Raw genomic sequence first — 72,089 nt, 5'->3', positions numbered from 1 at the left:
GTTCTGAACGCTCTGTAAAAACTGGTAAAGCAACTTGAAACCTGCCTCTGCATGAAGGGCAGATTGACACTGTGTCTGTTTTTCTGATGAGGTTATAGGATAGTGAAGAACACAGAAAAGAAATGGGAAGATGGTGACCACAGCAAAGTATTTTTGCAAAAAAAGGGCTGTTAGCAGCCTAATCCAATATAAATATAAGGAGAGTCAAAGCTGCGGGGCTGTCAAGAGGCAGAGCCTGTTATAGCCCAGTGCAGCACTTCCTGTGTGATTTTGGGCTATACAAAACTGTATTGTATTGTAAACTGTAAATGGAACAGTAAGACAGATAAAATGATAAATAAGAAAGTAAATCAAAACAAATTAAACTGTACTGAAATTTAAATTAAGCATAAATCGGGAAAACACAGAAACAAACCAACACAGACCAAATTTATCAAGTTTTATGACACCCTTAAAAGTAGATTTACAGTTATAAACCCTTCACTTTTTCCAAGCTCATTTTCACAAAGCTTTTTTGAGTCATAAAGATTCAGACAAAGCATGGTTTCTCACTTCTTTGCTGGTGCAGAACTATTCAGCATAAATTATGCAATAAAGTACTTCTCATGTGTGCCAACAACTTAAAGTTTATTTTAAGGACAATAGTGCACTGGTTTTTTTAAGAAGCATAATTTAGTATGATTGCAGTTAGGAGTAACACCATAACACTGGATAAACTGAGGCATTTTTTTTCACGTCTAATTAAATGTAGGTTGGAATTTCTTTATCATAGACATTATCAAATTAAAATATAAACCTGATTAAAATTAAAAGTTTATTTTTATAAATAAAACCAGCTGTTCATATCAGTCTAGCCTTGTCTTTGTTAAAACCTGTTACTGTGCATAAATTACAACTAATGAATTAATTTACAGAGAAAAGTGGCTCAATACCTGATTTTTTGTTGACCATCTAGTATGATGTTAATGTCACGTGTCTTCAAAACAAATTATGTAACCCAAGAGCAGGAGCTTTACAAATTCAATGTTTGATTAAAAAAAATTGAATAATGTTATGGAATGTTAACTAAAAAATCACTTTTATTATGGTGGCACTCAATTATCCCCAGGATCCTTTTTGAGACACAGTTAGTGAAGTTTATTAATTCCTATGATGAAAAAAAAAAGTTTAGAACATGTTAACATTTTTGCTTTTAGTCCCCATTTCAATAACCTGGAGAAAATATATAGGGTGTTTTAGCTTGAATGAAGCTCATAATTCTAAGAAATTAGTGAGAAGAGGAAACAATATACTTTTTTAATGGAAACGTCTTCACACTGATGTAGTGATAAAAGATAATATAATTAATAAGGCCAGTTACACATGAATCAGTGCATGAAATAAGCCACATCATCTACTGTAAAGCGTGTCTAGAATTTAAAGAGTTCTTGAGAACAAGTAGATTTGAAGGCATTTAGAGGAGCTGAAGGAAAGGCCAGCAAAGGATGACCTCCCTTTCGTGTAGCAGAATACAGTGTCTACTTTTCCCAGGGAAGCCTTTAGCATTTGAATAATAGCTTTTAGATTCACATCATTGATCTTCAACGGGCTTCTAAAATATTCAAATAATCACTTGAATAAAGAAGAGTCCTTTCTGGAGGTAGCATTCACTTTCAAAACTTTACTAGGCTTTTGTCAGTGCACAGCAGGATGACCTTGGGAAAGGGAGGCCAATGAAGATCATAAGGTCAAGTTTTTGTACGGGTGGGATTCTTAGTCAGTGGTATCCCATAGTTATGCTAGCAGCTTCACAGAAAAAAAAGATGCTCATTAGCACTGCAGTTAATGTATCATTTATATATTATTTTTATCGCTGGTTAATGTATTCAGATAGATAGATAGATAGATAGATAGATAGATAGATAGATAGATAGATGACATTCAAAAGAAGAAATAAAATGCCTGAGAGCAAGTACCTAATATAAAAAATGATGAAAATTAGTATAAGTAATAGAATCACTAGTATAAGTAATAAAAAAACAAATAATTCTTTGCCTCATTAAATAATTTAATCTTCTGCAACTTTTTGTCTATCCAGCAACTAGTGTGAAAACAACATCACACACTGACACCATCACTGTCTGGGAGGATTTTACATCTTCTCCATTCTTTTTATTGGTGTTTCCTCAAAATTTTATGGTTATTCTGAACACACATGCCAAGGATGCACATTGAGAATAATAAATAACTCTAAAAAGGCACTATAAGAATTAGTGTGGATATGTGCACTAGTGAGTGTGTCTGGTGTCCTTTCAGAGCCTTCTTCTATTCTTATGCTAAGGTAGACTCCAGCTCATTAGATCCTCAACTGGTATAACAGATATTAAATTAGATGAATGCATGGACATTAATGCACCTTTCTAGTGTCACCTTCTAGTGTCAATCATGGAGGACCTCCTCACAGGCTCTGTCAAGGTATGTAATAACCCGCCGAGACAAGAGCTAATATCATCTTCTTTCCCCACAGTGCCAGGAAGCCCGCCAGGTGAGGGCATCTGACCCCACTGTTTCCAGTCCAGCTGCCTTAAAACCCTGGGTGTCCCGAGAGGAATGGATGGAGCTCGGCGAGCAGCAACTGCAACCCTGCAACACTTTATAATTGCCTGAATTCCCACATACGGGACACACACTGAAGAGCGTTATATCTTTTGTTTGTTTTCTTTGTCTACAGACAATAAAAGGGATGACCTGGTTGCTGTCTGAAGAGCTATTATTCCCGCACCCAGCCACACTAAGCATTGGCCATTCACTCAGTGATTGGTTAACACTCTGACTGTAAGCCTTCTCCTTTCCATGGACACTTCAAACATAACATACAATGAACAACAGCTTCTCCCTAGTAGATGAAATTCACTTGAGCAAAATTTTAACAATGTGAAAAATAGTCCATTGCAAAGATATACATTTCATACTTACCTAGGCTGATTAATTGCTTCCTTGCCAATATGCCTATCCCATAGAGAACACATCCTAGCCCAGAAACAAACCTGGCCAGGGGTTATGAGGCTGCAGCACCACCACAAGTTTCACCGTGATACTGTATCTACAGTGTCTTTGTTATTCATGAACTTAATTAATAAAGATTAACCTGTAATTACGACTGGGATCTGACAAAATATATACCCATCTTTATAGGGCGAGTGGTTATCATATAGTACAGTATATTCCAGCCAGATGTGGGCAGTCAGACAACACTCAAGATATTAAATGGAGGAAGCAAATCTTTAATTCATGATTTATTGCCTCTGATTAGTTGAAAAGCTTCCTCATCAAGACTGCAATGTCTGATTTTGAAGGGGACCGAAGGTGAGATTCTTAACCTATATTTAAACCAATGTTCCGTGCTTTTAACTCACTATAATGTTGGAATCATGTATTAGTTTTTCTTTTTTTGCATTAATCTCTTTTTAATCTCTGTATTGTTTTTCACCTGATCTATAAAATACCACATTGCTGTCCCTGAAAATGAGATATGTTGTGACTATATAATACGCTTCAAGCTGAAATCCTTTTTTCCATTAAATGTGATTTTCAGTTTATTCTCTAGGGAAAGTGAACTTTTGAGGCAATATTCACTATTGCAGCAAGACAGGAAAGGACACGTGCATGTGTCTTGTTTTCATGATTGGTAGGGGAATGAATTGGGAGGGAACCATGTACAGTAGATTCAGAAAGATCCCTTCACTTTCTGAATCTTTTAATGTGTTGTAGATTTATTTCTAAATGGTGTGAAAGGATTTGGACAACACAGGAAAAGGTTTGGGGGCAGCCCCCCATATACTTGAAGTATGGCTGCCAAAGATGAAGGTTTGGTTCATATTAAACCTGATCTTAACAGATCTCAGTCCAGAAAACGAACAAACAGACAGGCAAACATGTCGGTTTTAAAGTCAGGCCATGGAAGTGGTGTCTTTGGGGCAGGAACTGTAAATGACGTCCTCGTTGCTGGAACCGGAAATGGTGTCTTCGGGCCTGGAACCAGAAGTGACGTCATCGGGCCTGGAACCGGAAGTGGCGTCATCCAATTCCTGTACTCGGTCTGCTGATAAAAAGTGAAAGGATCAGTGCACACATTTTATCCCCTCGTCTGGTGTATAGTTACCTTCATTTGAACCCTTTAGCTGCCTCACATGCACACGTGTGTGGCAATGGATAAATGTGCCATTTCCCCCATCAATCCACACTCAAAAACCTATAATGACAAAGTGAAAACCTTTTCAGAGATGTTTTGCAAATTTATTGAAAAATAAAAAAAAACCTGAAATCTCTCATTCATATGGCTATTCAGAGTCTTTGCCTGCCAGAGCCTGCTAGTTTTGGTCAGGTGCATCCTGTTTGCATTAGTTCTCCTTGAACTATGTCTAGAATGTATTTGGGGTCCACCTGTGACAAACTGAACTGATTGGACATTGTTTAGAAGAGCACACACATATGTATATAAAGTCCCAGAATTCACACTGCCTGTCAGGACAAAAAAACAAGCCATGAAGTCCAAGAAACTCTGTGAAGAAGACCTTTACAATTAAATTGTGGTGAGGCATTGATCAGGACAAGCATATAAAAGCATCTAATCACAGTGACTTCAATAATTGCAAAATGTGAAAGTCTGGAACCACCAGGACTCTTCTTAGAGTGGACTCTCTTGAAAACTGAGTAAGGGCTTTGTTCAGGGAGGTGACCAAGAACCCAACGACCAATATAAAATAGCTTCATCAGTACTCAGCCAAGATGGGAGAACCTGTTGGAAGGATGGCTATCTCAGCAGCACTCCATCATTCAGACCTTTCGGACAGAGTAGGGCATTTGACACCCTGCTTGAATTCTGAGAGCATAAGGAAAAAGATTCTCTGGTCTTATGAGACAAAAATTAAACTGCTTTTTTCTGCTGGCAGAACTGGAAACACTATTTTTGGCAAATATCAGGTACTGCTCAATATCTGCCTAATACCATCTCCACCATGAAAAATGGTGGAGGAAGAATTATTCTATGGGGGTGCTTCTTAGGAATAGCGATGGGAAGACTGGTCAGAATAGAGGTGAAGAATGGATGCTGCCAAATACAGAGAGGCCCTTGAAGAAAACCTGATCCAGAATGCATGTGATCTTAAACTGGGGTTATGGGTCACCATTCAGCAAGACAATGACGCAAAGTATACAGCCAAAACAATGCAGGTGACTTCACGATAAGTCTTTGACTGTCCTTCAGTGGCCCAGTCAAAACCCAGAAGTGAACCTCATAGAGCATCTTTTGAGATACCTGAAAATGGCAGTTTACAGATGTTTCCCATCTAATATAAAAGAACAGAGAGGATATACCAGGATGAATGAGGAAAAACTGCCAAAAAGTGTCCAGAGGCCTCATGCATAAAAGGTACATCTGCACAAAAATGTTGCATACACCCGTTTCCACACATAAAGCCACACAAATTTTCATACACTATGGGTATGCACATTTATGCTTGGTTTTGGAAATGGGTGGCACTCGGTGTCAAAGTAGTGCTACTGCTTCTGTGATCTTTCTTTTTTAGTTTTACATCCATGATGTGGGCTGTATCAAATACAATGAAATTAATTGCATATTGTTTACAAATTTAAGGCACTTGATTGTAATCATTCTGTAACAATATAATGGTACACAGAATGGTCAAACTATTCCAAATGCCATAGCTGCTTTAGCATTGCTACTCTTAGTGTACCACTGAAAGTATTTTAACCTGTTTATTACATTTGTCTGTGGTATCACAGCCGCATAGGGTGTGTTGAGAGAGCAGAAGATACAGCTTCCAGTCCTGGAAAACATTTCTAGCACACAGCATTTGCATGGATTCCACTCACACATGCCACAGTCTTCTTGAACCTCTCCCATACGACAGACACTTGAGAGTTTTTCCTGCACAGATGCTCAGAAACAGTTTAATTCGAAGAGCTGTAAACACACTAAATCAGTCTGCTAAGTGCTCCTGGTATAACTGTTTGTAGTTATACAAACTATAACTGTTATATTACTACAACTGTAATATTGCACAGCCTGAGCCGCTTTATGAACTATTTGCACTATATGTACATGCATATTGTACATATGCTTTCATATTGTATAAATTCATTTTTTTTGTTTATCATATTATTATTATTATTGTTTTTGGAGGAAAATAAGTTTATGGAGGAGCTGCATATTGAATTTTATTGTACCATACAATGACAATAAAGGAATTCAATTCAATTCAATAGAAGAGAGTGCGTATTTACAGATAATTATGACTGGCTTCCTCTTGGAGCTGTGTGCTGTTAAAATACTAGGATATATACTTGATATAATTTTCATGATGAAATGCACTAAAGTATGTATATGACATTTTACACATAAATTGTTAACTTAATTTAAAGAATGTATACAGTTAATAGTTAAACATGCAGGGGCATGGTGACGTAGTGGTAGAGATGAGCTGATGCCCTGTCCAGGGATTGTTCCTGCCTTGTGCTCTATACTTGCTTGAAATGGTGTGACACAGGGTCGATGGATGGATGGAATAATTAAACATTTAAACTGCTATCAGCACATGCTCACAACCTAAACTAAAGATTTTTCAATGTTCCTTACAAGTTTTGAAGAATCGGCGTTCTATGCTTGCAGCTGGTTTTTTATTAATTACAGATGCTTATTGTGCAGCGATTGGTTTCATGGAAAAAGGAAAAGGAAGGACAGAAATTGGGGGTCGGTGCATTTGACAGACATTACTGCTGCAAGCACGTCACAGCAGGCATCTTGCAGGAGCAACCCCTGGATGGGGGAGGCAAAAACAATTCCTGGATGGGGCACCAGCTCATCACTACTGTTGCGCCACAATGTCCCGACATCTTTAATACATGTTTTAATGCATTTCTTCATGAAAATTATATCAAGTATACATCTTAGCATTCACTAATGTTCAGAGAGCTATTATATCATGAACTAGCCAAATACCCGCGCTTCGCAGCGGAGAAGTAGCGTGTTAAAGAAGTTATGAAAAAGAAAAGGAAACATTTTAAAAATAACGTAAGATGATTGTTAATGTAATTGTTTTGTCACTGATATGAGTGTGGATGTCATATATATAGACACAGAAGCAGACACACACACAAACACACACACATATATATATATATATACATATATATGCATATATATACATATACATATATATATATATACACATATATACATTGTGAAACCTGGCCCGGACACAGACAGACGGACAGCATGTTTGCACCCAACACATTTTTATTTACTCTATTTACAAGTTCGCTCACGTGCACCCCCAGTGCCTTCTTGCACCGATTCCCCCAAAGTCCAGGGCCCACGGTCTCTTGTGCCTTCCTGGCCGCCTCCCGTCCTCTCTCTCCAGTTCCGTCTACTTCCTCCCGACTTCCACCAATGACTGGAGGCGCCCCTAAATAATGCCCGGATGAGCCCCAGGTGTTTCCGTCTCTAGCGCCCAAGCGTGGCGGAAGTATCGGCCGTCTTCCTGGCAGCTCTCCGGGTGCCACACAAAGTCTTCCCCCCGGCACTTCCTGGTGTGGCGGAAGTGCGGCTCCGGGATAATTAGGCACCGGGGCGCCGCCTGGTGATGGCCACGGGTCCCTACAGGGCTGGGCTTCAAAGCCCTGTACCCGAGGCCCCCTGCCTAACCAGGACGGACGCCCCACTCTGTCTGGAGGAGGCACTCGCCCTCCTCCGGTCCTCCAAGGCGTCCCGGCCGGGCTCCTGCCCGACCGGCAACCGCGCGGGATAAACTGGCATCGGGCGCCGCCTGGCGGTGACCACGGGCCCTACAGGGAAGGGCTTCCATGCCCTCAACCCGTGGCCCCAACAGAACCAGGGCGGCTCGCGGTCTGGAGGAGGCACAAGCCCTCCTCACGTCCTCCTGGGCGTCCCGGCCGGGCTCCAGCCCCGGCCGGGGGCCACAACATATACATATATACATATGCATATATAGCAAAATACCCGCGCTTTGCAGCGGAGAAGTACTGTGTTAAAGAAGTAATGAAAAAGAAAAGGAAACATTTTAATAATAATGTAACATGATTGACAATGTAATTGTTTTGTCATTGTCATGAGTGTTGCTGGCATACATATATATATATAGGGCTTGTGCCTCCTCCAGACCGCGAGGGAGCGTCCGTCCTGGGTCGAGGGCATGGAAGCCCAGCCCTGTAGGGGCCCGTGGTCACCGCCAGGCGGCGCTACGATGCCGGTTTACGCCTTGGAGCCCGGCCGGGACGCCTTGGAGGACCAGAGGAGGGCGAGTGCCTCCTCCAGACCGAGTGGGGCGTCCGTCCTGGTTAGACAGGGGGCCTCGGGTACAGGGTATGGAAGCCCAGCCCTGTAGGCACCCGTAGCCACCGCCAGGCGGCGCCCCAGTGCCTAATTATCCCGGGAGCCCGGCACTTCCGCCACACCAGGAAGTGCCTGGGGGAAGACTTTGTGTGGCGCCCGGAGAGCTGCCAGGAAGACAGCCGTCACTTCCGCCATGCTAGGGCGTGGCTAAGGAGCAGATGCCGGAAACACCTGGGGCTCATCCGGGGGCATTATATAGGGGGCCGCCTCCCTCCAGTGATTGGTGGATGTCGGGAGGAAGCGGACAGAGCTTGAGGAAGGAATGGAGGCGGCCAGGAAGGCCGCTAGCGAGGACACGTGGGTCCGAACGGCACAACCCGAAAGGGCAGCACGTCCCCAGCGAGGGTCCTACTATGTCCCCAGGGTCCAACACGGCACCCTGGGACATCTGTCTTCGGCACCCTCGCCGGCGCAAACGTCCCCCTGTGGTCTGCGCCACTCTCGCCCCCGCTGTTCCCCCCAGCGGGGTCACTGTAGGCCTCCCGGCGTGGAGCACTCCGCGGAGCGGGCCCGTTCAGGCGGGCAGGTCCCGTTGACGTCGGCCTCAGCGCTCGTCGGGGCTTCGGGCCTGTAAAATAAAGGAACAGAGGGCCAGAAGCACAGCCAGGACACTCACCCAGCGCCCGTCGGTCTCCGTATCGACCGTGCTCCTGCCCCCTCCGACAGCCCCCAACTTGCCTGCTGAAGTCCTCCGCCGCAGGTTCCATGCCCGTCCGCTCGTCGGCCTCGGCACCGCTCGCAGGCAGCTCGCCCAGCCGCCCAGGGGATCTCCTCTGTCCATCCAGAGGACGGCCCTTCTCCGGACGCGCGCACCCAGCGCCGCGTCCTCTCCTATCGGAGGAACCGGCATTCACCCGCCGGTTCCTCCTTCTTTTCTTGGGCGCTGGCGGTCTGGGTCTGAGCACAGCAAAGCTCAAATCCAGCCCCGTCTGCGTCCAGGCAGAGCGACAGGAGACAGCTGCAGGCTTGGAGCGCAGGGCGCTAGGGCCCAGGGCACTCAGCAGCCCGATCCTACCAGCCCTTGCGTGTTCGAGCTCCTCGCCTCGCTAGCTGTCTGCACCGCCGCATCCGCTGTTGGGAGGTTGCCTACTCGGAGCCGGTCGTCCCGTACTCGGTCACGGCCATGTTGCGAACCCCTTGCTCTACGGAACGGCAACACTCACCACTCCCGCCGTGTTCTGCCTGCCTCGGTTCCAGCGCCGCGCCGATCCTCCGTCTCACTCGGTGTCTTTCTCGACGCGACCGCCATCTCCATCAGCTGCTCACACTGAGCGGCGAGAACACGTAGCAGCTCCTCTAAGGGCGGCTTGGCGGGCGAAGGACTCCTCCGACACACGCCGAGCGCTGGTGGAGAGAGAGACAGGCGTCGGTGGGCTTACCTGTCCATCAGCTCCACGCGACGCCTGCCTCCTCTGGGCCACTCCCTCTGGCCCAATCGGTCTCGGTTTGGCACGAGACTGGCATTCCTTGGGCCCGCCTCTATCCAATCATCGGCGGGCACGCAAGACACACCGGCCAATCCCGTGCCTGTCAGCGGGCGGGACATCCGGCCCGCAGCCATCTTGCCTTCCCTGCTCCGAGTGCGGAGACGTGCCTCTTCGCCGCGTTGTGGCTGCGGCGATTCCTCGAGCCGCAGCGGCTCCGTTTCCGCAGCCTTCTTTGCTGCCGCCGTCGCCGCGCTGCCGACAGCCCGTGGCCCGGCGTGCTCCTGCCACGGACGCGGATCCGGTTCGTCCCTCCCTGTAAGAATAGAGGTAAGACCGACCCCGAAGGGCCGATGATTGCAGGGCAGGGCACTTACCTCCCGGATCCCGTCATGCCGAGGCCCCCGCCTCGGTGTGGCCTTCTGTGCTGCCACGCCGGCCTGGCTGTCTGTCTCGACAGCGCGACTGGAGCCCGCTGCGCTCCGGCGATGTCGGGTTCTCCTCCGCACTCGGGGAAAGCCATTCCGCTGTCCGGAGGCGGTTTCTGGGGCGAACGCTCAGCGCTGATGCGGGCGCTCCCCTCCCGCGCCAGTGTGTGGGGTCCGCTGCTGCGCCGGGCCGTTCACAGAAATATTTTGTTTTAACAACACAGGTCCCCGCCTTGAACCAGGCGGAGTATCCTGCCGACTACGCCACTGTGAAACCTGGCCCGGACACAGACAGACGGACAGCATGTTTGCACCCAACACACTTTTATTTACTCTATTTACAAGTTCGCTCACGTGCACCCCCAGTGCCTTCTTGCACCGATTCCCCCAAAGTCCAGGGCCCACGGTCTCTTGTGCCTTCCTGGCCGCCTCCCGTCCTCTCTCCAGTTCCGTCTACTTCCTCCCGACTTCCACCAATGACTGGAGGGAGGCGGCCCCTTAAATAATGCCCCGGATGAGCCCCAGGTGTTTCCGTCTCTAGCCACGCCAAGCGTGGCGGAAGTATCGGCCGTCTTCCTGGCAGCTCTCCGGGTGCCACACAAGTCTTCCCCGGCACTTCCTGGTGTGGCGGAAGTGCCGGGCTCCCGGGATAATTAGGCACCGGGGCGCCGCCTGGTGATGGCCACGGGTCCCTACAGGGCTGGGCTTCAAAGCCCTGTACCCGAGGCCCCTCGCCTAACCAGGACGGACGCCCCCACTCTGTCTGGAGGAGGCACTGCGCCCTCCTCCGGTCCTCCAAGCGTCCGGCCGGGCTCCTGCCCGACCGGCAGCCGCCCGGGATAAACCGGCATCGGGCGCCGCCTGGTGGTGACCACGGGCCCCTACAGGGAAGGGCTTCCATGCCCTCAACCCGTGGCCCCAACAGAACCAGGGCGGGCGCCCCTGCGGTCTGGAGGAGGCACAAGCCCTCCTCACGTCCTCCTGGCGTCCCGGCGGGCTCCAGCCCGGCCGGGCCTAACATATACATATATACATATGCATATATAGCAAAATACCCGCGCTTTGCAGCGGAGAAGTACTGTGTTAAAGAAGTAATGAAAAAGAAAAGGAAACATTTTAATAATAATGTAACATGATTGACAATGTAATTGTTTTGTCATTGTCATGAGTGTTGCTGGCATACATATATATATATAGGGCTTGTGCCTCCTCCAGACCGCGAGGGAGCGTCCGTCCTGGGTCGAGGGCATGGAAGCCCAGCCCTGTAGGGGCCCGTGGTCACCGCCAGGCGGCGCTACGATGCCGGTTTACGCCTTGGAGCCCGGCCGGGACGCCTTGGAGGACCAGAGGAGGGCGAGTGCCTCCTCCAGACCGAGTGGGGGCGTCCGTCCTGGTTAGACAGGGGCCTCGGGTACAGGGTATGGAAGCCCAGCCCTGTAGGCACCCGTAGCCACCGCCAGGCGGCGCCCCAGTGCCTAATTATCCCGGGAGCCCGGCACTTCCGCCACACCAGGAAGTGCCTGGGGGAAGACTTTGTGTGGCGCCGGAGAGCTGCCAGGAAGACAGCCGTCACTTCCGCCATGCTAGGGCGTGGCTAAGGAGCAGATGCCGGAAACACCTGGGGCTCATCCGGGGCATTATATAGGGGGCCGCCTCCCTCCAGTGATTGGTGGATGTCGGGAGGAAGCGGACAGAGCTTGAGGAAGGAATGGAGGCGGCCAGGAAGGCACAAGAGACTGTGGGCCTGGACTTTGGGGAAATCGGTGCGAGAAGGCACTGGGGGTGCACGTGAGCACAAACTTGTAAATAGTGTATATAAATAAATGGTGTGTGGTGAAAAAATGTTGTCCGTCTGTCTGTGCCGGGGCCAGCGTTCACAATATATATATATATATATATACATATACATATATATACAGATACACATTTACATACACTTACATATATCTATCCTCTATATATATATATATCTATATACCTATCTATATGTATATATTTATCTATATATATATCTATATCTATCTATATATCTATCTATATGTATATATCCATCTATCTATATATCTATATCTATATCTATATATCTATCTATATTATATATATATATATATATATATCTCCTTTGGGGTGCGAGCAGCTGTTGCTGGGGGTGCCAGAATCCATTGAGGAAGAAAAATTTAAAACATTATTTGTACAAAATCTTAATTTATCTATCCATTCCTAAATAATTAAATGGGCAGGCTATTTCGTATCAGTGCAATACGCTGCTTGTTAAAACGGATGACTCCTAATCTTACGTAAACTTAGTGCTGCGTGGGTATTATGAACTATCGTATTTGTTCAAGTTCTATTTAAATTTTAAATATAAGTAATTTTTATTTGGTCGGCAGAAATATGTTTAGTAGGAATGAAAGTTAAATTTAATTGTCATTGCATAAATTTTTCTTCACCATAGAAATTTAAAGACTAAATCCAACTGCCTGATGGGCTCATCAGGCAGTACACACTCACTGCACCCACAATCGCGAATCGAACCTCAGACGTCAGCGCTAAAGGTGAAGCCTCTCATGTTGTGCTAGGGTTTGTGGTTTGTTTATTTGACAGTATGTAGATCGGGGTGTGTATATATATATATATATATATATATATATATATATATATATATATATATATACTAGCAAAATACCTGCACTTCGCAGCATCGAAGTACTGCCTTAAAATTTTTATTAAGAAGAAATCTTTTTAAACTTAGGGAAAATATACCAATAATTATTTGTTAAGTTGTTTGTATCTCTTTGTATAGCACATTGTGAGTTCGGCCCTCTGGTTGTAATATGACCAAGCTGTGCGCTGAGCTTACTCTTGAGCATGCAACGTACAGTTGGCCATGTGAACAGTAATCTTGTTTCAAATTTCACAGCTTGGATTACTGCTGTCATAATCGGTTTGAGTTTCAGGGTTTGTTTCAATTACGACAGTATTTGTAGGACTTGCGTTGAAGAGACATTCGGCATCTGTCAAGCGTTGTAAGCATACAACCGGTTTTATCGATAACTTCCCATCCAGCTTTTGAGAGTTTAAACATTCATAAACATCAAAGTGTCCACTACTGAAATCGTCACCTGTGAATCTAAGATGTTTAAGAGGCATTGGCGGTTTCGAAAGGTGTAAAATATTTGGCCATTTCGGTACACTTGAAAGCGACAATCGAACAATTCAGCGGCAGCCATCAACTCACATGCAGAACCATAGGTGAAGGGCTTAAGCATTTCACTCTTATAGTGCTCCTGTGTACTATAATTATCTCCTGTACTGTCATCAGTCCACACCTTGAACCTGTCCCAGTCATTGAATACATAAGACAAAATGTTCCTTCGGATATCAAGAGTGAGCCTGCAATATGTAACAAAGAGAATGGAAAAGGCAGGTGCCATCTCCAGGCATGGAAACCGCTCAGTAAGTGACAGTTCTTTGATCGATGGTGATCACTTCGATAGACATGTTAATGCGGGTACGGTTGGAATGACAAAGGAAATGGGTACCTGAACAATGTAAAGCACTGATCATCAACTGGCGGCCCGCGGGACGAATCCGGCCCGCTGAGCCATTCAATCTGGCCCGCCGGATTCCAAAATTGTGAGGATCAAAAAGAAAATGGTTGTCCACACTATTAAAGCAACAAAAAATAACAACAACTGAGTCTCTTGTCAGACTAACCACCATTTATGACTATATTTAGGCTACACTCCAAAATGAGGACAGACTCAGACAGACTGCGGCGTTAAGCATTTATTGTTTCAAACAGGTTTAAAAAAAAAAAAAAAAACAACGAACGCGTAACTTTTCCTCGTGCCCTTACATAACATATGTTTTTTTTTATTACTAAGTCTCAACAACATGCTTGAAACTAGCAGAATCCTCAGGTATAAAAACTTAAAATAGCATTGTAAATAAATAACCTGGTACCAGAACAAAACAGGTCACAAATAATGTTCGCACATCAAATGAAACGTTAAGTGGGCTTGAATTCAAATCACAATGCTGAAACGGGCTACTCACAGTGCTTAATCAATGGCTAAAGTTACATTTCCCCTCTGACACCAACTTTTTCACATCAGGCTTGGCCGCTGTCAGACTTATGCGCAAACAGTCCTCCAAAGACTGGGTTGACAGTCGGTTCCTCTCTTGTGTTTTTATCGAATTCATCTTGGAGAATGCAGCCTCGCAGGTGTAGGTTGAACCGAACATGGTGAGCACATACATAGCCAGCGTTTTCAATGTGTCATAGGTCTCGGGACAAGATACCCAAAATGCGCTCAGGCTTTCAGCACCACGGAGAGCCGACTTCATGTCGCCTGCGGCCTGAATTTCAGCCAGCTGGCTCTGAATGGCCGACTCGTCTAATGGCAACATTTTCACGCGTTTGTGGAGAATTCTCCGCTTGGGCTGATGGTGAATGGGTCACGCACAAATCCAATGACATCCCTGGAAATGAAAAAGTCATCAAATCTAGCAGAAAAGTTGTCTTTTAATTGTGTGATGAATGTCTTCATCTTGTCTGTTACGTTGCCTTCTCCCACCGTCTTCAGTGTGTTAAAGTGCAGCAGCCTCCTGACAACAAATCTGCGTGGAAAAGATCGAGTTTGTTCCCAAAGGCATCAAGTTTTTCCACCAAATCCACCACTGATTTTCCTTTTCCTTGCAGCTGGAGATTAAGTGTATTCAAATGGGAGAAGATGTCTGTTAAAAGCAAGCGTTGCACATGTATAATGTGTCTTGCATGATGTGGAGATGGTCAGCTGCGCTTTGGATTTACTTTGTTTTAAAAATCCACTACTTGCGCGGAGTTCAACAAAGCGCTCCAGTGCTTTGCCCTTACTAAGCCAGCGCCGTCATTGTGGAGTAACAGGTCATCATGAGAAGCCTGGGATTCAAGCACAAATTTGCGGAACAGGCGGTGCTGCGTGCTTGAAGTTCCTCTGATGTGGTTGATAATTTTCATCGTTTTCTCCATCACCTCTTTGAGCTCCCCACTTAGCTTTGCGCACAGCACGCTCTGATGGATGATACAGTGGAGTCGTTAGTTTTAGGAGCAACAGTCTTTATTCTGCTCACCAGACCCTTGTTTTTCCAATCATGGCAGGTGCACCATCTGTCACTGTCAGGTTGATTTTATCCAGGGGCAATCCATGGCTTTTAAAAAAATCCTCCAGTTTTCCAAAGATGATGTCAGCAGTGGTGTTGTCCTCCAGTGGAAGCAATGCCAGCAGCTCTTCTCGGAAATCTTTGCCATCAAAGTATCTGACAAAACGCACAACTGTGAAATATCGGTGTTGTCAGTGGACTCATCAATAGCTAGCGAAAAGTATTTGGCTTCCTTAACCCGTCAATGACAGCTTTCTGCACTTGCTCTGCCAAAGCGTGCACACGGCGTGCATTCGTTGAGGCAGATAGAGGTACTTGTTTGACAGATGCAATAATTCTGTCTATTGATTTGTCGGGGCAAGTTCCTCCAAAGCGGTGATCATGCACTCCTTTAAAACATCACTTTCCGAAAGGCGGTTATGTCTGCAAAGCACCCAAGCAGCCTGCAGGGATGCACACGTCGCTCTCTTGATCAGTTAAAGTTTGAGTAATAATGCCACTTGCACGGGAGTAGGCAGATTTCAATGTGGCGATTTTTCTCTGACGAGCCTCTGACTGTTCAGGATATGAAACCTTGAAATTAGAATGTTTTGTGTTGTGGTGACGGCGCAGATTGTATTCTTTTGCAACAGCAACAGTTTCGCTGCAAATTAGGCATACTGGTGACGCATTTCGGAAGGTTGGCATGATAAATGCGTACTTTTCAGTCCAGTCATCATTGAAGGACCTGTTTTCTACATCAACTTTGCGTTTCATGGTCTTTGAGAGTGCCATTTTACCTCTTTTAGGAGACCCTTTCCTGTCACTTCCTCCGTGTTTGTTTTTCAAGTGCTCTATTATAAAGTTGACTTGGCCTAATGGAAATGATGCAAAATATCTATCACTCCTAGTGGTTGACTGTGGTATAGGTGATGGGAGCCTTGAGTTTTGTAATGCAATGGAAAAAGTATAAACATTAAACATAATGTTAAACCAAATTTAGATATTTATTAGATTTTCTTCTTGGGGGTCCGGCCCCCAAGGAGACTGTCTGGTAAAACTCTGGCCCTCTGACAAATATAGTTGATGACCCCTGATGTAAAGTAAGTCTAAAATACCTACACCATAACTATAATCGTAATAAACAAACAATAAAACAGCGGAGAAGCCATGGATTAAATAAGAAGGCTGTAGTTATCAGCAGGGAGACGTGAATCCCGTGGCGAAGCAAGGAAGGGAATGTAGAGACTGGAGTGACGGACGGCCTTATATAGGCAGGGAGCCAACAACGTGGGAGGTGTTGGGATGGTGGACCCAACGCTGCCTCACACGGTGACCGAGCTGCAGGCTATGGACGTATATATGTACGTAAGTAGGATTCAGTTAGCGTTGGGAACCCGCATACCAAATTTCTTGAAGATGGGCCCATAAGTAACAAAGACCGTTGAAAAGTTCAATATGGCGGCCAACAGTGGCATCATACCACTGAAATAAGTACCAAATTTCAGCCTTCTACCTACACGGGAAGTTGTAGAATTAGTGACGTTGGAAAGTTCAATATGGCGGCTGACAGTGGCGTAATACTACCGAAATAAGTACAGTACGTACATTGGTTTCGGTTAGCACAGGGAAGCCGCCTACCAAATTTCGTGAAGATGGGGCCATGAATAAGAAAGTTCAACATGGCGGACGTTGTTCACCGTTATGACCGTTACACGTAGAATTTCGAAGTGAAACCTGCTTAACGTTTGTAAGTAAGCTGTAAGGAATGAGCCTGCCAAATTTCAGCCCTCTACCTACACGGGAAGTTGGAGAATTAGTGACGTTGGAAAGTTCAATATGGCGGCCGACAGTGGCGTCACACCACCGAAATAAGTATGTACATCGATTTTGGTTAGCGCAGGGAAGCCACCTACCAAATTTCGTGAAGATGGGGTCAGCCTTCTACCTACACGGGAAGCTGGAAAATTAGTGACTTTGGAAAGTTCAATATGGCGGCCGACAGTGGCGTCATACCATCGAAATAAGTACGTACATCGGTTTTGGTTAGCGCAGGAAGGACGCCTACCAAATTTCGTGAAGATGGGGCCATAAATAAGAAAGTTCAACATGGTGGACGTTGTCGACCGTTATGACCATTACGTGTAGAATTTCGAAATGAAACCTGCTTAACTTTTGTAAGTAAGCTGTAAGGAATAAGCCTGCCAAATTTCAGCCTTCTACCTACTTGGGAAGTTGGAGAATTAGTGATCAGTCAGTGAGTGAGTGAGTGAGTGAGTGAGTGAGTGAGTGAGTGAGTCAGTGAGGGCTTTGCCTTTTATTAGTATATATATATATATATATATATATATATATATATATACAGTATGTATATATTACTTTTGAGAATGCAACATATAGTTTTGTCAAGGAGGAAAGCAATGTTGCCTTCGGAAGACGGCGTTAGCCGTGGAGCGAAATGAGGTGAATGGGAGGGGAGATGATGACGTGACTCCCCCACCTGCCTTAACTGTCAATCCCCCACAAACACAGTCTCTCGGAATTTGAATAAGCACAGCCCTTCACCTGCAATTTTAACTTAGTTACAAAGTGATCAATACTCTCGTTTATATCCTGCGTCCTCTCATTAAACTTGTATCCTGCATTAGCCGTGGGCATGACAAACACCAGTGGCAGCCTGTCTATGAACTTAATTTAAACTTTAAGTTTACACTGTGCTTTGTTTCCGAAGTAGCAGCACTCATGAATATGGTTGTAGATGTCAGTCGCTCGCTTCTTATTGTTTCGCTGCCTTCTCAATTATATAATGCATGTTTTCTTCAGCGCTTTTTGGAGCTCTTCCTGGTTTTCTACGTACTGTGTTGATAGTCAGTTCACGTGATTACGTGGGAGGCGTGATGATGTGACACGAAACTCCGCCCCCCACGGCCATCCAGCTCAACTCCATTACAGTATATGGAGAAAAATAGCTTCTAGTTCCAGTTCTGCTAAATTTCAGCCTTCTACCTACACAGGAACTTGGAGAATTAGTGATGAGTCAGTGAGTGAGTCAGTCAGTCAGTGAGTCAGTAAGTCAGTGTGTGAGTCAGTCAGTGAGGGCTTTGCCTTTTATTAGTATAGATGTAATGATTTCTGTGTGGTGATCACTGCCTGCATGCTCCTGTCAGCATAACAACAGGGTTGGGGAACACATAGAATACTAAGTATTTAACTTGCTACTTTAGTTATGCTGTGGCTTGAAAAACTGTACTAAATTAAACATTAATTTTAAGTTCTACTTTAATGACAAAATAAACTATGAGATTTCAATCAAAATTTTGACTTTAATCTTGACATAGACCTTTTTTTCTTCACTGTGTCATTATTCAATTTTAATACGTTTCAGTGTGCTACTCAAGACACTCGCCTTTTCACGTCGACTTTGACATCTGACCACTTCTTTTTTGAAATTCTTTTTTATATGTGCTTTTACTATTGTCTTTTTTATAAAAAACTGAATGAAATGGGCTATTTATAATGATTTGCACATTCAAAAGGAGAAGTGTTTAGAACTTTGCTTACACACAGTTTTATGCATCTGAATTTTTTTGAGTGTGTGCACATTTCTGTTTTTGTCCATACGCCATATTTTAGTGTGAATTCTACACACGGTGTTATACATGAGGCCCCAGGTGAGCAAAGCTTGTAGAAACTAGAAGACTCAAAGCTGTAATTGCTGCTAAAGGGGCTTCTACAAAGTACTGAATTAAGGTTTTGGATAATTACAGGTATGTGAATGAGAGATTTCAATTAATGTTTTATAATAAATTTGCAAACCTTTCTGAAAACATTTTTTCATGTTGTCATTATGGGTTATTGAGTGTAGACTGAAACTGATCAATTTATCTGTTTTTAAAATTAAATCCACAACACAATGAAATGTGCAGGAAGTGTAGGTGTCTGAATACTTTCTGAACTGACTATAGATACGTACTAAATATAAATATTACTCTGAGGGCAAGGGTGGCTAAAGCTCCTTGAATAATTCCACTTGATCTTTTCTTTAGTATCTTAACTTTGCTGTAGGCTGGGATAATTAATTTTTCAGTGGAAACCACTAAAGAAATTCACTTGGTTGTTGTTTTTATTTTGATGTTTTTCATTCAACTGTTTGTGTTTTTTAGTTTATATTTCAGAACAAATCCAGTGGGAATTTTCTGTTAGCGTCTATGCTACCTGACAGCGACATCAGAGGTGGTTGCTCAATGCAAACTTATGACATCTACTTCCTACCATTGAGACCAGAGAGAAGAGTGTTGCCCCAACACACTAGACAGGCAGTACTTTCTTGTGGTATGATTGGCAGATGCAGAAAAGAAAGAGGCAGCTGAGGAGCCAGAGGAACAAGATAAACCTAATGCTGTTTTATTTTTAAAGTGTGTAATCAAAAATGGGTGATCTACAAAATAAGCAGGGAAGTTAAAAAACATAAAAACAAATGCATAACTAAGAAACATCAAGCAAGCTAAGAAAAGGTAATCAGCTAAACACTTGAAATAAGAAAACAAGAAAAGAAAATAGAATAACAAAAATACTGAAACTACAGAGCCTGAAAAAATCTCTTCTCGGGTTCCCTTCTCCATCCCATCATGTGACTCTAATGTTGATGTTGCTAAGCAATATTTAATGGGATGGGGAAAACTGCATGTAAAAAGAAAGATACCCATTTTTGATGGTTAGCACAAACAATATTATCTTTCACCCAGCTTCAAGGTGATGTAAGGGTATTATTGGCATAATAATAATAATATCTACCATGTAAACTGAAAAGCTTGCTGCATCATGGGGAATCCCAACTTCAGTTGTCGATCATGAGAATTTCATGGTACCTCGTGAAGACAAGTCACCCCTCCTGGCTCAAAAAAAATAATTTAGTTTGGAATATGCATATATGTTGAACACATCTGTTCAGCCATAAAAAAAAAAATTTAAAAAAATACAGGTGGCAGCATGTCGACACACAAAAGGTCTCAGGTTTTGTAGCATTTCAGATTTTGAAATTTCAGATTAGAGATACTCAACCTGTATAAACTTTATGTTTCCAGAGATGCAAGATGCTTCAAGGATACTTTTTTCACCTGTATTTTTATGATGTTCAGTACTTACACTGTAAGCACTCCAGATTTACATGTTATGATAGGTAGACCTTTTAAAAATATTAAGATTTCTTAAAATATTTTCAACATGTAAGAGTTACCCATTGTTTAAAGATTGTTTAAATGTCTGACCATGTTTAAGAAAGAAAATTTCAAAACACGTAAGCCTGGGAGTCATTGATGAATTTTAACCACTTCATCACTTCACAACATCTGGACTTTAAAGTTGAATGCAGCTACAATGTTTAAAAGGCTACAGTTTTTTGATACCAAATATAAAGAGAGGATAGTTATGCTCAAACATGTATACATGTATACAAGTTTTAGATAATTGCAATTTGTTTGACTAATTTATTCTGCTTTTGAATTAAATTATTCTGCTGCTTTCAGTGTTGGTTATTTATACAATCTGAACAAGTATCCTTTACAAGATGTTTTTTGTGTCTACGTTCCTGCCTTTGTTCTTCTTGTTTAAGCAGTCCTTGCATAACCTATTTATAAACCTTCCTGTTACATTTCAGCCAGGATTACTTCCCTAGCTTATGTGTATTTTTTCTGGTTAATTTTGAATTATTATTCTTGTTTTCTGTAATTTCTGTTAGGTTTATTTATTATTATTATGATTATTATATATTATTTTTGCATTGTTGCGCTGTATTTTTAAATGTTCTGTTATTTCTTGTATTTTGTGGGTGGAACCCCAGGAGGTGGTACCATCATGGCATTATAGCTATTGGCTCCTTCCTCTGCCTTTATATTGAGTTTAGGGAGAGGGATTCAGCGGTGGATCATTTAGATTGTAGGGTTAATTATAATACTACTTTCTTTCAAATTTTACTGGTTTATTTGATTATTGCTTCTGCTCTTGGATTAATGATTTTAGATTGTGGATTGTGACTTGTTCACCTCGAATAGTTTTTCAGGCCCTCTCTTTCCCAAGGACCTCTCTTTCCCAAGATTCCAGCGATCCTCCATCAGGGGTGACTTTACCATAAGCAGGCACAACAACTTGGCAAGAGGGCCATGGCACCAAGTGCCACATTTGAGTACCGAGAAGAGAAACAGAATAGGTGAGGGTTAGTATCAAATTATAACTATCATGCTACTTATGTTTTAGTGCTAATGACTGACAACAGAGATGCAGTATGTACAGTTAATCAGCAGCTCTAGTCAGGATATGCTAAACTGAAGTAGTGAGGCAGATTTAAAAGCTGAGACTGAAGGGGCATCTCTTATGGAAGCAGGAAGACCATTCCACAGTTTAGGGGCCCTGTAACTAAAAGCTCGACCTCCCACTGTTATTTTATTAATCCTTGGAATCCTAAGCAGACCAGCATCTTGAGATCTTAATGTGCGCTCTGGTTTGTAAGTCATGATAAGTTCAGACAAGTAAGCCGGACCTTAGCCATTTAATGCTTTATATATTAAAATGAGGATTTTGAAATCTGCCCTAAACTTAACCGGGAGCCAGTGTAAGGATTTAAGAACTGGAGTTATGTGTTCGTATTTTCTTGTTCTTGTTATAATTCTTGCAGCAGCATTTTGGATTAACTGGAGGCTGTATAAAGAACAGTTTGAACATCCAGTGGACACCGCATTGCAGTAGTCAATCCTACTAGAAATGAATGTATGAATTAATTTCTCAGAACCCTGTTTATTTAGAAAGCACCTTAATTTCCTAACATTTTTAAGATGGAAGAAACATGTTTTGGACACCTTTATAATATGTGCTTTAAATGACATCCTAGAGTCAAAGAGAACTCCGAGATTTCAGGCTGATTCAGTAAAATTAATGGTGATAACAACTGAGTTAAACAATGACAGAATATTGTTGCGAACAACGTCATTCCCTCCAACAATTAACATCTCTGTTTTATCTGTGTTTAAAGACAAGTAGTTCTCATCCATCCAGTCCTTTAATTCACTAACACAACTAATTAAAGACAACATTGGAGAAACTTCATTTGATCTAAATGAAAGGTATAACTGGGTGTCATCTGCATATGAATGAAAGTTAACATTATGTTTCCTAATCATAGATCCCAGTGGAAGCATGTAAAGTGAAAACAGTAAAGGTCCCAGTACTGAGCCCTGTGGGACACCATATTGAACTTCTGTGTATAATGATGGAGTACTGCCAGCACATTTCTGTACATATTGGAATCGATTTGATAAATAAGAACTAAACCAAGCGAGCACGGGGCCTGTAAGCCCAACATCATTTTCTAGCCTGTGCAGTAAAATAGAATGGTCAATGGTGTCAAATGCTGTGCTTAAGTCTAACAACATAATTACAGTGGAGTTTCCTTCATCAGAGGATATCAGAATGTTGTTTACAACCCACGTTAGTGCCGTTTCTGTACTATGACCAGTGCGGAAACCAGACTGGAATTTCTCAAGTAAATTGTAACGTGTAAGGTGTTACTGAAGCTGATTGGCGACTACGTTTTCTAGTATTTTAGAGAGAAAGGGCCTATAATTATTACGTATGTGTGGGTCTAGGTCTGACTTTTTAAGTAATGGTTTAATAACTGACACTTTTAGTGCTTCAGGTACTGTACCATGCAATGAACTATTGATAATGTTTAGAATAGGTGCTGCAAGAACATCCATGGCACTTTTTACTAGTTTTGTTGGCACTGGATCTAAGGAACAAGTAGTGGGCTTCATTTTAGAAATTAAAGTTAAGACTTCCTGCTCAGTTACAAGATTAAAATGACTAAAGTGCTGAATGCAATGTGCGGCAGGGTCTGCTAAGCTAGTATTTGTAGAAGTTAGGGATAGTTTGCTTGGGCAGGCAGATGAATGCTTTATATATTAAAATGAGGATTTTGAAATCTGCCCTAAACTTAACCGGGAGCCAGTGTAAGGATTTAAGAACTGGAGTTATGTGTTCGTATTTTCTTGTTCTTGTTATAATTCTTGCAGCAGCATTTTGGATTAACTGGAGGCTGTATAAAGAACAGTTTGAACATCCAGTGGACACCGCATTGCAGTAGTCAATCCTTGCCTTCTTTGTGGTTCTTACCATGCTGATGCAGGTCATATGTAAACATATGTATACAAAGGAAAGCAACATACAATACATGACCTCCTGACACTGGAGCAAACCTATATGTCAATGCTGTTTAATAAATTAATCGTCTACTCTCACTACTTACCTTTTGATGGATGTTGGTTTAGTACTGACCCTGTTTATTAAATTAAAGCTACCATTGGCATTATCCAGCTCCACAATTTTCTGAATATATTGGAAACCTCTCATTCTGTGCTTAATGACTATGAACAGCTTGCACATCTTACCTTTGTGATGGACGGCCGGCAACTCAACCCATCTGGGACACCCCGAGAATGAAAGGATGGGGGAAGGCAGCTACTTTTGAACACTGCCTTGTCCAAGATGCTAGATAGGACTTGGATTTCAGTTTCTCAGCCCTGTTGGGTGCCGTGGATGCTGCCAGAGGGAGCTGTCGAAGGACCTAGGGAGTCATACTTTCTCTATAGCCTGGAAATACTAATGGATCATGCGGACAGGAGCCCCAAAGTACTTCCGGGCTGGCTAAAGAACTTGAGTTCTCCATCTGACCCGGAAGTGCTGGCAAGTCACATGGGAGTAAGAACAGAAGCACTTCCAGGTCAGGCACTATTTAAAGGACGGCTAAAGACCCAGCAAACAAGCCAGAGTCGGGTGGAGGTGGACAAAGCTTGCTGGGAGGTGTGGAGGAGAATAGAAAAGAGAGAGAGAATTGTAATTATTATATTTGTTAACTGTGATATTGTGGCGGTGGTGCTTTAGGCACTATTACTAAGAAGAAAAAGAATTAAAACACTTCTTGTTGCCTTTACTTTGTGTCCTGAGTGTCTGTCTGTTGGGGATTAAGGGGCAACAGCGACCCCTTACACCTTATACTTACATCCAACCATGGCTCGCCTGTCTTTATATATCTAGACTGCACCATTATAGGATGCACATAAAAACAGATAAAGTGTTGGAGCACCACCTAGTGAAACCTTTTCATTGACAGTGGTGTTAAAGTCAGGCAACAAGTCTTCTTGTCCAAATGGGAGTCATAACATGACTGTTGAGGCTGAGGTTATGTACTCTGGGACTGGAAAGATGGAGTTTGTAGAGGAAATGGAGGTGATGTCACTTGTCATTGAGCCTCCAGTATTCAGTTCTGAGGGTAAAGGTGTAAAAGGTGTGAATGACAGTGCAAAAACTGCGACTCCAGGTGGAATTACAATTCATATAGAAGACCTGACGATGCCCCCTTACTCCCATGTTTATTACAACAGCATCCTCTAACTCAATTTCTTAACCACTGGGTTGTGACATACTTTTGTTCACCTGCTGGTGTTTTTGTGAGATGCTAGTGTTCCTATAGGTAGCGCTTGATTCATCACGGGGGAAAAACTCACTCTGATAATCGTGTTTGATTCACCAAAGGGGTCACAAAGACACTAACGTGGGCAAAGATGGATAGAGACACCAGAAAGGTTGAGAAACACTGTGCTGACAGACACCTGTCAAGTCCATTCAGTTCTTTAATAAAATTCAGGTTAACTGAATGCTCATGTTCAGCAACCCTGTTCTCAAGGTGTTAAATTAGCTTGTATTTTTGGAAGTAAGCCAAAAAAGTCCAATATCATGCTATACATGACTGGCACTTTCAAGTGCCTTTAGTCCTTTTAATTTTGTTTTTTCCTTCCCTTGTTTGCTTCCTTGCATGACTGTTTCCCAACACCTAGCTGTCATTTTGCACTTTTCATAACATAACATTCTCTTACCTGATTAATTCTATTCAAGCTTTAGAGCTGTGGAGTACAAAGTGGTCAGTGTGATAAGCCAGTGGCTGTAGGTAATGCAAATAAAAAGGAAGCTGCTTGGCTTGTCATGGACATTTGGAAAAAAAAATGTTAAAGAAATAAAGTTATCATTTATCTGTTTTTGCCCCCTTACACAAATTTACATGGCAGCAACAAAGTTTTAATGGTGGTTTGAGTGCCAGGATGCTGCAAGGTCAGGCTGGAGGCCTACAGGTGCTCCAAGAGCAAGCCATGGAGCTCAAACTTGTTGACGCCAAGGCATACGTCTGAGGCCATTTTTCCGGCTCTCAGTTTCCAATGGTTGAGTGCAGAGGTGTACATTCGTACCTGCTGCAGGAGAGAGGGTGAAAGTGCAATATTTAAAGCCAGAGAAACAGGTCAGAAGGATAGAAAGCTCACTTTTAAAGCAGCCAGCAAAGGGAATTCCCACATGTGGCAAAACATAGAATTGAAACTGGGAAAAAGTTAAACAGTAATCACTTAACAGAGGCTGAACAGGGAGCCCGTAAGTCACCAAGACAGACAGATACACGTGCGCGCAGAGCAGGAGCATTTAAATAGGGTGGATTGCACCTGAGCAGCTGTAGACAAATGATGCACATTCCAACCTGAATGTTTATTGAAAGTCTGCAGGTAACGTAAATGTGGATTGGATGGTCAAAAGGGCTCGCAATATAAAACCAGGGTCCGAATGCTAGAGGTTGTCTTTAGACCAGGTCTTCAGGCTTTAATGTAGATCAGTGCTACTGATTTGTTTAACTGAGTAGCGTGGATATGTTCTGTTCTTTGTGTATAAAATAGGTGCCTAGTTTTTCTTTTTTTTTCACTATTTTTTTTTCAGCCTGTCCTTTGTGATCAATTTTGTATCTGGACGAAAGAGGTGGAAGAGTGTTTTTTTTTTTTTTGATTTGTTCTTTTCTTCACTTTTGATTTGGAATCCACTGTAAATATTATAAGTAACACCTGCACTAATTTTTCTTTTTGCAAGTGTCTTTGCATTAGACTTTGTAAATATTATTTGCAAGACATTTGTTTGTAAAATAGTTTGGACACTGTTGGAATAAAACAGAATCCTGTTTTTGAATAGTCTCTCTTACTCCAGCCCCTGGTTGCGTGTTCACATCTACTGACACCCCAAGTCGGGAATTGTACAACACTGTCCTTACCTGGGGTGTCACGGTCTGGGCCCCCTAACTCAAAAGCAACATATTTAGAATTGCCACTGAACTTAACATTGCTTTTTGGTTTAAAACCATAGTACCTGCCCTGAGGTGGGCTGGCGCCCTGCCCGGGGTTTGTTTCCTGCCTTGTGCCCTGTGTTGGCTGGGATTGGCTCCAGCAGACCCTGTAGTTAGGATATAGCGGGTTGGATAATGGATGGATGGATGGATCATAGTGCTCAGCACAATCCTCTAACGCTTTCAGTTGATTTAAAATTATATAGAATTTATAAACGTCAGACATCTACAGTATATTAATGGGTAGATCATTTGAAAGGAAAGTGTAACAAGACATGCAAGCTGAGGGAGAGAATCCATAATGAAATTAAATAATTTACTCTACATTTGTCACTTCAGTTTGAAAGTCTGCACCTTATCATTCAAAACAAGATAATTAAATAATCACTCCAATGTGAGAGACAGTAAATAAGATACATGAATACTATCAAAACAGATGTTAAAATGCACCACCAAAACAGCACCAGAAAAGCTGGTGATGTATGCTTTACTAGTTTATCAAATGTCAGCAACACAGTGTTTGCACATGAGCAATCAGAACCACATGTTCCCCCGAAAATGGTCTGCTCATATCATTGGGTACAACATTTATAAAAGGTATAATTTGTAAAATATTAGGTCTTTTGTTTACTTTTTGTTGGGATGAAGTGCCAGAGATTAATTGCAGTGATTAAATGGCAGGAGTTTGTTAACAGTGGAATGTCATTCTGGCTCGACTTTTTTGAGATAAGTTATTAAGATATAAAGTATGTTTAGAACTTGTAACTACCACTTTGAAAGTGCATATTGTTCAAAACATCTCTACAGTGTTAATGCACCGCTCTTGTCTATGTTTTAACCATTTATTTCTTGATTTAACATTTATAAATAGATTAGAAGATAAATATTAGGAAGATGTGCTTAAAATGCAAAGTTTGCCCTGGGTGACATGGTGTCTGGTCATATTATCCTGATGCCCCGTTACTCTCATTTTTTCTTGCCTGTTGATGTCATATTTCTTGCCTGGAGTCAATGTATCAGCTAGCTGACTGGCTCATAATTGGGGAGGAAATCAGATTGAGCAGACGATTCACTAGTCTGCAAAATATGTCATTGTATGGAAACACATCTCTGAATCATGTCTTTAGCCAAGTTGATTTATTGCTTACATGTCAACAATGTTCACAGAATCCACATGACAAGATGTCAAAAAAGACAAAGTCTATATAATTGCATCTGCTGGTCCTTCCTGTCTATCACAGAGATGAAGAAAAAAGTTTTACTCACACAGGGCCAAGCTCTCTCCATTTACAATGTTACGGTTGCTCTTTTTTGTTTAATGCTACAGTTGACCTAAATTATAACTCTCTAAATACCAGTCTTGGAAAATCTCAAATGGTAATCTAAAGTTGTCTGTTGTCAGATTTGAATTAGCAGAGTTATGCAATGTAATGGTTGCCTTGGGGATTGCAAATGGGAAGCGAGTAATTTATAATCTCTATCCTACAGCAATTGCCATTCATTCTTATGTGCAATGGATAAAACAATCATTAGAAGCTGATTTAAATGGAAAGCAGGATAGGAAACAATAGGTAGAGGAAGCAATTCTTCTGCACTGTGATAAGTGCAGAAAGAGTTCAGGTATATTAACACTTAAAATAATTGTACTCATCTTTTTGTAAAGTAGTGAAGCTAAATGGACCCCAGTTAAGTGTGTCATTTTGTAGGAAAAAATAAAAATAGAAAGAAATTCTGAGAAATAGCACATGTGAGAGAAGAGAGTGGGTGCCAGAGTCATGAATGATAGCCTCTTTCCTGAAGATAACTTCCATTCAGCCTCAATATCATTGCACTTAAAGTCTATTAGGTACATCCTTTAAATCCATGAAATAGACCGGTCCTCTATAAAAGCATCATACCATAATCATAATGGTATGTTTCTTTTTGACCACTTCAGCTAAAATACAGTATAAACAAGATGTGTGGCTTTAGGTGATTTTAAGTAGAAGGCTTCTACATTGCCACTTGTGGTGGTTTTTATAACCAGCACTATGTGAGGTGAATCAAAAATAGACCTTCAAGCAAAAAATGTTCATTCTGTGGCCAACGTCAGCTGTTTGGACTTCTAGTTTCATTGAAAATTCCCTTTGCCCCACAATCACAAAGATACTTTGAAATAACATGACAGTATGTTAGCAGCAGGAAAGTGCAGCCCTTCTTGCATCTTGTGTTAAATGCGGCAATACAGTAAATAGACTTGCCTACAGCAGTTTCCACTATTAAAAACAAACTAGTGGCAGTACTGCGAGCGGGAATATCAGCAAGGGGGCAGTTAGTGCATTTACTGAACATGTGCTTCAAAAACCTGATTATTCACAGAAATTTGGGTTATTGGCCAGATTAAGAGAGGTAGATTTCTCGGTGAGTAATCCAGTTATGTGGCCATGTAAACTGAGAACCAGGTTATTCTTAAGTATTTTGTAGTCAGCGCATGTCCGTTGCATTCTGTCAACCCGCTTCATGGCTTAAATAACATATAAAAAATATCATTTTTGGCTGGAGTGTTCCTTTAAGGGCAACAGGCAGTGCCATTAGTATCAGAGAGTGTATTGTGGCCTGGGTGGAAATGTGCAATGTTTAACTGGAGCACAAGTGGGCTGGTAACTCAAAAGGTACCAAGACTACTTGACACACTATTGAAAAAAAAAAAAGGGAGTGCATCATCAAGGATAGCAGGCAAGAGTTTAAGGAATGAAAAAATAAATAGATTTATTGAAAAAAGAAAATGAAAAAGATGCATTATTTTACACTCAGTCCAACCACCCAAGACGAGTAGAAATCAATGTATGTTTAATTTTTCAAAGTAGCGGATTTGTTAAAAAGCCCATTCTCAGATTTCAATTGCAAGTGTCTCAACCCACTTTTACACTCAAATAAATGTATAGAAATAGAGGTGACTTCTGTTCAAGTGCTAATGATCTGTGAAGATTTTTTTTCCAATTAATAGACCCAGCTTTCTTTAGATTTATGAGCTGAGGGAGCTTTGTGCCTTTGGTTTCTTGCTAAGTATACATATTTTAAAGCATTCATGATTAAAATTTGAGCTCTTCCATACTATAATCTTCACGTCACTTTTTTTCATCTTAACGAGACCATACATTATTCATCTGAAGAATACAAATGTAATGTAGACAGCAGCGCTAGTATGCAAAAGGAACCACTTCATTATAATATCAGGGTAAAGATAATTAATCCAATACTTCTTGTTCTCTATTGCATATCTATCTTTCTCTTTTATTCTGTTCTCTAAGAGCTGTCGATATAAAAAAAAACTACAAATAATTTGAAGATGGAGACAGACTACTTATGTCATTGAAATAAGTTCTTGGATAAGGAGAATGGCTCAAAATGTTTTTTAGCAGTGTGTCATTGTGCTGTGTATTGAATTCAATTGCATCTCTTTAGCTGGTAAAAGTAAAATAAGCACTTTTGCTGTAATGTTTCAATGTTGAGCAGGGCTCTAGAAATTCTCTATGTAATAGGAACTGTGAGAGGCTATTGTGCAGTGTTAAAGTTATTTAAATTATTGTCTAAAACACTTTTAAAGCAATGAGAATGTCTTTAAGATGAATTCCGAGATGCAGGCAAAGCATCAACACAGAGGAAAAGCAAACTACAAAGAAGTGCTTGTGTCTCTCCCTAGTACTATTGTGGTGGGTGAACTGACAGTAGATTAATGTTTATAATGAATTATGGTATCTGACTTTAGGGCAAATCTTTTGTTCAGATTTGGAAAAGTCTTATTGGCTCTCAATTGGTAGCTACAGCTTGAAATGCAGTGAACTTAAGATTCAAATTATTTATTGCAAATAAAAAAGCAACAGGCAGGTAAATTGCAACTGTTTTTCATTCAGCTAAAACTCTTTGAAGAAAAAAATTCACTTAGGTAGAATTTATCTCTCTCTAGAAAAAGAAGCTCTTTCCTAAATTAAATCTGAATCAAACGCCTTAAAATAAAAGCGAGTTATTTGAAAATGGAAATAAAAAAATATAACAGGGTACATAAAATGATCAGCATATTGGATTTACCAAGGAAGCACCTCACTATACTGAAATGTGTGGTGTCATAATTAAGAGGTCCATATATAATCCATCACCTGCCTCTGTTATATTTTAATATTTGTACTGTAAAAACGGCTGACAACGAAATTTTGTTTCAATAACATTAAGTGATTTTCTTGTGAAGAAGGAATTGGCCATATTGGAGATTCACACATAACTTTACTATGTATATGAAGATGACTGCATGGGCACTAGAAGCGTCAGGAAACGGATACACAGAAATCTTAAATCTGCTGTATAGTGGAGGTCTGCAAACTGCCCATACAACAGCAACAAGTAAAAAATGAAGAGAGGATTGACAGCCAACAATCAAGGAAATGAGGCTATTCATGCAGCATTGTAATGCTATTTACATAAAAGTGCTAATAGAGATCTATCACATAGTGATACTCAGACTTCTAGAATTGCGTCAAATATCCATCCATTGAGAAGCAGTTTTTTTGCAGATAAGCAAAAAAGATTCATTTGACATATACAAACTTCCTAACGTATATTGTTGCAGATCCTGTAATAAAACATAAAATGACACCAACTTGAAAAGGCACCTTGCTTTTAGGAACAGCTGGGTGTGTGCCCAGAACACCTCTAACACTGTATAACTCTCCTAGGTTAGGGGTCTTAAATTGCACCTAGTACACAGTATTAGAGTACAGACTGATGTTGGCTTGCAGAAGAGTGGGAAGTGGATACTGTCCAGAGGTGAGCGATTTATTATCAGACGGGGGTTGAATTGTGGTACTGATGCCTCTCTCTTTGCCTTTCTAGAACCAAGGAAGAAAAATAATAATCCTCATGCACCATCAACAATTCTCACCAGCGAAAATGGCTCCAGAACAGTATCTTCTTCAACCATGACATCATTTCCGACTCCAGCAGATGACGTCACTTCCGGTCCTCCACTGATGGCGTCACTTCTGGCTCATACGAATGATGTCACTTCCAGTCCCTCGCTGATGACGTCACTTCCGTCCAGTCCGAATGATGTCAATTCCGGTTAAATATAACTTTCTGCCAAATCATTTCCTTTAGCCATTTTCTACTGTATAAAAACAAGCTTTTCAAATCCATGAATGTCGAATGTCTGATTTTCTATCTGATCTATTGCATCCTAGCAATATACGGGGCAATTCCCAAACACTTTTGTGGACTTTATTTCATCACAATACCCTCTAAAACCTTTCCCATTAACACAGTGGTTTAGTTTAGAAATCTGATTTTAGTCTTGATTTTTTTTTTTTTTTACCCATCTTGCACTGGTCCTATGTTATGGTTTTTGTGTACTATTTATGTGTATATTGCACAGCAGTCATGGGGAGTGTTACTTCATGTCACTGTATACTGAAATATTGTATATGGATAGTATGACAATAAAGCCACTTGACTATGGAAAATACTCTGTTAACTGTACTTCTAAACCACTTTATTTTTTAGATGTATTGTGAAAGAATAATTTTAGAATCATACAGCCTTCATCTTAAAGAAATAGCATAAAGGGTTAATAAATGTCAGAATCCTGCTCAATCAGATAAAGGTCAAGCAAACAACAAAGACAAGAATATAATACACAAAGTGTAATGAATGATGACTAAAAGATGACCAAGAAGTCGGCAGATGTCCTGTAAACAACCAGAATGGATAGTTGTTACATACACAGAATGCAAGGGTGGTGGCTTGAACCACAGCATATAGGAAGAACCAGAATATAATAAAATACTTTTATTTTATACTGTATAAGTCATATGAGTGTAAACCAATAAACCAACCAGAGTAAAATGTATGCATTGATAGACACTGTATGTAAATTCTGTAACTTCTGACCAGGCTGTAACAGACTACTACAAGGGATGCTCCCTCTAAGGCATTTGCTGTGGAATAATAAAAGACACAATGAAGAGCCTTTCTCCTGCCTGATTACTGACTCAAAAAGGTTTACTAGACTTTTTAGTAGATGACAAGTGTCTTTCTTTAATTAATATGTTGATTTCTACTACATACATAACTACTTTGCAGCACATGGATACTTTAGATCATTTGAGAATACAGTACAACCAAACCTCAATACATTTACTAGATGCACAGTTTCAATGACAGGTTAAAAAGGAGCCAGAGCCTGTCATGTAGAATTGAGTGGATCAAATGACAGTCTACCAAAGGGCACACACAGACACACAATCAATTTAGTGGTGCCAGTTAACCACCTATTAGAAATTTTAGTGAAAACTGCAGCACACACAGGTCATCAACACGATATGAGGTGAACGCCACAAAGAAAGTAACCAGGTTAGGAAAAGAACTGAGATCACTGGTGCTGTCACTAAAAGCTACATTTACACATTTAATCTTTTCAGGGTAGTGTAAAGTAGGTAATAGCCTATAACCAGACACCAGGATGCTCACTTGGTTTACAGGAACCAGTGAATCAAGTGAATTTCTTTCGAATGTGGGAAGAAAAACCCTCCATTGACACTGGGAGAACACCATGAAATAACATAGCTTTAAAAAAACAGTAGCACCTGGAACAGCATTATTAAACAATAATATAGGGACACACTAAAAAAATTCTAAATTAAATATTAATTATATTCAATATATTCAAAATGTATTATTATTAATGAATAAAATGAGGGACTCAGACATAAACTTGATCACTGTGCTTTAAAAGTCAAGGCAGAAGTAATAAATTTAGGCATTACTATGGACACTGACCTAAACTTGCACATTAATCACATTACAAGAGATATACTTTTTTTCATTTAAGGAACACTGAAAAAGTTATACCTCTTATAACACTGCTGATAAATAAAGTCACACTTTTGTTTTACACAACTAAATTACTGTAAAACACTTCTGATTGGACTACCTAAAAAAGACTTCACTCAGTTGCAGTTAGTTCAGAATGCAGCAGCAATCCTAAATTTAAAATCTGAGCACCTCTGAGCAGTTTTAGCATCATTATACTGGTTACCCATGTCTTTTAGAACTGAATTTAAAATACAACTAATAGTATATAAAGCTCTGAATAATCATGTTCGATAGAATTGGGGTAGATTTAGTGGGACCCCTGGAACCCTCAAACCGTGGCTTTAAATATATATTAGTCATGGTTGATTATGCGACCCGATACCCAGAGGCGGTTCCCCTGCGCTCCGCTACTACAAAAAATATCGCACGGGAATTGGTTAATGTATTTTCAAGAGTGGGTATTCCTAAAGAAGTCCTCACGGACCAGGGTACACCATTCACTTTGGATACGTTCAAGGAAGTTGCCAGATTACTCAGAATAAAGCACCTGAAGACATCTGTATATCACCCCCAAACAGATGGGTTGGTTGAACGTTTTAATCAGACGCTCAAACAGATGCTCCGTAAGGTAGTCAGCGCCGATGGCAGGAATTGGGAGCAGCTCCTACCGCTCGTCCTTTTTGCCTACAGGGAGGTACCCCAAGCGTCCACGGGTTTCTCCCCTTTTGAATTATTATATGGGCGACAGCCCCGGGGACTTTTGGATATCCTAAAAGAGGGCTGGGAGGCAGAACCTCTGCCCTCCTCAAATGTACTTGAGTATGTTGCGCAACTGCGTGACAAGCTCGAGAAAATTAAGCCAATCCTCAAAGATCACGTTACAACCGTAACTTGGTCCTCCGAGAGTTCCGTCCGTGGGATCGAGTGATGGTACTTGTTCCCACATCCCATTCTAAATTGTTAGCTCACTGGCAAGGGCCATACGAGGTTAAAGAAAGAAAAGGATTGGTCGACTATTTGGTTCTCCAACCTAATCGTCGTCAACCGAGAGAATCTACCATATTAATTTATTAAAACCTTGGAAAGACCAGGAAGAGTCTCCCAACGTTAGTAGGTCCCTCTCCTTATTCGCTGGCGGGAACGCCCTTAACCTCGGTAAAGAGCTTACCCCTTCACAACGGCAGGAGATTATTAACACTGTCCATGCCATCCCTGAAGTGGTGAGCGAGACACCGGGCCGAACTAAGCTGATTGCGCACGATATAATCACGGAACCCGGGATGATCGTTCGGGAGAGACCCTACAGACTCCCCGAGGCAAAACGCGCCGAAGTGGAATTGGAGGTGCAACGGATGTTGGATATGGACATAATCGAGGAAAGTAACAGCCCTTGGTCTAGTCCAATCGTCCTCGTCTCCAAGCCTGACGGCTCATGGAGATTCTGTAATGACTTTAGACGTCTGAATCAGATCTCCAAATTCGATGCTTATCCGATGCCCCGCATTGATGACCTTCTGGAGCGGCTGGGTGCCGCCCGATACTTGACTACCCTCGACATGACAAAAGGGTATTGGCAGATTCCTTTAACGGCATCCGCGAAAGAAAAAACAGCCTTTAGCACCCCTAGCGGGCATTGGCAGTATAAGGTCCTCCCATTTGGGCTGCACGGGGCACCGGCTACCTTTCAACGTCTGGTGGATAGAGTGTTGAAGCCTCACCAGTCCTATAGTGCCGCCTACCTCGATGACGCAGTCATCTATTCCGGCACCTGGGAGGAACACTTGTCGCAGCTCTCAGCTGTCTTCGCGACATTGGCTAACGCCGGCCTCCGCATTAATCCCTGAAAATGTTTCTTTGGCTTACAGGAGGCCAAATATTTAGGGTACCTAGTGGGACGAGGACAGGTGAGACCACAATGCTCCAAAGTTAAAGACATCCTAGAATGGCCCCAGACCGAGTACCAAGAAACTGGTGCAGTCTTTCTTGGGGCTAGCTGGGTACTACCGCCGGTTCGTACCCCGTTTCTCCGAAAGAGCAGCACCCTTGACTAATTTGACAAAGAAAGGTGCTCCTCTCCACGTGGTATGGACCGATATGGCAGAACATGCATTCAGTGACTTAAAAAAGGCCCTAACGTCAGCGCCTGTATTGCGGACTCCGGATTTTGGAGCTCCGTTCATTCTCCAGACCGATGCTTCGGACACAGGCTTGGGTGCCGTGTTAAGCCAAAGTATCGATGGTGTTGAACACCCCGTAATGTACCTGAGACGGAAACTGCTGGACGGGACACCGGTATCGGCGGTGGAGAGGGAAGCCCTGGCCATAAAATGGGCTGTGACTTATCTCCGGTACTACCTGTTGGGTCGCGAGTTCACTCTGGTGACTGACCACGCCGCGTTACAGTGGATGTCCTTACATAAAGAGTCAAACCCGCGGGTCACTAGGTGGTTCTTGGACTTGCAACCTTATAAGTTCACGGTCACTTATCGCCGAGGCGGCCTTCAGGCCAACGCCGATGCTCTCTCCCGTATCCACAACCTCTCGGTTTGGTCTGCCCGTCCTGACGGTTTCGGGCTGAGGGGGGGGTCATGTCATGCATGCGCGAGTAGGAGGTCGCGGACGGATCCTAAAACACATCGAAGGGTGTTCGCCGGCGGGGAAAGGCGGGGTACTAACCTTGTTTCTTTGTTTTACAGAACCAAAGACACTCCGCCATAAGACCTGACCGCACTACGTATACTTCCGCCCTCCCTCCGCCATCTTTGATGACGTCATGCCTTCCCATCATTCCTCACTTCTTCCCAGCATTCCTGCACTTCCGGCTCCTCCCCTATAAAAATGGCCGCGACGCACAGTATGGCATCGCACATGAGTTGTTTATGTCTGACCGTATTTTTTGTTCTGAAAATCTGGAGTGTCGACAATATAAGGGGCCGGAAAACCCCAAACCTTTTTGTTGTCTGCTTCTCAACTTATTACACGGGCAAGAAGGGGCAAGAGCAGGAGGGCAGACAATAAAAGTGACATCAGAGGTGGAATGGCTGTCAGACTTCTGTTCTGCAGAGGGAGGCATTAGCAAACATCGCCAACCCCTGATTCAGTGGGTAATTACCATCACCAGAGCCCTAAAGTTGCCTCCCGAGCACACATGCATGACAATGGTTAAAGTAACACTTTCTATTATTTATTTAACTAATTGATCTATACAGTAATATAAAGCCAAACATTTAACATAAGTTGGTAAATACTTAAAAACAATTTAACCTGCCTCACAGTAAGGAGACCTGGGTTCGCTTCCCGGGTCCTCCCTGCGTGGAGTTTGCATGTTCTCCGTGTTTCCGTGGGGTTCCTCCGGGTGCTCCGGTTTCCTTCCACAGTCCAAAGACATGCAGGTAAGGTGCACTGGACATCCTAAATTGTCCATAGTGTGTGTCCATGCGTGTCCTGTGGTGGGCTGGCGCCCTGCCTGGGATTTGTTCCTGCCTTGCACCCTGTGTTGGTTGGGACTGGCTCCAGCAGACCCTTGTGACCTTGTGTTAGGATATAGCAGGTTGTAAAATGACTGACTGACAATTTAACCTACCATTAATTTACTAAAAATGACTTTTACCACTGCTTTTGCATAATCCAAATCTTATCAATATATAGCAGTATGTTAAAATGTGGAAGAATTCTCTGTGCAGCCTATCAGTGTAAACAAAAGCACTTTCAATGCAAATCCTTGCAAACTGCTATGTGATTTAATTGTCTTGTCTGCAGAAAACAAGAAATAGCGGCTGCGAGGTGCAGATGCTTTCTCATAGGATTTCCATTCTTAGCTAGTGTACAATCCACATGGAATTTTCTGCATCCCATATGGTTGCCTGAGATTGCTCCAGATGGTACTTTTTTTCCAAAGACAATGTTATGTTCAACTTAAACAGAAATTGGCTTTTTATGATCCTGGTTGTATATACCAACATCCCATCCACTACTGATTTCTGCTTTGTTCTTGCTGTAGCCTGAATAGATTTTAGCACCCTATAATGGATGCTTGTAGGTAATGCTGGCACAAAAACAAGAACAACAACTTCAGTTTCTTGTTTATAAGATGCAGAAGAAAATTTGTGAAGGGTCCTAATTTAGTTAGTAAGTTAGTAACGTTTTATTGTCACACCATCCAGACACAAGTATAAATGGATATAAAAGAACCTGAACCACACTGCAAATAGCTACCTCTTTCACAAAAATAAAATCTAAACAAAAGTATTCCGTCATGGAGACACAGTGGTTCAGTGGTTAGCAATATCACATTACAGCTCCTGAGTGCTGTTCAGATCCAGTTTCTTTGCTTGCCCTGTGTCTGGGTTGTTTTTTCCAGCTACTTTGGTTTTGCTCTCATAAATGAACAATGTGGGGACTAAGAATTGGTCCCATGTGAATATTATGAGTGTGTGTGTGGGTGTACCCTGTGACAGGCCACCTTCCCATTTAGGGATGGTTCCAGTCATATGCAAGGTGCTGTTGGTATGGGCTTTCTCAGTAATCCTCTGCTGGATTAAGAGAATTCAAAATAGGGTAGAGTGATGAATGCGTTATGTAAATAACTAAAATTACAGAAATAATAAAGGGTGGCAAAACATAACCTCTGGGTAGTTTGCCTCATTTTCCTTATACGGTACCTTTCATCCAAACTGGTGCAGCACAGCCATTTTCAAAATTTGTGCTGAAGTACTGAATGAATCCAGCATCTATTTTTTAGCTTCTGTGTGACCTCTGTGAGGATGTTTCTGAGCACTGTTTGAAGTTTTACCAGGTGCATTCCACAATCATGCCTGCAGGCTCAAATTGAGAGCGCACTTCTTCAGATGATATTGTTCCCCTGAGAATTTCCTTTATCCGCCTAGATGTTTTCTGCTATTAGAAAAAGGCACATGTTTTATCCAGTTTTTGTTTGAAAGCAAATTATTCCACGTAGTATTGTTACATTTAGTGAACTATTTTGCTATTATAAAATAAAGTAATCATGAAGAATTTCTTTAGCAAATGTCATTTGTCGATGGAAAGAAAGCATTGTAGCAATACATAATGTACAGAAATAGATCATAAATTAAAAATTTATCATGTGAAAGTAAATCACACTTTTTATTAATGACTGCTTTGCTCGATATTGGGACATTTTGCTAGCACCAATTTGCAATTAAAAGCTCATCATTATCATCCAGTGTTTGCCTACTTTTTTGAAAATTACATACTATAGATTAAAAACAAAATGGAATAAACCATTCATCCAAATATGGCTTGTCATATTTTATTCATTTAGTGGTTTAAAATAATATCATGTTGTTACTTAAATGTCCTCAGGGTGCTACTTAAAGTCACACTGCAAGACAGTCGGCTCCATAAATTTGCAATTCTGGGTGAAAAAGTGTCATCTCATATTTATGTAAAATCAGCTTACTGTACATTTTCTGCCCTTGTGCCAACTAAAAATATGTTTTCAAGTGACAGTGTTGTAGTTCATTTTATACATGTAAATATCCCATTAAATTATTTCTGCTATCTCCATTTTCATACAAATACCCAATTCCTTCAGCCTTAATAAATATTCTCCAACTCTCAGATTGATGTGGTATCTCTTCTGCAACTTTCTATAACAGAAATTTCTTTATTGTGATGTAGAGACCTCACTTACTTAAACTAGTTCAATTAAATAATGCTTATTACTCCAATTTACAGTGCCTATAAAAAGTATTTACCTCCTTGGAATTTGTCACATTTTATTATAATACTGAATCACAGTGGATTTGACTTTTTTGACATTAGTCAACAGAAAAAGGTGCACTAATGTCAAAATAAAAAAAGATTTCTGTAGTCTAAATGAAGTGGAAATATAAAACACAAAATAACTGATCACATAAGTGTTCTTTCCCTTTAATTCAGTATTTATCAAATGTACCTTTAGCAGTCTGGTGTCACAAACAGGATTGTGGCTAAATTAATAACCGTATCATATTTATAATGTATCATATATGCTTCTGATAATGATGGCATGGAAGGTCTCGGTCATATACTGAGTATATCGGGATGGTTGCGCGCACTGTCATGGATTCCCGTGACCGAGTTATATTGCCTTAAATGCCTGAAATGGGATTTTAATACCGTGAAAGGTGGTCTTGAAAATATGGGCTATAATAATAAAATAAAAACGAAACTGATACGACACCCGGGTGGACAACACAGATTAATCAAATGCCGTAAGAATGTCAAAAACCTGCCAGAGAAGTAAATGCTGTGTTGGGGAACACTGTATAAGTTACACTTTTAGCCATTAGAAATAGTATTTTGTAAAGCTATGAAAAACTGCGCATTATTAAGAGTTGATACATGCAGGCATGCATTTACTTTGTTGTCTGATGAGTCACTCATCCAGCGGGTCTGGCAGTCAAATACATAAAGATAAACAATGTCAATGGTGATACAATCCATAAAGTCTTGATCGCACTCACTAAAATAATTGTAGAAATCTTTAATGGCCTAATACCAGCCCGATATAATCCAAATATGTGATTCTTCCGCCTGTTCAAAAATCAGTTTATGAGCAGTGTAGCTGTTGCTATCAAGCTGCCTAAAAATGTTAAAAGTTTAAAGGTTAAAGGTTTTGGCCTCATACACTGAAAGTGTCATGACGTGTGGTAAAAATATACTGCTATTGCTTAAATTACAAACCTATGTTATAGGTTAGTATTAAAAACGAAACTGTAGAATGTGTACACAAATAGCACCAAAAAAAAAAAGCTCTAATTGAAAAAAGAAATATAATTATCTATGTATAATTGGGATAAAGTAAGTAAAATGTCTCTACTTTTGTTTAAAACTTATTATAAACGTGCAAAACATTTTTCCTTTCAAACCCTGATCAAGTTTAAAGGAAAAAATCTCTTTTTATAACAATAAATGAGAAGGGAGACAGGTTCTTGCAAAAAGCAGAATGTGCCTGATGTGCATGAATGGAGGTTGTACATTTTAGAAACTATTATGGTAAAGAGTATGGTGGCGCAGTGGCTAGCACTCTTTCCCGGTGATAGGAAATAAAGGTTCAAGCATGTATGTTTTCCTTGTTGAGTCTGGATATTCTTTGTGTCTGCGTAACTATTTCTGGGAATGCTTTCTTGCTGTGGAATTGTGCCGCGTGATTTCCTGATGGGTGGATTCATCTTGTTGTCACTGAATTGGATCGCTACGGAAATATTTTTCCTTGATTATCGCTGAATTGGTTCGCCACGGAGTTTTTATGATCTAGAGACTAGCGGTGTATGAAAATGAGGTAAGATGTACTCCTAATTTAATGAAAGTAATACCAGCTTGCGTCCTGAGAAGTTGTTTGATTGTAATGATAAGCATGAAAGTAAAGAAGTAATTGTTTGATGGTCGTGATAAGTAAATAAGCATGAAGGGAAAGACATGTTTAAGTGTGTTGAATGGTAAAACCTTATATAAATTAAAAAAAGCACAACCACGAGTGAGTTTATAGCACGTGTGATAGAGATCTCTGTGAATGAAATACAATTGTAAAAGAACTTTATTCTGTGAATGAAGTGCAATTGTAAAAGAGAACATGAGTATGAGAATATTGTGAAGATATTTAAAAGAATGAAGCAATTGCTAAGTGTGTAGAAATGACTGCAAAGAGTGCAGGCTGTTTGTTTGTGAACAGTTGCTTTCTCCAGTGTGCTGAATGTGTTGAAAGAACTTCTGCCTTTGCCAAGTAAACTACTTGGGCATGAAGTGGGATACAATCTATTAAAGAAAAATAGAAGATTAATTAGTCTTATTTAGAGTCTGGGGTGGCAAATGCTGTTATATGTCATTTGTAAGTCTGTGTCTAACAGTCTGTGCTTCTGTATTTGTCAGGTGACTAATTAATAATGTGAAACAAACCCTAAAAAATGGGGGATGCCCCACATAATAGGGGATTATATCCAAATGTAATTGTATTAGTATCTAAAAATTCTATAGCAAGTAAAATCAAAAGTGATCATAAGAATAACTTGTTATTGGTATTTGTAATGCATCCTGTGCCTAGTCAGTGAGCCTGGAATGCCTTTGAAGTCTACAAGCCGATGCAGTGTTAAATAAAACTGACCTATGATCTTGAATGAATCTTAGAAAATTTTAACTGAAGGCAGAAGGACAGCCTGTAGTGTGGTCAGTTAAAGAGTTAAGAATTTAAAAAGCTGAATTTCAATAAAAGTATTATAAGCATAAAAACTATATAACTTCAAAACTATAGATGTTCTTTTTCTCCAGATTCAGCAAACCCTGTGACCAATGGATGAAACAAACACAGCTTATTCCTATACAAGCTGCAAGAAATAGTTTAACAGAAAGTTTGGGTAGAGAAATTAGATATAATATGACCAAAGGGGTGGTGAATATTTGCTTATCAATCAATTAATAAACAGCAATTATTAGAATTATTTCCTTGCATGCTGATTAGTAAGTGCGAGTGTAAGGATATAACATTCTGTATAATAATACATTAAACTAGACTAATTTCTTTCTCTAGTCTTCATATAAAAACAGTTAAGAGGATTTACATATTTTGATGCATGTCAAATGATTATTATTATTAACACTTCAGTAATAATGAAATGTATTAGAACTGAATACATGTATTCATTTGTATCAGTTAGTGATTAATTTTATGAAGATTTATTGTTAGAAGAATGTATTAAGGTTAGTATTCAGTGATAATGCACATAGCTAAATGGATTGTTAAGTCAGTTATATATTAGGAAATTTATATTATATGGGAATAATTCAAAGGTTTACCATTAGTCTATATAAACTGTGCTGTTGTAATATCTTAAAGACATTTAAGAGATTTGTCTCTTGATAAAATAAGCTACAGTTTGTTATAGGTTATAGATGTTATAAGATTTTTGTTTTAGACAAAAATTAATACACCCATAAGTTCAAATATGTAAAATCTTGTTATAATTTAAGACATCTGTGATGTATAACTGATGCAATGTGTTAATTTTGTTTAGTGTATTATCCTACTGAAGAAACATTTTTACTAGCCTGGTTTAAATGTATTTAACTGTTATTTATGATATGAGACTAGAACTGAGAGTTTAGGATTTTCATTAATAGTGCTGTATTGTATTATACATATATGATTGATAAAGTATTGTTTTATGTTATGTATTTGCTCTGTCCTTCACCCTTCTTTATTTAGCCTAGCAAGTATTTTAGTTTGACCACTCAATTTTGTGGTTGTTAAGGTCTCTCCAACTCAGTGGTAGAGCTTTATCAATGAAGAAAAGGTGGTGTTCTACGAACAAAGATTTACAGTAACTGTACTGCACTAATGACTCTTGGTCTGCTGTACATATCTGATAATAGCTGGTGAAGAAACGACTTGCTTGTCCAGAGTGGAAGGACTGTGGAATCAGAGAAAGATTGTAAGTCCAGCTAAGTAAATCTGAAGCCATACTATGGTCGTGCAGACATTTGCTGCAGAAACAAAGTTTTATGAACTTTAACACAGACTGTGAAATGCCACTGAAGTGAGATGACAGCAAAAGACTCCCTTGATTGACTGCTGTATCCAGTGCTGGATAAGTGAAGTGTTCCTCTGCTAAAAGGACAGTCACCATAGGTTCATCTCATTGGCTCTCTAATGGCAATTAGACTGTTTGGTTTCTGTTCCAGTAATGGCAAAGACTTTAGTTTCTTGTACCAGCCACACGTTTGTTCAGAAGGATCTGCAAAGCCACCAAGCAAAAGACTTTGTCTACAAACCACTGGGTTGGACAAGGCATGTATATAGAAAGCTTAGGAATATACTTTAAAATGTTATAAGAGGGGCTGAAAGGTATGAGGATATGCATAATTTACCACCAATGATGTTAACTTATAAACTGAAAGGGAGTAGAACATTCCATAGTAAAGTTGGGGAGGATAAAAGATAGTGTACAATTATGCAATAATACTGGTTAAGAACAATTATTAATAATCATTGCAATAGATCTAGAATAGTATCTGATTTATGTTACAACTATTGTAACTCATATAAAGGGATCAGACACCAAAGGTTGGGGCACATATATCAACATACTGAAGTTAGAAATGTTATGAGTGCCAAAGAATAGTAAAGTCCACCAAGATGATATATAGATTTATAGTGTAATCTGAGGCTATGGTACCCACTGCACAGGCCCAGTGATATTGTTATAACACTGACTATGTAAGAAATAAAAAACATAACAGAAGATCTCCACCTACACCGCTGGTGGGATACAATGATCACTACTTAGTAACACCATATTAAATGTTACTGTTCGTCCAAGTGTACTGTAACTTATCATTGTTAATATTTATTTACGCTGGTATATTAGATGAATGAAACAAGAGCTATAGTGGCACTACACCCAACATTCCCACAAATGCTCTTGAGGAGCTGTCTACACTGTGAAGGGGGATCGAATACCTTTTGCTTTGTGGATAAGACCTTCAAGTATTATTTTTTGTCACAGATCCGGTGACAAAGGGTGGTTTGTAATAAGAATATAAGTTTAATGTCACTGTGCTCTGTACAAAAATTATTTTATAAATCCATTCACATGTATAGGCCAGGCCAAAGTTAGCACACGGGGCTCTCAGCATTTAGAACTACTAGGCAAGCATTTGAAGAGAGAAAGGTAGAACTACGAAAATGGGCATTGTACTATTTCTATATGTTAGAGATGAAACTGAATCCTCTTCTGGCCTTGTCTGGAACCTAAGTAAGGGCCTGCACGTGGAGAAGGCAGTATAAAAAGACTTGGACAGCAGCCAAATACCTCAAAGCCGATGGTCGGATGGGTGATAACGTCATCCATCCTGAATATCCTTTCATTGTAGTGATGAAAAATGATAAACATTACACAATGTGTCGCTATGGCTTCTTTTCATCTGTTATGCCGAGTAAATTGTCATTAAAGAAAGCTGTTATTTTCTTGTATGTGATTTTTACCGCTGTATCACTATGGGAGGGATATCGCCTTTTTACATTATTTCTATATAGTTTTGGGTTACTTAAAACGCCTCATTTACAAAAGAACTAATTCCAACTAGGGAGCTAGCAACCCCTAGAGGAAACACATTCATGACAGCCTTGCACATGTGGACACTGCTATTTCATCCCTGTTCTAGCTTTGCAAAACTGCTCAAGCTCCAACAGAGTACATGGGGATAGTGCGTGAACAGCCTTTCTCAAGTCCAGTCAACAGTTCTCAATTGAATTGTGATCTGCACTCTGATCTCAGTTCATTGTCCTGGATCTGGCCACATCTGTTGTTTTTAAGACAGCCCTGTGTAGGTTTGAGTTTATGCTTGGCTGCATTTGTGTGTACCATACTAAAGGTTAAATATTTATGTATGTGATAGTTTGTGTTTTATATTTGTAATTTATTTATACCACTTTGCAGAAATCTTTTTACACTTTGACATTAAAATGTCTTTGCCTGTTGATAAGTGTCAAAAATCCAAATTAAATCTGCTGTGATTCAAAGTTGTATAACAATAAAATGTGAAAACTTCCAAAGAGGAGAAGGCTTTTTATAGGCACAGTATAGTGAGGCAACAAGAGTAATGTGTGCTGGACTAGTGTCCAGTCCAGGATTGGCTCCAGCTTGTGCCTGTGTTTGAGAGAAAATATTGGGCTTTGAAACTCTTAACTAGAGTGTAGAAAATGTTGATCACTAATACTATACTGTATATATATTTTATTATTTACCTCCTTCCTGTCTCATTTCATTTCATCATTTTACATTGTAAGCTATGTTTACCTTATAAAACTTTTAAAGTTCCATTTGATTATATTATTACACATGTTCACAAGCATTTTATTTAACTTTGTTTTTTACTTCAGTATGTATTAAATTATTGGTGCACTTATCTACAAAAAGCTACATTATAACACATAGCTAGTAGAACAAACTATTCTGTATTTTTTGAAAAAATTCTTAAACTTACTGCTTTGTTCACCTAATTCTATAGCCAGAGATTTATGGCAGACATTTACTTGAAGGCTCCATCTGCTGAAATGTTTACTTTAAAATCAATTTTTATACATGTATTGCTGACTCACACTGCTAAATATGAAGTCCAATTCCTGAACACAACACTGGCCTGCTCCAATTTCAAAGTCTTCTTTCTGGGACAGCAGCCCAGTACCAATGATTGAGTGTTATTTGTACTGTGTAATTCGTGATTACAACACAAATAAAACTGTGTATTTTTGACTCGCAACAAATATCCTTTGGAGTGAATATGCAATAAACTAAATCAAACAGAATTTCATTTGACACAACAAAGTGCCAGAGCATAACACTGTTGCTCAACAAGAAGGCCCAAATGTGTGCTATTTCTAGGTTAAGATATGCATACTAAAAGGCACGTTAAACCACAACTTTGCACACAAACTCCTCAAAGGGTACCGACTATACTTTATACTGTCATTTTATTAATAAGTTTAAATGTTTTCCAGTAAAATAAGTAATAAAGCATTATGCGTTGTTGCTGATTTTTCCATTAACAAACATTTTTTAGTGCATCTTCTAAATTACAAATCAAATGGGGCTACAAAGGTGCACAGGAACAAAACCTGTTCATAGCATAAGACCTACAACTATAGATGTATGAGCTAAGTGTAGCCACATCTGGAGAACACATTTTGAATACAGTGGAACATCGGGTCACGACCGTAATTTGTTCCAAAACTCTGGTTGCAACCCGATTTAGTCGTAATTTCCCTCATAGGATTGTATGTAAATACAATTAATTCGTTCCGGGCCGTACAACCTGTATGTAAATATATTTTGTTTAAAGATTTTTAAGCACAAAAATAGTTAATTATACCATAGAATGCACAATGTAATAGTAAACTAAATGTAAAAACACTGAATAACACTGAGAAAACGTTTAACAGAGAAAACTAACCTTGCAGTCTCTTTAAAAACAAGCCCGGTGCATTCTCTTACTGCCTTCTTTAACTGCCTTCTCGCGCTCTCTCTCTCTCTCTCTCGGTGAACTTTTTGTTTGAAACCCGATTTGTACGTGGTCTGAGATGTTCGTGACCCGAGGTTCCACTGTATCACCTATTTGCTAATTTGCTAATTACCATAAAAGATAATTATTATACCACAATTTCTAGTATTTAAATCACTGTACTTTATTATAATATAGATCTATCCATAAAGGGACAATATAAATAGGTGTGACAGGTGTCTGGTCACACTTACAGGTAATCTAACTTAGACCATTAAAATATCCGAGTACGCCACCCAATTTTATTAAGAGACTGGGAACTCTTGAAATTTACCGATAATAGCACACAGGTTTGTTTAAATTGGGTGGTGAGTAAACACACAATGAAAGACACAACAGTAATTTCAGGAAAAGCAACACTAACTTCTATTACTCAAGACAATGTAAAGTACATTTAAAAGATAAAACGAACATAACAAAATCTAAAAATACCAGGAATGAATTTCCTTTTTTTTAAAAAAGGAAAACACATAATCCACACTCAAAAGTCCGTCAAAAACAAGAATTGGAGGATACAACCTTTAGTGGTGCAGAGTCCAGTTTGTGCACTGTTACACCCACTATTAACCGTCCAACTGCCCACTGATGCAGTCTGTTCACTAGACACTCGTTTCCCAACAGAAGTTTTATCAAAATCGTGGTATCCCTGTCAGCGTCTCTTCGTCGTTCCTTTTTTTCCACTCTGGGCTCCTTGTGTTGCTGTGATCTAGGGACGCCTCATTTCTTGTCTGCCAGCTTTGCTCGGTCCTATTCATGCCGCTTCCCTCTCTCGCTGGACCCACAATTGGCGTCTCCTTGTGGAGCTGTCTCTTCCTCCCTTGAAGTAAGTGTTGCCGACCTTGTGCCTCACGTCATGCCAGCCACGTACCCTCAACTGCCTGCGAGCCCCTGTGCTCTGTCCGAGTGTCTTGGCAATGTTCTCAGTGGACTGTCCCTCTCTTTGCCTTCTCCTGCCTAGAAGTTTAAATCTCCTCCAGTCCCTGCCATTATCAGTTCTGGACAATCGGATTAAACAATGGCACATCTAAATTTCCAGGTTTAACAAATAATGAAAACACAAGTTAACAAAATGTATTGTTACCAACTATCAATGAGTAAACAGCTGAATAGAAACCAATATTCTCAGACATGTTAAGTTCCAAGTCAGGTAAATAGAAGCATTTTCCAAGGAAGGAGCAGTTCTTTTATCACAATGTTATATTGTTTGTATGTTTGAGCAGGTAAAACTTCAAAGCGGTGATTCTTTTGCAAGACAGCAAATACCGATATCCTATAGACAGCCATCACAATAATCAGTAACAGGATAACCCAACTGCTGGGTTTTAAATGTAATATTTACATGTTTCTTTTCCTAAGAGAGAAATGGAACGACCCAGTGTACAAAAATGTCCCCCTCTGACATAGGTATTTAGTAATTGAAACAGATGCATATTATACAATACCAGGTAGAGATCTAGTCAAGTAACACACAAGTGTTAGACACCTGAGTATCAAATTGTTTGTTGTAATTAAGGGCAAGAACAAATCATTGTAGAAAAGCTGTCCAAGATGAGATCATAGTTTTAACAAAAACAAGCCGCTTGGAAATATATTTCTTGTAAAATCATACATTTTAACAATGTTAACCATAAAGTCATTATGTAAAGTTCACTCATTCATAATATGGCCATGGCTGTTTGTTAGACTGAAACATGAATGCATGCACACCCAACGATGGAAACTGTATCCCTGGCAAATGCTGCAACTGAGAGAAGATAGAAGTTGTCATGGAAGTGCTGCACCATATAAGCAAAAGATAAATAAAAGGTGGGGAAAATTACTATCCTAATATCAAACAGAAATAACAAAACAAAAAACTGCTACACACACTGCCTCCTGTCTGCTTTTTGACTATCAGCAATGATAGACAGGCCCCCTCCATTGTGTTCTTGCAAATATTTCCGATCTTTTACAGTCAATTAGTTTGCACCTCATTAGTATTTAGTGACCCAAAATCACTTTCTTTGTTGTTATAATAATTCTCCATTTTGCAGAAATAAAAAAATGTCTCAATCAGTAATTGAAATTTGCACTTCTAACATATCATGTCATCATCTCTCCCATTAACCCACCAAAGCCAAACTGACCAATCAGACCAAAACCAAACTGATCAATCAGATTGCTCACAGGGATTGGACACACACACATACATTCACACAGTAGCATTTTATTATATAGTAAATTTATTCTGGTGGTGCCACTTTTTATGTTTTTTGTTTGTTTTCTGCCATTTGTGACTGTCTTTACATTCCTGAAGCCATATTGTTTATAGATGTTTGTGTTTTCTGTTAAATAATATTTGGCATTTTAACAAATTCTTGTTGATCATGATGCTTGAAAGTGGTGACATGTTGCTTGTTGGTTGGAAATGCAAGTATGAATTTTACTGAATTCTGTATAGTAGCATAGTGGAGGTGGTAGTTGAAGTATTGTTAACTGTCCACAGTACAGTGAAATTTTTACTAGCACATCCAACATGTAGTATTACTACCTCTGCTACTATTACTTAAGACCATTCACTGATATATGACCTGAAGTAGGGAACACTTGAGCTGGCCTCTAACTGAAATGATGCCAAAGAAGCCAAAAAAGAAAAAATGTTTTATTACAAAAGATATAATACCAGAAGGGTATGGGGTATTTGGAGAGTACAGTACAAAATAGAAGGGGGCAAAATAATAAAATGTACTCACACTGGACTTAAATAAACAATGATTCACGAATTACCTCCTTAGTAAGGTGGCTGGTTCACTTTCCTACCTGTTAGCGCATTTCATCATCCTCACTTCTTCTGATTTTGTTCTTAATGTGGACTCACTTATTCACACAAATCAAGTACTTGTTACCAGCTTTACTCCTAACTGGACATTCCTTGGTATGATAACCAGAAGGGGCTTTTAAACCTCAGCCAGTAATTACCGAACATGTCCACAGATTACATCCAATGTCAGGAATTTCCTAGGGTTTCTTATCCAAATCTATGATACAGCAGTTTTTACCTCTGGTTCTACACTCATTAAACTTGTTCATAGTGCCTCATATTTGAAGTCTAGGGTCAAAGTCAATGTCGACAATGTTGCCACAGCCTTTGCAATTACCACCAGGGTGTGGAGCGTCTTACACCTCAAACCCTGGCCTGCACTACTGTATTTAGCCCGTGGTTATGATCCATACCAGGCTCTTCATCACACATATAGTTTCTTTTATAATGTAACTAGCCATGTGCGCCCAACTATGTTGTGCGTGTTAAAGTTGTCTGTGAAGGGCTCCCTGTTTAAACGCAGCTGCCAGTCGTGAACTAGGCCCTTCGTCGCACAGCATTATGATTTTTTATAAGGGAAACAAAATTACAAAAGAAAACCCTTGGATATGGATTCGATAGGAATGGCCTACTCGGAATCGCTGTTCGAATCGTAATTATGTGGTGGTGTAGAAGCATTTCTGCTTCTGTCCATTCACAGTCCGTCTCGTTTTCACAACGCTATCATTTCCTCTCACGATCTCTTCTCAACCTTCCTCCAATCTCGCAGGTTGCTTTGTGGTAATCCAAAGAGTAAGGCAATATACACGGAGCAATGGTTATAAAAGGGGGACACACAGGTTTCCAGGCTCTTTAAAGCATAAATAGGGATCACTTCACTGACATGTGAGCAAGCCACGGTACAACTGTAAGACACGCAGCCCTCTCCGTCTACAATGTAACAATAATAATTTCCGGAACTTGCTGTTACGTTGTCATTCATTTTACCCACTGTCTTTCTTTCATCCATATGTTACGTAGGCACGTACCTTTTATCTTCGGCAATCTCATTCTCTAACCAGGCCTCAGGAGCTAACCAGCATAACACTGTCCACCACCCCCCCTTTCATTATTCCGGCACATTGTTGACATCCGTGAGTAACAACAACGCACTAAACTGGAAGGTGATCTACATATGCTTGGAATTCACGGACAAACAAAGATCAAGATCTAAATGAAGATCTCTTTAGTTAATTTAAAGCACAACAATTTGTTTAGTTTGAATGTCTGTGTTTTGAGGTGTGACTAGAGTACTACAGTCTTCAGTAGTATAAGCCTGGAGGAGATTCTCAATGCAATGCCTATGTTTTAGCTGTCTCTCTACTGCCATCTAGTGCTTCTTCTTCTAATTCATTCGCGGACAAACAAAGATCAAGATCCAAATGAAGATATATATAGAGAGAGATAATGTTTTTCTAAAGAGAAATCCAAATTTAAAACTTTACAGAATTCATACAAGAGTATTAAGTTAGACATTAGCATAAAGTACAAAATATGTTGCAAACTCTCTTTTCCAATGAAGCATTAAAAAAGGAATATTATGGTAAATCTGGAACAAGTCAAGATCCACAAATCCACTCACTCTTACAGTAAACTTAACCTACTTGACTTATGGATGTGCGAAAAAATCCAGGCTAACAGTGACAAGTGTAGGATTTAATTTTTACTGGATCTCTGTGATGGTAGCACTGCCACATTTTGCTATTCACAGTTCAAGATGTTATTAAAGAAAAACAGGATTAATTTTAATATAGTACCTACTGTATATATCACATATAAATGACATACAGTAGAGACACAAGAGCTCTGTAACAAAAACACAAAACAACTCACAAACAATGGTACTACTAAACTGTAAAATATTCAAATAACATTTGTGTACATTACACTTACCATTTGGAAAGACTTTAAACTCTTAAAAAACATCTTGCAGAATGCTTTCAAAACGGCTAAAATTCAGACTTGACAACAGTTGGACTGACTCCAGCTTCCCTTTGCCTTTTTCCCATAGGCAGACCATGTCAGTTTGCATCAACGCTAACAACAAAAGTAATTACAGTTGAACATAAAAGCGAAATTTGCATTTTACTAACCTCTCCACTGTGGTGACTGGAGTGAAAGGTGAATACATGCCCAGGATTATATAGTATGCACTAGCTGGACATACTCTCATAAAGACTAGAGTAAGTATGTACTGCCATTTACCTTATTTGCCTATTTTGTTGTTGCTTTGATTAAAATTAATTGGGCCGTTAGGACTAGATTTACAGTATGATAATAAGAATATTAAAACACTCTCCATCTTGAGGCAAACATAATCTGATTATCAGTGCCTCGCTATTGTTTAAATTCCATTTCTTAACTTTAGAGTACACTGCTGTGTTAGGCATTTACAATATGAACCATTTTGGTCCTTTCAGAATTAGGAATTTATTGCTGCTTTGATTGGACAGAAATGTTCTTTTTGGTTTATCTGGATCGTCTGTTAATTATATAAAAATGTCTTTTTGTCATGACCAAAGTCTGACCATTTCTGGTTTTAATAACTATTTGGATAACATTGACAAGAAAGAAAAACTTTCTTGAAAAAATTAAATTGGAGAAAAATACAGTCATCCATATGGTAATGCAATACAAATCAAAATTTGAAAGCAGTGGGTTGGCTGCTCATCTGAGAAATTCCACTGATTTAACATTAATAATTTTAGCAAGCTCTGGCTTCTAGTCTACATGAGCAGTAGCTCTATCTGGAGAGAAACTGTTGTGTTAAAGCAAAAAAGTTGTAACCAGATTTTTTATTATTAGTTTTAAAAGAAAATATACCAACCTTTCCTTCTTATTCCAGCAATGATGCAAACCCTAATATTCAGTTTTTAAACATTACAATGTGCTGCAAATGTAAACAATTTGTCAGTTAAATTGCTCTTGCATTAGACCAGAATTAATTTTTCTTGGAAATACTAGGTTACATTATTCTTATTCTGTTTATCACGACAAAATAGTCACAAACTCTATTAATTCATTACAGGGTTGAATGAGCCTATCCTGGCATTATCAGTCACAAGGCAGGAACCACCAATCAGTGGATTTGAACCCAGGACACTGGATGTGTGAGGCAAAACATCTGACTGCTTCTATCTTTTATCTAGCATCTGTTTTTATTATATATATGTATGTTATATATATATATATATATATATATATATGTATGTTGTTGAAAATATGCGGTGGGCTGTTTCCTGCCTTGCGCCCTGTGCTGGTTGGGATTGGCCCCAGCAGACCCCCGTGACCCTGTAGTTAGGATAGAGCGGGTTGGATAATGGATGGATGGATGGATGTTGAAAAAAGATTCACTAATCTTGACTTTACTGATGCTGCTGTGATCTTTACAGAGTCAATGGAGGCTCTGATTGAGGCTCTCGAGAGACTAAGCAAGGAGTCTGAGTGTCTGGGTTTGTGAGTGTCCTGGATAAAAACCAAGATCCAGGCCTTTATTGACCTCTTAGGCACAGCCATCAGCAGTATGTCTGCCTGCTGCGAGAGTATTGAGAGGTTTATTTACTTGATAGTGACATTCATGACTCTTTTTATGAAGTCAGTAGATGGATTAGGAGAGCATGGGGGGTCATGAGGTCGCTGGAAAGGGGTGTGTGGCCAGTTGGCAAACATCTACCACACCCTTTCAGTCATGGCGAAACACGTGTCATGTATTCTTTTTATTATTTGGCAGATAACGTATCACATATCTTTGATCTGCTTCTCGTAAATGAGAGGACGTGGCAGACGTTTGCTGACTTTCTAATCAACCACACGCGTTTTTATGAAAATAATATATATATAAATATATATATATTATTTTCATAAAACAAAGGTGTTCGAGATATCTTAGAATGTACAGGAAATTATGTTAAAATGGTATGGAAAAAGACAATGAATATATAGGCAAAAGATGGGAATGGAAGTACATGGAAGAAAAAGGAACAGAGACCAAAGTGGAGGTGGATCAGTAAAGTAAAAGAAAGAAAAGGGTTTGATTGTTTGACTGGGGTGGAGGTGCAGGACTGAGCTGTTTGGAGAAGCAAAAATATTTGCAATATTTTCTGAACTATAAAAAATCTCTAGGTGTCTTTACTGCTGTATCAGTTGACAGAATAGAAACAGCCATGATTTAATTCATCCATCTATCCATTATCCAATCTGCTATATCCTAATACAGGGTCACGGGGGTCTGCTGGAGCCAATCCCAGTCAACACAGGGCGCAAGGCAGGAACAAACCCTGGGCAGGGCGCCAACCCACCGCAGGGCACACACACACACACCAAGCACACACTAGGGACAATTTAGGATTGCCAATGCACCTAGTCTGCATGTCTTTGGACTGTGGGAGGAAACCAGAGTACCTGGAGGAAACCCACGTAGACATGGGGAGAACATGCAAAATCCATGCATGGAGGACCCGGGAAGTGAACCCAGGTCTCCTCACTGCGAGGCAACAGTGCCACCACTGCACCACCGTGCCGCCCACCTTGATTTAATTTTTAATTAATTCTTTACTTTACTGAGGCTTCTTCTTCTTCTACAGAGTTGCAGGGAAGTCAGAAACCAGCAGCAAGCCTTTTGTGCTCTGCCAAATATGGTAAAGAGCAAAAAACTCAGAATAAGGGACCAGAAGATGAAATGTTTGTCAGAATTCCTAGCCAAGTTTGTTACCTGGAAATCAAATTGATCTGTAATCAAACCCACAACAAAACCCTGTATTTGTAGATGATAATTTGTAGCAAATACTAAAAATCACTAAACAAAGCAAACTCACTAACTTTCAAATTGTTTATCCATAATCTCGGATAACTAGGAAGAACATGCTGCACTCCCAGTTATCTCTGGGTAGAATTACTTTAGAAACATGTACACAAAAGGCACCAAATGCCAGCAACCACAGAAAACAATAATGACATCACAGAAAGACTGAAACAATTTTCAGTATTAATAAATACACTTAGAAAAAGAAACTGAACTAATGTCACCAATGTGTTCAGTACAATAAAAAACTGCAAATACGAACCACTCTGGGCATAAACAGCACTTAAAAGTGCATTAAAAAGAGACCAGATCATTAAAATTTGCTTAGTTTTTAATAAAGAACATGTGTATTATGTAGAATTATTAACAACAGTAACTCAAAAAATACTGTTGAAAAGCATAAGAGTAAAAGAAGGTAGAAAGTAGAAGAACAATCAAAACAATGCTTACAGGACTGTAAATGAAATGGCACAAACCTGTTTGAACTGTTAATATAAGCAGTACCACCCTTATTTCAGGGCTAGGAGGAATCTTTTTAGGGGATTTACAACAGTGACTTGTTTCTCCATAAAATAGGTAACATCAACATCAATCATTAGGAATATAAAATATAAGCCAAAAATGTTGTTACCAGTCTAAAGGTACAAATTATAGGAAAATTAATTCAGAGCATTTCAAAGACATCTATAAATTAGATACATCAAAAGCTGTATGAGAAAATCTTTCAGAAAGAAAGTCAGTGTCCTCTCCTCCAAGGGGTCTCTATTTTGCTACAGCCACATTATTTTAAAGGAATATTGTGCTTGTTGAATATTCTGTAGCTGAAACAATCTGCTTCAGAAAATAATGATTGTGCAGAGGTTTCCAATTATATGTTTTAAAATAGTGCTGAGTTTTTTAATGAATAATAAATATGATACTGTATATGGGTCCAAGTTCAAGTGTTCTCTTCTCCATGCTGCAAAAAGCCTTTAAAAAGTAAAGAACTGCCCTGTGGTTTAGGTCATATTAGGAGTTCTCAGCTTGCATCTTCTTTCTACAGCGTGTCTACTAATGTGTAGTCATCAATGCTACTGCTGCAAATTCTGCTAGTCACACTGGAATTGAATATGGATTGACATATTCAATTATATTTTCCTTTCACATAAGCAAAAAATAAAACAAAAATTGCATCAGGTACAACTGCATAATACCAAGATTCTTGATCATCCAGGGAAATGTTTTTAAATAAAAAATAAATAACACGTACTTAAAAAGTGTTTAGATTACTACATTTTAATACCTTCTGGCATATAATATTATTATTCATGGAATGAATAGCTTCTGTGTTGGCTACACAAGTTTACCTCTGTCACTTGAAGGTCTTAATCTTAGGAGACATTTGGAGCTTCATAATGGGTGGATTTAATGGCTGGTCAGAGGTGGGATAACATGAATTCTGCACAGGCTGGGAGCTGTAGAGAAAGACAGCTGATGGTAAGTTTGTTGTGAAACCTCAATGTCAATCCCTAGTGTTGTGCTTTAAACTGGTGCCCATATGGCTTTTGACACACCCTCATATGACAAAATTCAGATCATGCATGGTCATTTCACCCATAGAATTGTACCACATAGCTGAAACTGATCTGACTGGTGAAACCTCACCGGCTGGGTTCTGCTTGTTCTTTCTTTTTTTTGTCTTTTTTGCTGTTTACTTTTTTGTTGTATCATAAAAGAACTGAGTAAATGGGAACACTGACTTTAACTAGGCTTGCCACTTCACCCACGGAGCATGGAGAAGACTGAAACGATCTGTTCAAACTGAAGGTAATGATCGCCACAATGGCCACCGCCACTGCTCAAGAAATAAAACAGCACAAGAATGATTTAAAGAAAGAATATAAGGAAAGAAATAAATGACATACACAAGACAAACAATGAAGCTGCTTCAGGATATTAAAGACCAGGAAAAACGTTTAAATAATCGCTTTGAGGCAACCTTTAAAGGTATGCTAGAAAAAATTGAGGAAAACATACAGGAAAATGCGTCTAAGTTTGAGAATAAACGGAGAGCATGTGGCACTCAGTTGGAAGACATTAAGCAAATGTTCATAACTTGAATTTAAATAGCTGAACAACTGCCATCTACCGCTGACAGAAAAACAACAGCTGCAAATTCTGAATGCAAACTACTCGGAGACAGACTTGCTACACTGAAAAACAGATGCAGAACGAATAATATTAGAATCAAGGGTCTCCCTGAGAATCGTGAAAGTCCAAACCCAGTGAAATTCGTAGCTGAACTATTTTCTAAAATAACTGAAGAGGACTTCAAATCAGATACCAAGGTAGTAGCAGCTTACTACATATGGAAATCAAATACCTCTAAACCTAGGACTCTTACTGTGCATTTTGAAAAATGACAATTTAAATAATAAATGTTACTTCTCAGACAGAAACAAAAGATTATATTTGAAAATAACCACATTTGTATTTTCCTTGATTTCTCACCCTCAACAGCTGCTAAATGTGCCACATTTTACAACATTAAACAGCACCTACGGAAAGCCGAGATCAGATACAACCGCTTGTATCCTGCCAAACTGAAAGTGGACATTCAAGACAAGCACTGCATTTTTACTTCTACAGAGGAAGCAGAAAAAGAGCTAAGAAAACTGATCCTGAGACTTTTTGAAATACGATTGTGAGTTGCATCCTGTACTGGCATGGCAAAGAAGATCGTACCGGCTGTTTGATCCACTTGCAGTGATACTGGTACCATAATTATACATCCTATTTCCTTCTCTGCCACTTTTTGTTTATGTTTTAATTACAATTATATGTGTGTATACGTATATATATATATATATACAAAAGGAAGTCAAAAAGTAAAGGGACATTTGAGAAAAGGGGCATTTATTCTAATGATAGAAATGTGAAACATACCTTATTTTTCTACATACTGTAACCTCCCTGGACTTCAATGCACTTTTCCCAAGGTTGCACAAGTTTTTTGATTCCGTCGGAAAAAAAGTTTTTCGGTTGCATCTGCAACCAATTTTGCACCGCATCAATGACTTCTTCATCACTTGCAAATCTTCTTCCCCTTAGCGCTTCCTTTAGTTTCCAAACCATGCTCGCAGCCTTACTTTCTGGTTTGTGATGATGAACCCAAGTTTCATCTACAGTAACGATTTGCTGTAAACAGTTGTCACCATACTGTGCTTGCATTCGACGAATAATGTCCGCAGGTTTAACACCTTCCGCAAACAAAAAGTGAATCACTGCCCTCATTTCCTCCTTGGTGCAGATCGACAATGGAGCTGTCATATTTAACAGTCTGCTACACTCCAACGAATAATGCGGGAATAAGAGTTACACGTTGTATAGAAGTGTTGGCGACTACACTCATTCAGCTCTGGATACGAGCAGTGTTACCAAACTCTGAAAAGAGAAATTAAAAGAATCCCTTTACTTTTTGACTTCCCCTTGTGTATATATATGTATGTGCATTTATTTGTAAGGAGGCAGTTAAACATCATACGCTTGGTTTATTGTATTAGGGCTTACTATGCTTATCCAGGGCTACTATTTAACATCATTCCTTGGGTTTACTCTCTCGAGACTGTTTAAGATTATATTTTATGCTTATACTATATGGACTGTATTGTCAATAGATATGTTTATTTTAATCCTTATATGCCGCTGCTTGTTTTGTTTTGGATTTGCTCTGCCTCTAGGTATGTCAGAGGACTGGGACTTTGTGAAGTATGGTCTAGCCTCACGTGGGGAGGCAAATGGGGGGCTGTGGGACGGAGGGGGGAGAGAAAGAGAGCAAGCCATTTCTAATCTATCCTTTTAATCCTTATAATTATACAGATCAAGTGCCAATGTAACAATAGGCTTCATGGCAATAACTCCTGTGAAAACTGGAAATTTAGGTCAAAGCTGTCGTATCTTAAGTTAAGACTACAAAATGACAATAAAACTTCAGAAGCAATATCTTCATGAACGAACAGTTAACTTTATGAGCTGGAATGTTAAAGGTCTGAATCACAAATTAAAGAGAAAGAAAGTATTCTCCCACCTAGCAGGTCTAAACTCTAAAATAGTATTTTTACAGGAGACCCACTTATTAAGCCAGGATCAGTTTCGACTGCACAGAGACTGGACTGGCCAAATATTTCATTCCAGCTTTAAATAGAAAGCGGAGCGGAAGCAGGGAGCGGCGGCGTCTTCCACAGGCACGTAGCCCTTCGCAAGCACCCGAGCAAGTTCACCTGAGGTAAAGCCGGCAGCTGACCAGTATAAATAACCGGCAGTTAGAAATTAAAGTCGATCGCTCAGCGGGTGGTGGAAACTTAAAGCGACGGTGATTCAGCTGAAAGCGCCGAAGCACCTATAAAAACGGCAAAGATGACTTCAACACTTAATGTAAGTTCTATCTGCTCTCTGCCCATCGAGGGCACGTTTATATGTTGTGTGTCCTGCAGTATGTACAGCTCAGTATTTCCGGCTGACAGTGCAGATAGCTTCACCTGCCAAAAATGTTTAGTTAATTTAGAGTTGGTCAGGAAAATACACGAATTGGAGGACCGCGTTAGGAATCTGATAGCGATTAGGCAAACCGAAAATTGGATTGACTCGGTTTGTTTATACAATTCGGCTACTTCTGATTCGGCTTCAGTTCCTCCAGGTCCCACTGTAGTCAGTGCGCGCCAAATCAGCAGCACCAATTCAGCCACAGGGCGAGTGGGTAACAGTAAGACGGGGTCTAAGAATCCAAAATTTAGTCCCCAGCACCCAGGTCACCAATTCGGACCCAGAACAGATTCTCAGCTCTCCGCAGCGCGTCTGTGGAAACTGAGAATAATAAAGTGCTCATAATTGGCGATTCCATAGTGCGGAATGTTAGAATTCCAAACTATGTTAAACCAGCAGTTAATGTTAAGTGCCTTGCAGGGGCCAAGATTTCTGGCATAAAGGCCGCATTGGACCGTGTTGCGACGATGAAGTATCTACCTTATTGCTGCATGTCGGCACTAATGATATTTATTTACAGCAATCTGAGGTATTAAAGCGAACTTCATCTCTATGCACCAAAGCTAAAACAAAATGTCGGAATTTAATTGTATCTGGTCCCTTACCAAGATTATATAGAGGGATGTGATTTATAGCAGATTGCATTCCTTTCACTGCTGGCTAGAAACCTGGTGTGCAAATAAAAGCATAGCATTTGTGAACAATTGGGATGATTTTTGGGAAAGGCCTGGATTTTTCAGAAGAGATGGTCTTCATCCTAACTGGAGGGATCTTATGTATTATCCCAAAATATGGCAGCAAAACTGCCTGGTTGACTGATTAGAGCACCATCCAGGCCGCAGTCATGTGATCTTAAATCACAGGCTGTTGTTTATCCCACCTGTTATTTTCCTGAAGCTGTTACCCATAATCCCTGTTGTGGGGCATCCAGTAAATTTAGTCTTGATACAAACCATAAATTAATTGATAACCAAAAATAAGGTGTATAATTAGACGAAGGGATAAAACCAGACCCTCCTCCAGGGGCATCTGTAATAGAAATTTAATTCAAATTAAAAAAAAATATATCAGCAGTTCAGAAAGAACCATGCAGTTTTAAATGCTGTTTATTGAACATTCTCTCTTGGCACTAAAGCTGTTTTGGTAAATGATATATATTAAGTACAAAATCTGATCTGTGTCTTCTTACTGAAACCTGGCTTAGTAAATGTGACACTGTTCCCTAGCTGAGGCGTCACCAGATGGATACTCGTTCCTTCATAAGTCTAGAGATTCTGGTCGAGGAGGAGGCCTTGGAATAATTCATTGTAACAAAATGCAAATCACTCCTAAAAATTTAGGCAACTTTACATCCTTTGAGGCATTCATTTTAAATATTAAAACAGATTCCAACACAATTATAGTGCTAGTCTACAGACCACCAGGGCCATATTCATTGTTCATGACTGAATTTAGCAACCTTCTGTCTGATTTGGCTATAAATTATGATCACGTAGTTCTGATGGGGATTTTAATGTACACATTGATGTGGAAACTGACACTTTTAGCAAATGTTTTACTTATTTGTTAAATTCAGTAGGATTTTGTCAGATTGTCAAAGGTCCAACTCATAATCATAACCATACATTAGATTTAATTATAACTTACAAAGTTGAAATTCAAAATTTAAATATTACTCCATTAAATGTAGTTATTTCCGATCACTTCTTAATTACATTTGATTTAGTTCTGCCCATGCCAAGCACTCACAGATTAAAACAAAGACAGTGCGACATCTAGATTGTAATTCTGCTTCAAAATTTATAGATACCTTGAGTAAGTCGAGTGTAATTGTGGAAAACCATTTAGATCAGTTAACATCAAATGTAAACGTGGAAAACAATTTAGATCAGCTAATATCACATTATAATGTGACCTTGAGAGATGCTCTGGACACAGTGGCTCCCCTAAAACAAAAGTGATCAAAGCACATAGAAACTCTCCCTGGTTTAATGAAAATACTCGAGCTCTTAAATTAGAGTGTCGAAAACTGGAGCGCAGATGGAGAACAACAAAGCTACATGTCTTTCAAATTGCATGGACAGAGAGTGTTAATAAATATAAAAAGCCCTCTTTAAAGCTCGCTCAGAATACTATTCTACATTAATAGATAGCAATAATAAAAATCCTAGGGTACTTTTAGAGCAGTGGCTAAATTAACAAATGGGAATTCAGATCAACAGTGCAAAATACCAACAGATATTAGCAGTACAGACTTTATGAACTTCTTCAATGAGAAAATTAAAAATATAAGATCCCAGATCTCAGCATCACAGTACAAACCAAATACTAGCTTAGCAGACCCTGCCACATTGCATTCAGCACTTTAATAATTTTAATCCTGTAACTCACCAGGAAGTCTTAACTTTAATTACTAAAATGAAGCCCACTACTTGTTCCCTAGATCCAGTGCCAACAAAACTAGTAAAAGTGCAATGGATGTTCTTGCAGCACCTATTCTAACATTATCAATAGTTCATTACTGCATGGCACATACCTGATGCACTAAAAGTGTCAGTCATTAAACCTTTACTTAAAAAGTCAGACCTAGACCCACACATACTAAATAACTATAGGCCTATTTCAAATTTACCATTTCTCTCTAAAATACTAGAAAAGTAGTCGCCAGTCAGCTTCAGTCACACCTTACGCATTACAATTTATTTGAGAAATTCCAGTCTGGCTTTCGCACTGGTCATAGTACAGAAACGCACTAACACGGGTTGTAAATGACATTCTGATATCCTCTGATGAAGGAAATTCCACTGTAATTATGTTGTTGGACTTAAGTGCAGCATTTGACACCATTGACCATTCTATTTTACTGCACAGGCTAGAAAACGATGTTGGGCTTACAGGCCCGTGCTCGCTTGGTTCAGTTCTTATTTATCAAATCGATTCCATATGTACAGAAATGTGCTGACAGTACTCCATCATTATACACAGAAGTTCAATATGGTGTCCCAGGGCTCAGTACTGGGACCTTTACTGTTTTCACTTTACATGCTTCCACTGGGATCTCTCATTAGGAAACATAATGTTAATTTTCACTGTATGCAGATGACACCCAGTTATACCTTTCATTTAAATCAAATGAAGTTTCTCCGATGTTGTCTTTAATTAGTTGTGTTAGTGAATTAAAGGAATGGATGAATGAGAACTACTTGTCTTTAAATACAGATAAAACAGAGATGTTAATTGTTGGAGGGAATGACGCTGATCACAGCAATATTTTGTCGTCATTTAACTCAGTTGGAATCCCAATTAATTTTACTGAATCAGCCCGCAATCTAGGAGTTATCTTTGACTCTAGCATGTCATTTAAAGCATATTACAAAGTGTCCAAAACATGTTTTTCCATCTTAAAAATGTTAGGAAATTAAGGCTTTCTAAATAAACAGGATTGTGAGAAATTAATTCATGCATTTATCTCTAGTAGGATTGACTACTGCAATGCGGTGTTCACTGGCTGTTCAAACTGTTCTCTATACAGCCTCCAGTTAATCCAAAATGCGCTGCAAGAATTATTACAAGAACAAGAAAATATGAACACATAACCCCAGTTCTTAAATCTTTACACTGGCTCCCAGTTAAGTTTAGGGCAGATTTCAAAATCCTCCTTTTAACATATAAAGCATTAAATGGTCAAGGTCCGCTTACTTGTCTGAACTTATCATGACTTACAAACCTGAGCACATTAAGATCTCAAGATGCCGGTCTGCTTAGGATTCCAAGGATTAATAAAATAACAGTGGGAGGTCGAGCTTTTAGTTACAGGGCCCCTAAACTGTGGAATGGTCTTCCTGCTTCCATAAGAGATGCCCCTTCAGTCTCAGCCTTTAAATCCCGGCTGAAGACTCACTACTTCAGTTTAGCATATCCTGACTAGAGCTGCTGATTAACTGTACATACTGCATCTCTGTTGTTAGTCATTAGCACTAAAACATAAGTAACATGATAATTATATTTGAATACTAACCCTCACCTATTCTGTTTCTTTCTCGGTACCCAAATGTGGCAATTGGTGCCACGGCCCACCTGCCAAGTTGTTTGCCTGCCTATGGTAAAGTCATCCCTGATGGAGGATCACAGGAATCATGCGAAAGAGGGGTCCTTTCATCGGAGCAACGTTTCAGCCGTGGCATGGCCAAATGGGGAGGCAGCTAGATGGATGAGGTCTCCAGGACTCTAAAAATATCCAAACCTAATTATGTCATATCATCTACTGTTAAACCGTACTTCTAAAATTTTTATTATTATGCTGTATTAAGGAATTGTTCTGTTCTGTGTATTGTATTGTATTGACCCCCTACTTTTGACACCCACTGCACGCCCAACCTACCTGGAAAGGGGTCTCTCTTTGAACTGCCTTTCCAAAGGTTTCTTCCATTTTCCCTACAAGGTTTTTTGGGAGTTTTTCCTTGTCTTCTCAGAGAGTCAAGGCTGGGGGGCTGTCAAGAGGCAGGGCCTGTTAAAGCCCAATGCGGCACTTCCTGTGTGATTTTGGGCTATACAAAAATAAACTGTATTGTATTGTATAGAAAACTAGAGATTTGGGAATTCTTATACATAGAACAATCTCACTTGTAGTATCATATGTAGTATCTGATCCTGAAGGGAGATACAGTATGTGATCGTCATGGGTAATTTATTTAACTGTAAAGTGATTTTGATAAATATCTGCACACCAAATGTGAATGATCGGGACTACATACAAAGCGTACTTGCATCCATTCCCAATGTGAGCACTCATAAAATTATAATGGCTGGGGACTTTTTTTAAATCTAGATCTAGATAGGTCTCCTGCCACAGGGGCGATGACATCTAACACTGCAAAGACAATTACACATTTTGTAACTGATCACAACTTATCAGACCCCTGGAGATTTCTAAACCCAAACTCAAGAGCATATTCCTCCAACATACCAGTGCATCACTGTTACTCAAGAATTGATTATTTCTTTATAGATAACAATTTCTTGCCTACCATTAAATCTTGTAAGTTCGACGCTTTTGTTATCTCCGACCACGCTTCTTTTATCGTGGAGCTAAAATCATTATACCCCACATATTCGAGGAGCTGGGGGACTGTCTACAGAGGGGGTGTCACCCTTGCAGATCGATATTTTAGTCTATGACATTGAGGAGCCAGTTGTCTTGAGATTAGAGCACGTTCATGTTAGTATATGAAATTGAAGAGCTTTCTTTTTCCTGTGCAGAACACTTCACCTTCTTCACTTTTTCCACCCTTTAGTTGCTGAGTGCTGTGCTGGGAAAACGTTGTAGTGTGTTAGAATATCCCCCTTTAAAACAATATCATTGACCAGTATTGACAAACATAAAAACACAGTTAGTTTTCTTTTTTCTTTAACATCACCAAATTTCAGTCAAATCTGTCGAGGTATTTTTGAGATTTTGGGGTATTCATTTTTTCTATTTTGGCGGGTTGTTTACCCCTAAATACTGTTATATCGTGTGACAAAGTAGACAGACCACCAATTTCCAGGAAGGGGAATTGGGGAGTCATCTGGGAAACCCCATTTGATATAGCACTAGCAAATCAAAGGACACATAGAGGTTCTATTGCAACTACTGCAACACAAAAACAAATGGTTCTCCGATCCAGAGTTAAAATCATTTTCATGCTGGAGCTCTGTACTTCATGTCATCATCAGATGCCATCATCAGATGCCACCTCCAGTTCACCAAGATTTATGGAGTCCAACAGGAAGGAGTGGTGGAGTGGAGTGATACTGCTAACCTTAGCAGAACTAAGAAAATGATGCACTGGCATGCATGACAATCATAATGTCCTTTCTTAGTGGATACCTACTGACCTAGATGTACCATCATGCCAAATTTCAGCTTTTTAACTAAACATTTTTACTTTGTTTTCGATGTATTTGAACAAATATGCATCCTCATATATAATAGTTCTGTATTTTGTGAATAGTGTAATCGATTCTTGATTTTTGCCTTGTAGTTTGTGCAATTCTATTGTATTTCTAAAGCAGCAATGGCAGACTGGCCATCTACTGTAGCTCCTTGAATTACTTTTGCACTGTTTTTGTGTTTTATGTACCTCACATTTTGACATTCATTGTATGTGCCTAACCTACCTGGAAGGGGCTCTCTCTCTGAATTGCCTTTACCAAATTTTCTCTCATTTTTTTTCCAACAAGGTTTTTTTAGGGGGGGGGTTCTTGTCTTCTTAGAGAGTCAAGGCAGGGGGGCTGTAAGCCATTCCTTCTGTGATTTGGGCTATATAAAAAATAAATTGTTGTTGTTTCTGGGTCACAATTCTCTGTATTGCCTCCGTAAATTTTTTTGTCTTTTAATAGAAATAATATATTATTTGCCTAGCTCTCTTTGTAAGATTTCCTACACTAGGATATTTAAATGCACTGTAAATTGTCAATGATGGGCTGCTGTTTTTGCTAAGCAATGTAAGCTAACAGTTTTTAACTCCTTATTCATGTAGCATATCCACCTTTTTGTCAGAAGTGAAATGAGTGCCACCATTTTTTTCTAATATTGTGTTTGCATTTCTGCCTTAAGCTTTTTCCTGTCAAAGCTAGACAGTGGAAGCCAAAGGTGAATTATGAATAATTCAATACTATTATCCCTTTTAAAAGTTGCCACAATAATTTAAAATAGAAAGTACATCTGGTACAGAGAATGCTTTGAACACAAGAATGTGGCTGCAGAGCACCTTTTGATGTTCACTCAAGATAATAACAGAGGAGGGCCACAATCTCTGGCTGAAGGTAATACATTTACAAAAGCAAGTCACCAAAGTAGCCATGCATGTGTTTCTTCTATTTTGTTAAAAAGAAGACAACAGAAGACCACTTCTTGACAGAAGAGTGACTTAGGTATTATGTTCTGTGACGTACATGCGAGTAGGAGGTCATTGTATGGACCAAGTGAAGGTAATTCCATGCCAGGCCAGGGGGTGGCAGAGTGCACTAAACCTTCTTCTGTGATCTCTGCAGACTAACCACAGGAAAACCTGCTTGACTCATCGCTGAAGATCTCATTTCTGGTTCCAGTTCCTAGGCTGATGTCACTTCCGGTTCCGGTGCATATGATGACATCAGAAGGCCACTTCCGGTTTCCCCTCATCACTTCTGGTCTTGTCATTTAAAACTGCCATCTTCTTAAACCTAAAGCAGTTCATGTCTGGACTCCATCAAAGACACTTCTGTCTATAAAAAACAAACCCATTGCAGGCAGGGAAAACATAGAGGTGGCTGCCCCAAACCTTTTTAAGTGTGTCAAGTCTAATCCTTTTACAGTTCCTAGGGCAAAGTCCTAGGGTGGAAAAGAAAAGGTAGTACAATATATAGTAGAACAATGTGTCATTGGTTTCCAAGATTCACATATAATTCCAGTGTCCTCTGTTTGAATCCTGAAGCTTTTGTAGTTTGCATGTTGTTTTGTTTTGTCCTTTCCCACCAGAAATTTGAGTGACTCAAAAGTAGATGTGTTACCTGTTTCAGGTTAAGCAGCTTATAGCCTGCATGTTTTCCTGAGCAAGGGATGGTTGCTGGGTGCAGCATTTATACAATATGTAAAATTCTATTGTTGTATATTAACAGGTAATGATGTCTGGTGGAAAATGGCTTTACCTCCCACAAAATCAAATTAATGTAGCTGTACAACTTTTCTTACCCAGCAATGCACAAGAACACCAACATTTCTATAGTACCCAAAGAATGAATGAGCACCAACACTGTGTGGTTCTTATTACTACTTGTATGACAGTGCTGTACCTCTGCCTTCAGAAACACACAATCCATACTGTTAACTTGTTATTGGAGAACTAAGTATTTGGTATGCTTAGGTGATCGTGTAGTTTTTCTAACCATGGCAAGGGATAAACAAAGCAATTAACTTGTTGCCGTTTCTGTAACCCATACTTTCAGTTTGACAGCTGATGTTGATTTGGGACCATTAACCCTTCTGAGCTACATCTTTACCATGGTGTTTTGTCAAACAGTAAATTCTAACATTATATCATGGAGCTATTTCTAGAAAGTGTTAATGGTCACACTTAAGACAGATACATAATAGCAAGCTTTGCACAGTGTTTTAAGTTTTTGACAACAGGCTGTTTTACAAAGGATATAACGGGCTCTTTGATAATAGTTTGACTTCTGCTTTTTCATGCTACAGGAAATATGTTAGTTTTAAGAGCTGCATGTATTACATAGCATTTTGAATTCCCATTATAGTAAATCATGCATGTTTAAAACTTCTGCGTGCAGCGTGATCTTAATTGATCCTCCAGTATTCTTATGCTCATTATAAACAGCAAGTAAATGAATATTTTAACTATCTCAGGTTTGAAAATCTCTATCAGTTCTATTTCTATACATCTTTCAAAGAGAACAGCTTCACAATGAGGTGTACAAAACAAATAAGAAAACATATCAAACGTACATGATAAATACAAGGTTAGTCAATACATTATAAATCAAAGGGAAGCAAACTGAAAAGAGCCTAAGATACACTAAATAAATGAACAACAAAAAAGTGCCAATCTGGAAAATACAGTTACATAAATAGCCAAAAACAAATCCAAGACATAGTTAATTTATTATTAAATAATTTCAATGTAACCAGTGATGGAAGTTCACAAATATACCTATGGATGCTAATAATCTCTCTGAAACCATCTGTACACCAGAGTTTCAACTATTGCAGTCTGAGATATTCAGTAGCATCCAAACAATCCCAATACCAGTTTTTGTATCACTTGTACTGGAAAAACTTTATGTAACATTTGTAGTATGTTAAGCCCTTCAGTTACTGTATATTGCACTTTTGTCTAAGTATTCTAAGTAGGATGACCTCATTCAAGTATGCAGTCCCTCAAAGTTGTTCCTGACTTAGATAGTATCATTTATCTCTTTATGCAACCTAATATAGGATGATCTGATGTCCAACACAAGGACCTATTTTTATTAGATTAACATGTTATCTACTCTTTGCTAAACATTACCTTGCAAATGTATGCACAATAAAGGCTTTGTCTAACAAAGGATTGTTAGCATGCTTGGAATTACAATGCAAGGTGCGTCCGGTGCTCCAAAGGTGTTTTTGTTAAATACATTTCTTACAGTTAGGTCGATAACTATTTGGACATTTAGGCAATTTTTATAATATTTTCTCTGTAGACCAACAAAATGAATTTGAAGTTAAGCAATCAAGATGTGGCAGAAGTATAGATTTTCAGATTTTCATTTATGTGGTTTAACAAAGGTATTGCATTAAGCATTCAGAAATTGCAGGCATTTTTCAGAGTCCCTCCAATTTCAGAGGCTCGAAAGTAATTGGACATGTGTGTGACAAGCAATTTCGTGGCAAGGCGTTATTCCATGACAAATTAAATAGATAAAAGGTCTGGAGTTGATTCAAAGCACTGAATTTGCATTTGGTAGTTTTTCACTGGAACGCAACATGAGGTCCAAAGAGGTGTCAATACAAGTGAAGGAGGCCAGCATTAGGCTGAAAAAACAAAATAAATCTATCAGACAGATATCTGAAACTTTAGGAGTGCCCTAATCAACAATTTGGTACATTCTTAAAAAGAAGGAATGCACTGGTGAGCTCAGCAACACCAAAAGGCCTGGGAGACCACGGAAGATAACTAAGTGGATGGTCACAGAATTCTTTCCTTGGTGAAGAAAAGCCCCTTCACAACATCTAGCCAGGTAAAGAGCACCCTTGAGGAGGTAGGTGTATCACTGTCAAAGTCTACAATCAAGAGATGCCTTCATGAATTTGAATACAGAAGGTTTACCTCTAGAAGCAAAGCACTGTTAACACTGAAGAACAGGAAGACCAGATTAGACTTTGCTAGAAAACATTTTTAAAAGCCTTCCCAGTTCTGGAATAAGTTTCTTTGAACAGATGAAATCGAGATCAACTTATACCAGAATGATAGGAAGAGAAACATATGCAGAAAGAAATGGACAACTCATGATCTGAAGCATACCACATCGTCTGTCAAACATGGTAGAGGCAGTGTATGGCATGGGCATGTATGGCTGCCAATAGAACTGAGTCACTGGTGTTTATTGATGATGTGACAGCTGACAGAAGTAGCACGATGAATTCTGAATTGTACAGGGCTACACTATCCATTTGGAGTCAGCCAAATGCTGCAAATTTGATTGGAAAGTGCCTTACAGTGCTAATAGATAATGACCTAAAACTAACAGCCCAAATGTTTCTCAAGGTAAAGAAATGGGATATTTTTCAATGGCCAAGTCAATCACTTGATCTCAACCCAACAGAGCCTTCTTTTCAGTTACTGAAGACAAAACTGAAGGCATCTCTCAAAGAAGCATGTATTCACTTGGAAGTCCGATTTAGATAAAAAATTTAAAAAACATTCTAAAACACAAGTTAGGACTGAGTGAATGCACTGTGGTGCACTAATGTTTTCTTTGTGAATACTAAAACTCCCTTGCATATCTTAGGTTAACTATGAATCCAGAGACCGAATGACAATGCAAAGAATGAATATATCAAATAAAGTAAAGATAAGGATAGACTCCAATTGCACGGCTAATAAGTAATAAGTTTCCCTATTTGTTGCTTGTGCAACCTTGCTGAAAGAAAAACAGATCAGAAATCAAAACTTCTTCATTCCAAATGCTAATAAAAAACAAGAAGATTCCATAACTATGGGAATAAATCCTTGGAATCAAATTTCATATATTTTCAAGACTTGAATAATGAAGTTTTTGTTCATATCCTTATTCAATCAAATCTTCATCTTTTTTCTTATGTAATCACTCTTTCTTGTGCCAGTTATCATAAAAGGCATCCAAGAAATTTCTTTCACTGTACACTATTCTGTTGCCAGCAGAGCCAAAGTACATGCCATCAGGGTGTCTCAGCAGTAAGGTAAGCAATTAAAGATGGCCTCATGCCAGGCCCTCAGCATGTTTTCCTTAACACAATACCACCTAAAAAGCTATCCCCACTGAGAATGAAATCATGTCATCACTTTCTATTCTTAATTTCTGTCACTGTACACAATAATGCAAAACACCACAAAGAATATGTACAAATTAAAATCCTTTGGGTAACTTTTTTTCTAGACATGTATATATTGCAGTGGGATTATAATCCCCAAACTTTAGACACTGAAATAAATGAAACCCTAGTACAATACTTAGCAATATTTGTTTTTCAAACTTTTTCAAAATGTATGCACCTAAATATAAAGAAGAGAAAAGAAAGAATGCAGGAAAAAAATATTAAAAAGCACTCTACTCCTATAAACCATTAAACTGATTATCTGTACATATGCAAAAACCACTTCATTAGACACACACTGTAAAACCTCCTATCTTCATTTCTCTCTTTAATCCTCATGCCAGATATCATTCTTGATTTTTAAAGTCAATTTCAGGTCAAAGGTGATTCATAACATTCAATATGTCTTCCCACCATGTATTGCATTCCTGAGTTTTTTCCCCATTAGAAAGGGACAGAGACTGTAAACTCTAAAATCAGTGCTGCTTTCCATTACTATAGAAAAAAGGAAGAAATAAGCCAACAATTAGTGCACCTTGAGTGTGTACATGCAGAAAAGAAATATATAGATTTTCAGCTTCTACTACATTGCAACACAAGAAGTCTAGCCCAATTCTCTAAGTACAAGCCTTCTATTAAAACCACTTCTTTAACACTATTTACACTTTTGAATTTACCTATGAGTCATGTACGTGCACATATGGGACAGCTTAACAGCTTTGGTTATTGTAATTCCCCGTCACTCCAGGAGTTACCGCTGTTTTCTAATGCCTTTTCTCTCTCTCTCTGCAGACCGGATGATTGAAAGCTGTAAAACATCTGACATCACAACACTTTCGTGCTGAAAGGACTTAAAAACAGACTGTCCTCCATCTTGAAACACTTCACTTTGGATCTTGCATCTGTAAAAACATTTTTGTGATTATTGCTTGCTTTATTTTGCCTTTCTGCATTCCAGTTATATGAGGCCACCAGGGTGGTTCCCCAACTCTGTCTTTGGCTGCCAACTTACAGTGGCGTAGTCAGCAGGATGAGGTGGGTCCAGGTGGATGGACACCAGAAGTAATGTCAGAGGTGTTAACAGCTGTCAATCATCCAGACTGCAGATGGAGGAAAAAAATAGGCATTAGAGCACAGCACCAAAAAATGGAGCAACAGTAGAATTACAATCACCAAAACCCTTAAGCTATCCTCTATGCACACGTGTTAAACCATGTCTCTGATAGAATACACCTCTCTTTCTGAGCCTGAAACACCCTATGCAAGTGATACCTGTGGCAGCTCTTAGTCTTACAGGAGCAGGGCAATGATTCTTATGACTTATTCCTTTATTTCTTATTCAAGTTCACGGACCTTGCCTAAACCATCTGTACGACAATCAACAAAAAAAGATGGTTCAGGTAGAGCAATCTGAACTTTTCCATTTTTGTAACACATTCTTTTGTTTTCAGCATGAATACTACAGCTTTACAATGATTACATTGGTGATGTAAGTTTCCTCAGTAGTGCTCATTTATCGACATGAATTTCTCTCTTGTTTTCATTCATACATTCTGTGTACTAGATTTTGTCTTGCATGCCTATGACCCTTTGTGTCTGACTGCTGCTCAATTACTTTATCTTAAGCACCTTCTATGATGTGATTGACAGTCAGAAGATGTCGCTGCTCTTCTTTTTCTTCTCTCCTATTACAGAGTCATATGTCACGTTCGATGATCAATAAACATAATACTGATGGATTATGAATTCTGAATGTGTCGGTACCTATTCTTTGGGATTATCAATAGAGGAGCTTGTGGGGACCGTGTTTTTATTACAGTACACTTTTCTACCAACTGGTAAAGCGGCCACCAGGTTGCCACACCCTAAATTTTTTTGAATTTCCAGAATACATATATTTTAGGCTACATATATGCAGAATTACTTCTCACTATTTGTGTCTCTCTGCACCTTGTCTGCTTATTCTTGCTCAGTCTTCATCACTTTATTGACTTCTGTGTTGTGCTTGATGATCCATGTATGGCACCACTCTTATTGTTCCTCTTCCTATCACAGTGTTCTTCATCTTGTAACTGGCTTCTGTGATTTGCTTGATACTCAGTAGCTGTCACTGCACTTCTTTTTCTTTCTGCCATGTCACTTTATTTAGCGTGCTACTGTAATGAACATATACCCCAGGCCACTTAGCCGAGGTTGTTGCTACATCAAATTCCTTGAATTTCTAGAATGTATCAATTTATAAGCTTTCAATTAAGACCAATATCAAGGTTCCTGCCTTAGTAGTTCACGAGTAATCACCTGACAGATGAATAGACCTTAGAATT

This window comes from Polypterus senegalus, chromosome 2, assembly GCF_016835505.1.
Source record: "Polypterus senegalus isolate Bchr_013 chromosome 2, ASM1683550v1, whole genome shotgun sequence".
Classification (NCBI taxonomy): domain Eukaryota; kingdom Metazoa; phylum Chordata; class Cladistia; order Polypteriformes; family Polypteridae; genus Polypterus; species Polypterus senegalus.
The sequence above is the reverse complement of the archived record's forward strand: the minus strand, read 5'-3'. Positions refer to the sequence as shown.